This window comes from Toxorhynchites rutilus, chromosome 2 (assembly GCF_029784135.1).
Source record: "Toxorhynchites rutilus septentrionalis strain SRP chromosome 2, ASM2978413v1, whole genome shotgun sequence".
NCBI classification, from domain to species: Eukaryota; Metazoa; Arthropoda; class Insecta; order Diptera; family Culicidae; genus Toxorhynchites; species Toxorhynchites rutilus.
In genome coordinates this window covers 180,150,813-180,222,901 of record NC_073745.1, presented here as the reverse complement: position 1 = coordinate 180,222,901, position 72,089 = coordinate 180,150,813, and the positions used below count along the sequence as shown (strand labels likewise).

Below are 72,089 nucleotides of genomic sequence, written 5' to 3'. Positions count from 1 at the left end.
AAACGTTCAATTTGGATTGTTCTCATAGTTTCAACGGGTAGTTGCGTGATTTACGGAAGAAGGAACAGTATTTTTCAACCAGTAATTTTGCTGTAGGCTCGTGCATGGTTTGGGCGGGATTCTGTGCAACCGGAAAGCTCAAGATAGCTTTTACATCATTCAAGGATTACACACATGTTCTGGAATCCTCTCCCCTACCGTTTTTGCGTGGATATCGTCACAAAAAATTCACATTCCGGCAAAACAATGTATGTAGGAATATGTATGTATGTAGGAATGTATCTAATGCCATTTTGATGGAACCTTCTCCCTCCTGGCGGTCAGAAGCCCACAAATCTTTCGGCTTGGCCGTTGGATTGTGAATGGAATGGTGCTGTTGTCATGTGTTCCACTCCATTTTCAACGCAGAACTCCTTGAATTCGGCGCTTGTAAACTGCGTGCCATTATCGGACACTAAGACTTCTGGCATGGTGAACACACTTCGTAGCAGGTTAATTGTAGCCTTCGCTGTGATGGACTTGGTCGGAAGAATTTACGGCCATTTACTATATGCATCCACTACGATGAGATAGTACTCGCCCTCCAGTAGGCCAGCATAATCGACGTGAATTCTCTGCCAAGGAACCACCATGGTACTGGTGCTGCTTTTGGCGGAGATCTTGCTGCTGGGGCGCAACTGTTACAAGCTCGAACGTAGCTAGTGATTTCGTCGTCCAAACAAGACCAATCGACAAAACTGCGCGCGATTGCCTTCATCCGTTGGACTCCTGGATGTCTCTTATGCAGTTGATTCAGGCATCGCTTTCTGTAAAGTTCTGGTATAACCAACCTGTCACTGAACATAATACTTCCATCGACGTTCGACAGCGCTTCCTTTCTTCCTTAATTTCGGCACGATTTTTTCGGCCATCCGTGTTTGATGAAACGGTAGCTCCACCATCCGAAAACTGAGTGGAAGCTGCCTGATTGTGCTGTTGGCTACAGATTTTAGGTCTTCTTCGAGGTTTGTGCAGGCTACTACAAAATCTTCATCGGGTTTGATGTGCTTATCAATTAAACGCGACAATACATCCGCATTCCCGAATTTATCTGTTGCGACATATTCCATTGAGAAGTCACAGGACAACAGTGTAAGGGCCCAGCGTTGGAGGCGATTAGCTGTATATACCGGTATACCCTTCTTTGATCCGAAAATCCGCAAAAGTGGAGCATGATTCGTTTGTAGAAGAAAGCGTCTGCCGAAGATGAATTTGTGAAACTTAGTTACCGCAAATACAATTGCTAACCCTTCACGGTCTGGTTGCGAGTACTTTTGTTCGTGGATGTTAGTGCTCGTGAAGCATGCTGTATCACCTTCATTTTGCCATCTGGGTACTTGTGGCTGATAGTAGCCCCGATGCCGATTGATGATGCATCAGCTGCTACAACAATTTTTCGTTGTGGATCATAGTGTGCCAACAGAAGATCAGAAGACAGAATCGCTTTGAAGTCGTCGAAAGCCTTTTTACACTCTTTTGTCCTCTTGAAGGGTGACGATGTCTTGAGGAGTTCGTCTAACGGATATCTCAGTGAGCGTATATTCGGGACAAACTTCCCGTAATAATTCACGGCTCCCAAGAATGAACGGACACCAGTCAGATCGCGAGGGGGAGGTATGTCCTGGATTGCCTTGATTTTATTAGGATCCGGGCGAAGTCCGTCTTTATCGAGCAAAAGGCCCAAATATCCGAGTTGTTCCCGTCCAAAAGAGCACTTTTCTGGTCGAATCGTAAACCCGAATTCTTGAATGCGCTGAAGTACTGCGTGCAAATTTTGCTGATGTTCTTCAGGGGTCCTACCACCGACGACAACATCATCCAGATAGCCCGACGTGAAGCGAAGTCCTGCCAACATGATGTCTATCATTTGCTGGAATGCTCCAGGAGCTGCCTTCACTCCGGGAGAGAGCCTGTTATATTGGTACAAGCCCCGACGAGTATTAACGGTGAGTAGTTTCCGACTGATTTCGTCGACCTCCATTTGCAGGAATGCGTCCGATAAGTCGATCTGGCTGAAAACTGTACAGCCAGTCAACTTCGAGAAAATGTCCTGCGGCAAGAGTAGCGGGTACTGATGCGGTAGTAGGCGATCGTTTAGACCGGTATAATAATCGCCACATATACGGATACAGGAGAGATTATGTTCAGGCCTTCTAGACGATTTAGCTCTGCATCGACGATGGGTAGCATCGCATAGGAGACTGGCCGTTTAGGTCGAAAAATTGGTTTGCATGCCTCCTTGAGTGCCAAACTAACTTTTGTCTTGGTGCAGAGTCCCAGAGTTGTACTGAATAGTCTGGGATAGTCCCTCTGCAATGAAGTTGCATCGATTGGTCCCTCACCGCTAACGAGATTGCAGAATTTGTTTGAGTTATTAGAAACGTAAATATGACCAGTACTCACGGACTCGTTTAGAGAAACTGTGCAGGAGAACTCAAATTCGAGACGAAGTTCCTCTCCTGATGCAGTCTTGGCTCTTATAGCTATCGGCACTGCTGCTGGCCCACCGATTCTCTCCCATACCTGCTTCGACACAATCGTGATGTCTAATGCTGTGTCCAATTGAAGACAAATCGGAATATCATTCAGCTTCACCCAAACGAAACGACGCTTGCCTTGTACACTGTTGACGGATACCACGGTTTTGGTTGAAAACTGCTTATTGTAAGGTTTTCTTCTCTTTGCTGATCTCTTGGCACTGGAGCAATATCCTTCTTTATGCCCCAACTGATTGCAGGACGAGCACTTGTGGTTGATGGAGCTACATTCTTTTGCGTAGTGCATCGCACCACAATTCCAGCAAGGTGATGCCGGAGCACTCTTCCGCTGCTGATGCTGTTGCTGTTGGTAACTACGCTGATTGTCGAACGGTTTCTTGAATGTCTTCCGGTGTTGCTGTTTTCCCTTGATGGCATGAACTGTAGAGGGAACCGGATGTTCATACCAGCAAGTAAACTAACCAATGGATTAAGGACCATAAACCTAACTTTTTGGACTGGCCGGCTTGCTCTCCAGACTTGAATCCTGTTGAAAATCTTAGGGGGATCCTTGTACGCAGAATCTACACTAAGGGAAAACAGTACACCACGATTGAAGAACTCAAGGTGGTAGTTTCGGAAAAATGGAAAAATATCGAGAAATCCGTTCAGTACAATTTGGTAAATAGTATTCCAACACGAATTTTCAAGGTTATTAGTCGAAATGGCAAGGTTACCAATTATTGACATGTAAATCAGCCGATCGTTCTGAATTTTTTATTGATAATACTAATGAATTTTGAAGTGGTCTTATAGAAACTGAACAGCTTAAATTATCATAATTAAGCACAATAAAGAAAAAAACAACTCTTTTGAACGAAATTGACATTAAATATACTTTGTTCTAAGCATTCAACAATGTATGAATGTATCTTGTTGAAATTCTAACTGTTTGAGTTGCAACGAAATAGAATCAGGGTGATCTTATAGAAGTTGGATATAATTGCGACGAATCTAGTTTACTTTTCACAACATTAGAACATTACATTAACTCATTCCGAGAAAAAAGTGTTGCAGGAATCAATACTGGCAAAACCAAATAACTTTCATATCGCGTTCCCATTTCTCTGATACTCTTAAACTGGCATTGATAATTTTTGGAAGATCGAATAATCCTCAATGTTTCAAAGATTTGTCACCTAAACTGCAACCTAAAGCCGTTTTATCAATATGGCGAATAACTGCACTGCGCACCATTGAAGGGATTAAATTTCCACTGATAAGGGGTTGTCCACATACCACGTGGACAGAAAAAGCACGATTTTAAACTCCCCCCTCCCCCTCCGTGGACAAGCGTGGACATTTTCATACCCCTTCCCCTGTTGTCCACGTGGACATTTTTCTTGATTTTATTAGAATAATTCGGGAAATAACTGAATTGCGCAAGAATAAAATTTTAATTCCATTTAAGTTTATTTTGTTTCAAATTTTACTTGCTGAACCCTGCCACGTTTGCCGTGGCTCATTGGTTTTTTATGACAGAAAAATGAGTAGTAAAACAAAGCAAATATTCCATATGAGTTTAATTTTGAAATACTTGTATGTTTTTTGTTCATTGTTTTTGAAAGGCTTTAAACTTTGCAGTTCATTCGTCTCTAATTAAAATACTTGTAATACTTTGTTTTTCTATTATCTTAAAGGCAATCTGCCATCTGGTTTGTCAACACGGAAACGCACAATATCCAGTTGAACAATCCGCATCCGAAAATAAATTACAAAATTCCAAGGATTGATCTTGAGCAAAGCCAATCGAATAAAATTAAATAGATTTAAAATCACTATCAGATACAATTTAAGCTCACGATTTTTGAACACATGCAAAGAATTGTGTTACTGTCACATAGAATATATATTCAATACTAGAAAGTTAACTTAACCTACACAGATTTATTTCAGAAGTGTGCTTATTTTATCTGGAAATCTTGAAGCTTCTTGAGGCGTTGGCAGTAGCAACAACAATTTTTGAAGTGGCTCGTATCTTGTGTTATAATATGAGCTCCATCAGAGCTCGAGTTTTTGAAGCGCACAAAAACGAACAGAACGATTTTATATACATATACTCTTTTTCTATCATTTAAAAAGAATTTCAAAAAAAAGAAAAGATAAAGTAGGAAGCATGTACTGATATCTATAGATCCTCACTTCACAAAGGATGAGGAGTAAAAGGTCGAAATTTTTCAGAGATTTCGGAACGCCTGAATCTTCGATATAAATGATGACATTAAGATAAAAAATACAGCATTTTCAAGCTACAAATTTCTAGTGTGTGATGTGTATATGTGTTGTAGATAAAATATTTTGCAAGAAAAGATAACGCGTTTATAGTTTGTTTTCAAAGTTTCTCTAGATTTTGAGAAAATATGCTTAAAAGCAATCCAATCAACATGATTGAAATAAGCGTCCATTTTATTCATAGAGAGTTTCAGTAGAACTATTTACTACAGAGGTATTCTCTATCGAATGAAAAATTATCCCTTGATTTCGAATTAAGAATATTTCATGAAACAATGAACGCACAGCAAATCGATGGTCAAATCTACTTATCGCAATCTTGGAAATATTTAATACATGGTCCAGTTGATGCTTTGACGAATGCATTATTTTATAACAGAGTTATAGCGTTTCAAAGATCACTCAAAACATTTTCGACATTTCGCCACAGGAAATGTCGGTTCATTCACACAATCAATTCAATTTTAGTCATCAGCGCAATAGAAACCTTTTCCGCAATAGTTTCAAAGGGTACTAATACCTTATTAAAAATATTTTCAATATCTATATATTTTTTTTTATTTTTCAACTGCTTATTGACCATCCTGCATTGCGTGTCTAGATAGCTTCCAAAATGCTCGTGGGGAAAAAAAATCAAAAAACTCACGACTCAATAATTTTTTACTAATCTTGCACGATAAGTTATTTGTATTGCTCTTTAGTTTTCCCCCACTTAAATCCTTATTAAAACGTCACAGTTTACCAGAGAGCAATTCAACGCCAAATTAATCCTCCGCTGCCCCGATCCTCCCCATTTTATTGAAATTTCGTTCATTTTTTCCAAAAAAGACCCTGAAGCCTGTTGCCCGATTGAAACATTTTTTTTGAGAAATTCATTAACCTTCTATTATTTTTTTTTATAAATGTTCAAACTATTGAGAAAACTTTCTCATAAATTGAATAAAATATCGAAAACTATTATATCTGTTTAAAATAATATTATTATATATAGGTTATTAGGTAGCTGATCCGAAAAATTTGAAGAGATAGGGGATCATAAAAAATCTTCCACGCTGATGATCAAATCTTAACTACGAAAGAATTATTGAACTTTTCCTTGAGACTGGTTTTTTGCCTTAAAATGACTGAACTGAAAAGTCAAAAAGTGCGCACGATGCTTTCATTTGAGGAAAACTTGCATAAAAATTATGTTGTGAACACATTTAAATTAGTGGAAGATAACAAGAAGGATAATAGTGTGGTGTCAAGGAAGGAACTGTAGAGTGGTTGGAGAGCTTCAATTTGGCTGATAGAAACAATTCAGTTTATCATGCATTTTTGTAAAATTAATTAAAAACACAAAATTTGAGTTGGTTCCTTACATTTAAAAGTTGATCCTGGGTTCTATTAATTTTTACTTTCTAAATTAGAGTCAGTTCAAGACATAAAATTAGACTTAACAAAAATTCAACAATGTCCTAGTTGAGAATTGACTACATGCGTAGGATTTTTTCATCAAATATGATCCTCTATCACCTCCTGAAATATTCTATAATTTATCAGAACACTGGCTCAACGACTAGTGATGCATAGACAATCTCCTGCAAATGTAAATATTTATTCCTAGAAATTAATGGAATGAAAATACTTTGGAAAAATGATTTTACACGCAATTCTTTATGAAAAACTATACAGACGTTATTATCATATATTGTTCTCGAGATATAACAAAACGTATAGAAAATTGTAATTGATAAAAATCATTTACGCATATCATGGAATCTCAACCATTATGGAATCGTTTAATTTTTATAGTTTTGGCTATGAGGGCTATGCATACCCCGTAACTATAAAAGTTCGATCATAGGAAATAGTTGGTCATTCACAATTTACGTGAGATATTTTTATAATACAGATTTCACTGAAGAAGATCCATGATATGTGTCGCTCCACAGCTAGGCTAGTTTGGAACTAGTCCTCTCTGGAGCCACCAAATGTTGGCGCAGCTCAGAGGACGAGGAATGGATTCCTCGTTGCAACCACCAAATGTGGTTGCAGCTTATCGTGCTTTGAAAATAGGGAGGCCCTTTACCGGACGCTTTGTGGTAGGCCAGATCTAGTAGAGTGCATATGCGCCTACTTTGTTAGATCCGGTGGTACCGCGTCACTGGGAGGTTTTGGCCGGGCGGGGCCAAAAGGAAGGAAAGGGAAAGGAAAGGGAAGAGGTTGGAAGTTTCGGATTTGGCCGGGATTAATTTGGCCTCTGGCTATACTCACTCGACCTTCTATTTTGATCCTTCCTTGGTTGATCCTTCCTTGGTTGATCCTTCCTCGGTGGGGGGGGGGCTCGTCCTGGATGTGATATTTTGCCTTGATTTAAAGTGTGCAGTTCGAGAGTTCAGATGAGAGTGCTTTATTCATAGAATTTCTTAGGTTTTTATACATAATTTTATCTCTAGCTACTATTTGTTCTCCCTTTCTCGCTCATGTGCGAGATCCGGGGAGAACACGTGTTTTTCTATATTTCTACCCTTTGTTACTCATAGCGATAAGTTGCCTGCGCAGCCCATCGCAATAAACATATTTGCCTCCTTGTGAGGTCTTGTCTACCCCAGAAGGGCGTAGCATAAGAGAGAGAGAAAAGAAAACAATTAGTTATTCTAAGCCAGGCGGGCAAACGAGGGATGATTATTTACACGCTCGCAGGCGTGTTATCTTTTCCCTTTGTTTATTGCCCTAATGAGCTCCTAACGAGCTCTTACTCATATTTTTCCTACTCTGTGTCATTCCACCGGAATAAGCTCCGGTGCAATAAACAACCTACGCAGCATTTGTTTTGTTTATCTTTCCTTTCCTTTATCTTTCCGGCGGAAAGCCGGGGAATAATGTTGTTTCCTGACTATTCATGATAGAGCGTGGTCTAAACACCCGCTCTATCGTTCCGCGATGAATCTTAATGCATGACCTGTGCGGCGACATACCGGCCCTCGTAAATCGCGTAAGGCAGATTTACCAATTGAGCTGTGCCGCATCTGTTTCTAATTATTCTACAATATCCATTAGGGTTATGTTTTTATTACATTTTCTTTTTGTTTCAACTTGAAGCTATACAAATCAAATTCGATTTACTATGAGTGGATGATTCATGGTTGAATAACGTAAACCATTTGAACGTATTCGTTTGCCTATGGATTTATTTTTAAGTGTTGCAAATACAATGCGATCTTATCCTTTTCTGTGTTTCAATCATTTACAGCTTAGTGCTTCATCAATTCATCTATATGACTTCTTACTCTCACAGGAGTATATTCATTTCTTCAATATTTCTTCTTTCCATAAAAGTGTCCTGAACTACAAATCATTAATACATTCAACGTGTTTTTAACAGAACGATTTTCAATTCGAAGTTGTGTTTTTTTTTTTATTTAGCATATGTCTGCTTCTACCGGTTGACCTCCTCAATGCTTGGTCCTTGATTCATCTTGGCTCTGGCGCGAGCTTACATCTATTTGGCTGCTTCTTTCGGATATGATGCTAGGTTCGCAGCTTGTCCTCCTCAATGCTTCAAATTCAATCTTATTGATAATAACGCTGGTCATAGTAACTATCACGGATCCGTTGATTACGTGTGTATTGTATTTAACAGCTGATGGGTGATCTAGGACAGTGTATCCTGCTGGTAATGCTTGGGAAATATTTTTTCTCGTTTGGGTCAGTTCATCGAGTGACAAAGGAAACGTGCGAATTTTCCTATATCTATTCAATGTTCCGTCGATAACTTCCCGTGCCAATATCGTAGTTTCTAGCATCGTCGTTCGTAATCTTTGAACCTTGTCCGCGGAGTATAATTGCTTTAATTGAGTCATGTCCTTGTACAATTTGTAGTATCTCTCGTTCAACTGCTCTCCCATTTTGGACGCCTTGGTATTCATTTTTACCATTGACTCCGATACTTGATGAATCTTTTCGTCTTCGTGAATTCGCATTGCTTGTAGCTCGTTTTCCATGTCGTCGCTACCAAATATCAAATCCGCCAAAAAACCGAAGAATCCTTTGCTTCGTTTGGTTCTCGTTGTCTGCTTGATCTCATCAATCGCGTCATCGCATAAACGCTCAACAGATGTTGTAATTTGCTCTAGTAGAGAGTCTTCGATGACAAACTCGATGTCTTTCATTGCTGTCGTTAAGTTACTTCGTATGGAGTTAATTGATTTGATGTCTTCACTGGGAATCGTATTTGTTTGAATATTTGTTTGCCATATGCCTCTATGCAGTAAACACGTTCCTTGATGATCAAACATTAATCCGTCACTGTCGATGGGTTTTATTGATATAGCGTTGATTAGAGTGAACGACATTATGATCGTCATTATAATTTTCATTAGGCTCGAAAGGTTGAACTGGGATGTAGGAACGCCTTTTGTTATAGCCTTGTTTCGTCTTCTTTTTTGCTTTGATTTTGTTGGATGATTTCCTTTACTTGAGATCGTTGCATTTCTTTCCTCGGATGAAGATATCAGCATCACGTTGTTGTGACTTCTCATAGGTTCTTTGACTGTTTCTTGAGAACGATCTTGAATTCGTGTTGGACGTCCGATATGAAATTCATTCGTCGAAAAGTGTGCAGCCATCATGTTTCTTAATTCTTCGTCTCGTTGAAGCAGTGCATTTCCATGGGAAGAGGCTGGAATCTCGTATTTAATCTCAGATTTAACATTTCCAAAGATAAACCAGCCTATTTTACTTCTTACTGCTATTGGTTCATTGTCGCCTCTTCTTTTGGTTTCCATGGCGGTGAGTAAATGGCTGTGACTCAGCCCTATAAGAATTGTTGGCCTTGCAAGCTCATAGCTTTCTATCGGAAGGTCTTTCAAGTGAGGATATTTTGCAGCCATTGCCTTGTAGTCCATTGTTTGAGTCGGGAGTTGTAGGTTCTTAATAGTTCTTACGCCGTCAAGTCGATATGACTTTCTGGAAGACCCTTGAATGCGAACTTGGACTATTCTGCTGTTAATTTCGTTCCGAGACACGTCTTGTGTCCATTTCAGTTGTAGGGGTTCTTCTCTTCCGTGAAGGTCTAAAGAGTTTGCCATTTCCTCATCCAGCAATGTCAGGGAAGACCCTGTGTCCAGGAAGGCATATGTATCGACTGAATGCCTTCCGTTCTGAAGCGTTACCGGAATGACTTGATAGTACTTCTCATTTGCTGAGGATTTGTGGATATTGCAGCTGGCTTCATGCGGAGCTGTCGTGGACGTACCATGAGCGGTTGGTTCTGTTGGTTTTGAGTGTAGCATTCTGTGGTGGTGTTTGTTGCACCCATTCAAACCGCACCTTCTGGTACGTCTGCAATCTTTAACCATATGACCTGTACCAAGGCATCCGAAACATATTTTTCGTTGGACTGCCAATTGACATCTTTTCTGGATGTTCGAATTCTTAAATTCCGTGCAATCAAAAATTTTATGGTTATTCGAGCAAACCGGACATTTCATACGTGGCATCTCTTGATGGACGTTCGCTTGGTTTCTAGTTACTGTTGGTAGAGAAGAGGCCATATTCCTCATTATTCTGGCGTGAGGTTTCAGCCAGTTGCTCAATTCTTCTAGAGATGGAACATCACCATTCATCATCCTGTTGCGTGTCCACTCTATTTGCAAGTTGTAGGGAAGTCTCTTTATTAGGTCTTCTATTAACCGTGCATCTAGTAGGTAACCTCTTTGGTTTATAACCGTCATATTTGCCACCATATTTTCTAGGGCATCAGACATTTCGATTATTACCGATCTACTCTCTTTTTTAAGTTTTTGTAGATCGTGCAGTAGTTCCTCATATATGAATTTCGGGTTTCCGAAATTTTCCCCTAATCTCTCCATTATGCTCGGAACATTTTCTGAGTTTGTAAATAGTTGCTGCACGCTTTTAGCCGCGCGTCCTTCCAGCGCAGCCTCAAGTCTGGAGAGATTTTCATGATTGGAAAACGCACATTCTCTCGTGCTGACTTCGTAAATCCTCTTGAATTTCGGCCAATCCTTTGGTGACCCGCTGAATTTTGGCAAGGGAGTCAAAGCTTGCCTTTTCATTAGAATCATGAAGTCTCCATGCTGTGGAGCTGGTACCATTGCACTCCGCTCCCAGCCAATTGATGGACCGGGATTTATTGGTAGTGGAGTTTGAATCGTTGCTCGATCATGTTGTTGCCCGGAAATGTTAATTAGGGGTTCAGTTGACTGCACTTGTGCCGGAGAGCATGGTAACTCCGTTTGTTGCTGTGTTGCTGTTGTCGTCGTACCCACGACTAAAGTGTTGAATGAAGCCTGCAATGTTGCTATTTCGCCTCTTAGATTTATCATGTTGTTGCGTTCGCTAATATGCATCTCTGTTAGTCGTGTGACTAGATTCGTTAGATCTTCTATCTGTTTTTGTTCCCTTGAATTATTTGTGGCGGCAGGCGCTATAGGTGTCCGTGGAAGTGCATGTGCTCCTTGTTCGTTAATTCCTTCGGTGGGGTTACACAGCGAGCAAACCAAGTAGCCTTCTTCTGTTGTCGGTGTGTAACCTACACACGTGTTATGATAATTATTCTTACATTCTCGGCATTGAACCAAATTATCCGGATCAATCTTCTTATTGCATGCAAAGCAGCATGGGCGGGAAGATCTCGTGAAACTTGATTTCATTTTGTTTGTGAGGCGCCTTGTTGCCGTCACTCCTTGTTTAACCTTCTTTAGTGCGTAAGTGACGAGGCGCCTGGTTGCCTTCGCCTTTAGTGCTCCAAACGTTGCTAAATGTTCGTCTTCCGGCCCTCGTGACCGGATTACTGGTGTATGACGAGGCGCCTGGTTGCCTTCGTCCAACTATGCCTGACTGGCGGTCAGTCCTCTGGCTCTAGTTTTTTTTTAGTTTCTGGATCTAGTTTTTTTTTAGTTTTTCGTTGCCTTTCTTGGCATTCCCTTCATACCGTCTTCAACGGACTGGGTTTGTCCGTCTTTCAGGACCAAATTTCTGTTTCTTGAGATGCGCAATCTGCCTCTTGGCTAGCTGGTGGTGTCCACAGACAACCGCATCTTGTTCGTCTTTACAAGACCGAACGTCCTCCGTGCTAAGACGGGCGCAAAGCAATTTAAACAGGACTCTCAACTCAACCGAGCACTTTATTGTGAGTTCGTACCTTGTCTTGAAATAAGACTCCTCTCTGGAGCCACCAAATGTCGCTCCACAGCTAGGCTAGTTTGGAACTAGTCCTCTCTGGAGCCACCAAATGTTGGCGCAGCTCAGAGGACGAGGAATGGCTCGTCCTGGATGTGATATTTTGCCTTGATTTAAAGTGTGCAGTTCGAGAGTTCAGATGAGAGTGCTTTATTCATAGAATTTCTTAGGTTTTTATACATAATTTTATCTCTAGCTACTATTTGTTCTCCCTTTCTCGCTCATGTGCGAGATCCGGGGAGAACACGTGTTTTTCTATATTTCTACCCTTTGTTACTCATAGCGATAAGTTGCCTGCGCAGCCCATCGCAATAAACATACTTGCCTCCTTGTGAGGTCTTGTCTACCCCAGAAGGGCGTAGCATAAGAGAGAGAGAGAAAAGAAAACAATTAGTTATTCTAAGCCAGGCGGGCAAACGAGGGATGATTATTTACACGCTCGCAGGCGTGTTATCTTTTCCCTTTGTTTATTGCCCTAATGAGCTCCTAACGAGCTCTTACTCATATTTTTCCTACTCTGTGTCATTCCACCGGAATAAGCTCCGGTGCAATAAACAACCTACGCAGCATTTGTTTTGTTTATCTTTCCTTTCCTTTATCTTTCCGGCGGAAAGCCGGGGAATAATGTTGTTTCCTGACTATTCATGATAGAGCGTGGTCTAAACACCCGCTCTATCGTTCCGCGATGAATCGCGGTCTTAATGCATGACCTGTGCGGCGACAATATGAGAGAAAATATATGAACGTTTGCCTGGGCAGCACTCTCCGGCTTCTCAATCCGTTTATTGATAAATACGGAGAGAAAATTCTTCCTGTCCACGTGGACTCAGTCTATACCCCCTCTCCCCTCTCCGTGGACAAGAGTGGACATTTTCTTACCCCCTACCCTCCCTAAAGTTGTCCACGTGGTATGCGGACAGCCCCTAAGAGATTAATATGAGCTTTTTTATAAATACCGAATGCAGCTTCTATTGCTCAACCAATGGAACAATTCGAAATATAAAACTAATCTACCGAGAAAAATTAGAAATGACAATTTGGATTTTTTTTGACTATTCGAGTTTTGGCACCATGTTTTATCGACCACAATTAACAAATTTTGAAAGTTAGTAGATGTGGTGCAGTTTATGAAAAGGAAATACTGTTTTTTTAAAGAAATATACGAGAAATTAGTATGAAGAGCGCTTTGCAGCAATAATTTGGATATGTTATATTACGTAGTTAATACTATGTTATATTACAGCTTATATGATAAATAATGTAATAAATGTTTTTTCTATATATTATGCATGTCACACGAAAAAAAGTGTTTAAATTATATATTGGGTTGTGAAAAAAGAAATGTCGTATATTGTCAATATATGGCAACACTTAAACATATCTTGTGTTGTACCAAGGCGCTTATATCAATGTATAACGATGAAACAACATCATCACTTCAATAAGAAGGGGATTACGGTTTGTGGAGCGGGGGATGTTTGTTTTGTTATTGCTAGGATACGCTATTTTTGTATCTTCACATGCGAGAGTAGTGTACATGAGAATGAAATTCTACAAAATCATCCCTTCTTTTTTACATAAATTCGCGAAAGTCGAACATAGTAGGCATCGGTCGATTAAGCGTCGTAGCAGTTCGTAGAGAGCCGCCGGCAGCGTTCTGATGCTGTTTGTAAACAATACCGACAGCAATTTCAATATGACTGAAAGTGCATTTCATATGATTGTTTCACCTGGTATATATAGAGGCGCCTTGTGTTGTACTTATCGCATCGGGTCATACTACACGGCTATTAAAAGACGACAATCTGTGCTACAAGCGTCGTTTTGACAGTGTTGTGATTGTTCTTTTCAGTCTCAAGTTATAGCGCGTCAAAGATGGAGTCCACCAAGCAAGAAATTCGCCATATTTTACGTTTTTACTTCCTGCGAGGTAAAACTGCAACGAAGGCGGCCGAAAAAATTCGTGTAGTTTATGGACCCGATACTGTAACGATTCGCACAGCACAGCGTTGGTTTGATCGATTTCGTTCGGGTGTAGTGGCTGTCGAAGATACACACCGTACTGGTAGGCCAATCGTCGTGGAAACCGATAAAATCGTTGAAATCATCCAAATAGACCGACATGTGAGCACTCGCTCGATTGGCCAGGAACTGGGAACGTTTGGAACCATTTGCAGACGATTGGATTCCAAAAAAAACTGGATGTATGAATGCCACACGAGTTGACGCAAAAAAATCTTTTAGACCGAATCAACGCCTGCGATGCACTGCTGAAACGGAACGAACTCGACCCAGTTTTGAACAAGATGGTGACTGGTGATGAAAAGTGGATCACGTACGACAACCTAAAGCGAAAAAAGTCGTGGTCGAAGAGCGGTGTGCCGGCCCAAACCATCTCCAAGCCCGGATTGACGGCCAGGAAGGTTTTGTTGTGTGTTGGTGGGATCATCCACTATGAGCTGCTCAACTATGGCCAGATCATCAACTCGGTCCTCTACTGTGAGCAGCTTGACCGTTTGAAGCAGGCAATTGTCCAGAAGCGGCCAAAAATGATCAATAGGAATGATTCAGAATCTGTTCGCTTTTTTTTTGTTCCAAATAACCAGAAGAACTAGATTCATGTACACCAACTGTTTTGTCATTCAGCTCGCGCAGTCCGAAGACATCGGTCACAAATTTGTTCGCGTCTATTATAGAGTGGATATTATACCGTTATCAGTTCGTGGCTGGTGAATTTATTTCGCCCTAACGGGGTTCTCTATATTGCGCGAGTGAGGAGTGTCAAGGTCTATCCAGACGATGCATCTGGAGCTCATCCATGGGTTGTTTTTTTCCGGCTCAAACCAAAAGGAAAGCCTATTAATGTCATTTAGGTTTCGAAAGATCTGGCAAGATATTACTCCTCCGTGGTCGAAATCTCTAAGGTTAGACCGAACAAACTGCGTGTTGTCGTGAGTGATCGGAAACATGCAAATGCAATTGTGATCGACGAGAGATTCTCCCTAGAATATCGTGACTACGTGCCCTCCCATGACGTAGAAATCTCGGGGGTGGTAACTGAAACATTTCTGACGTGCCAATTGATAAAAGAAGGAGTTGGTAAATTTAAAAGACTCCCTTTGGTGGGCGTTAAAATTTTGGACAGCCGCCAACTAGGTAAAGTATCCCAAGAAGAGGGAAAAAGTAAATTCACGCCGTCAGACTCGTTTCGAGTAACTTTTGCTGGTTCCGCTCTCCCTGACTACGTCATGGTGGGCAAATTGAGACTGCCTGTGCGACTCTTCGTGCCAAAGCCCATGACTTGCCAAAAAATGCAAGTCAGTTGATCACACTTCAGATTATTGTGCCAACAAGGAGCGCTGTGCCACTTGCGGAGAGCAACATGAGGGGAAATCCTACAGTGCGACTGAGCATAAATGTCCATATTGCGGGGGATCCCCACACGAGCTCTCAGCTTGTGAAAATTACAAGAGTCGCTGCGAGAAACAGAAGCGCTCTTCGAAGGAACGCTCAAAACGCACTTTTGCGGATATTTTAAAGGGCGCTTCTCCAATGGCCCAACAACAACAACCAATCAACACACAAAATGTCTTCGCCACGTTGCCCGTTGACGAAATGGAAGCGGACAGCTAACGGGGGCACATCGTTCATTTTCCAAGGGAATCCCCGGCGAAAAAATGTGACCACTCTCAAAGTTCAAGGACAAGCCCCTCCGGTTATACCCCCTGTTAGCATGCCTAAAAAATCGAGTGCAGCGGACAAGCAAAATCAGGTTCCTCCTGGTTTCCGTGGGAATAATTCACCTTCGAATGGCCCAGCACTCGAGGGACATCAAAAACCCCAACTGTCCCTGTTTTTCCGTCCAGTTCAACTTCCCAATCGGGATTTTTAAAGTTGACTGACCTTGTGGATCAAATCTTCACGTGTTTTAAAGTTTCCGACTCCATCAGAACCATTGCTATCTCAAAGCTTCCAGTGTTAAACACAATTTTGCAGCAATTGATTCAAACATGACCCCTCCTCGCAATGATTATCCCTCTTAATGTCTAATTTAAATAGAGAGGTCGGAGATATCGCTGTTTTACAGTGGAATTGTCGTAGTCTTATCCTTAAATTGGATACATTCAAATTTTTAATTCATTAGTTCAATTGTGATGTTTTTGCTCTGTCCGAAACTTGGCTTTCTTCGCGAGATGATCTATCTTTCCACGATTTTAATATTATACGCTTGGACCGTGATGACAGGTACGGAGGGGTGTTATTGGGGATCAATAAGTGCCATTCATTTTTTCGAATTGACCTTCCACCTATTGGAGGGATCGAAGCTGTTGCTTGTCATGCAAACATCAGAGGCAAAGACCTCTGTATTGTCAGCTTGTATTGGCCTCCGAGAGCTGCGGTTAGCCGCAAGCAACTTGTTGACATGTGCTCTCCTTCCTGAGCCACGATTGGTCTTGGGAGACTTCAACTCTCACGGAACTGCCTGGGGGGAACAGTGCGACGACAATCGTTCATTGTTGGTATATGACCTTTGTAACAGCTTCAATATGACCGTTTTGAATACTGGGGAAACAACACGTGTACCTAAACCTCCTGCTAAGCCAAGTGCTCTTGACCTCTCGCTTTGCTCGAATTCATTATCGTTAGAATGCAAGTGGAATGTAATCCAGGACCCCAACGGTAGTGACCACTTGCCAATCAAAATTTCCATCACCATTGGGTCGAATTCTTCTGAATCTATAAACATAGCATATGACCTCACAAGACACATTGACTGGAAAAAACATGCGGACGCGATTGCTCTAGCCATCAATTCCAGAGATGGTTTGCCTACATTGGAGGAGTATAACTTCATTTCTCGTTTGATCAATGACAGCGGAGTTCGCGCTCAAACGAAACCAATCCCAGGCTCCACTATTCGTCGAAGGCCTCCCAATCCATGGTGGGACAGCCAATGTTCCAAGCTTTATCAACATAAATCGAACGCATTTAAAACTTTTCGGAAACGTGGAATCATTGAAAATTTTCAAACGTATTTGGACCTTGAAAATCAATTTAAAAACTTGATCAAAGGGAAAAAACGTGCTTATTGGCGAAATTTCGTGGGAGGTTTGTCACGAGAAACGTCAATGAAAAAATTATGGAAAGTGGCTCGAAACATGAGAAATCGCTCTTCATCGAATGAAAGCGAAGAATATTCACATCGATGGATTTTTAATTTTGCACGGAAGGTTTGTCCCGATTCTGCTCCTGTGCAAAAAATTGTTCGAGATATACCACAAGATAGGTGCGAACTTGATTCCGGGTTTTCGATGGTAGAATTCTCTCTTGCTCTCCTTTCTTGTAACAATTCGGCTTCAGGAACGGATAGAATTAAGTTCAACTTGTTGAAAAACCTCCCTGATGTGGTGAAACATCGCTTGTTGAATTTATTCAATCGGTTTCTGGAGCATAATATTGTTGCAGATGATTGGAGACAAGTGCGAATTATAGCTATTCAAAAACCCGGAAAACCCGCATCCGACTTCAATTCGTATCGCCCAATAGCAATGCTTTCTTGTGTACGAAAATTGTTGGAGAAAATGATCTTGTTTCGCCTTGATCGTTGGGTTGGAACGAATGGCTTACTCTCAGATACACAATATGGGTTCCGCAGGGGCAAGGGGACGAATGATTGTCTTGCGTTGCTTTCTTCAGAAATTCAAATGGCTTACGCCGAAAAAATAAATAAATGGCTTCAGTATTCTTGGACATAAAGGGGGCCTTTGGTTCTGCTTCGATAGAGGTTTTGTCAGACAAATTACACTCTCGGGGTCTGCCGCCTCTATTGAATAACATGTTATATAACTTGTTTTGTGAGAAACATTTGAATTTTTCTCACGGATATTCGGCAGTGAGTCGGGTCTCTTACATGAGCCTCCCTCAGGGCTCCTGTTTAAGCCCCCTTTTGTACAACTTCTATGTAAGCGATATTGACAATTGCCTTACACAAAATTGCAGCTTAAGACAACTTGCAGATGATGGAGTGGTGTATGTCGTAGGATCAAAAGAATCCGACCTGCAAGAACCCTTACAAGATACTTTGAACAATTTTTCAACCTGGGCCATTGGACTAGGGATCGAATTCTCCACGGAGAAAACAGAGATGGTAGTTTTTTCTAGGAAGCATACACCAGCAAAACCAAAGCTTCAACTTTTGGGTAAACCGGGTCTGGTTCGACTCCAAATGTACTTGGGGGCCCATATTAGGTATCTGAGTAAAAAATGCCAACAAAGAATAAACTTTCTCCGTACAATTACCGGCACCTGGTGGGGAGCCCATTCCGAAGATCTTATAATGTTGTATCGAACAACTATTCTCTCAGTGATGGAGTATGGCAGTTTCTGTTTTCAATCAGCTGCCAAAACACACCTCATTAAACTCGAGCGAATTCAGTATCTTTGTCTCCGTATTGCGTTGGGATGTATGCCCTCAACGCATACCATGAGCCTCGAGGTTTTGGCAGGCGTACTTCCACTAAAAGATCGCTTCAATTTATTATCTCTTCGGTTCCTCATCCGGTGTAAGGTTATGAACCCATTGGTGATCGGAAATTTTGAGCAGCTTATCGAGCTAAATTTTTATTCTGGATTCATGAGCTCATATCATGAATTCATCTCCATGCAGGTTGATCCTTCTTCGTACACTCCCAATCGTGTTTGTTTTCCTGACTACATCAATTCCTCTGTACATTTTGATCTGTTCATGAAGGAGAAAATCAATGGAATTCCAGATTATCATCGATCGGGGATCGTTCCTTCGATCTTCAATGCAAAGTATGGGCGTATCAATTGTAATGATATGTACTTTACTGATAGGTCCTTTATGAATGAGCCCACAGGATTTGGAGTGTTCTGTTATGTCATTACCTTTGTGTAGGTCCCTTCACATAGCTCAATTCCGGGTGATGAGAGGGCTGACTCATTGGCAAAGGTAGGTGCAATTGAAGGCGATATTTATCAGCGTCAAATCGCCTTCAATGAATTATATTCTTTAGTCCGTAAAAATACTATCGCTAACTGGCAACGTAAGTGGAACGAAGATGAATTGGGTCGGTGGCTTCACTCGATTATCCCTAAGGTTAGTCTCAAACCATGGTTCAAAAGTCTGGACTTGAGTCGGGACTCTATTCGCACCTTCTCTCGACTCATGTCCAATCACTGTTCGTTAGACGCGCTACTCTTTCGTTTTAATCTTACCGATGGCAATATCTGTGCCTGTGGCCAAGGTTACCACGACATCGAACACGTTGTTTGGTCGTGCGAGGTGTATCTTGTTGCCAGATCGAATTTAGAAAACTCTCTTCGGGCTTCGAGTGTGAACATTGTCAACATATCCTTATATCCCTTCCTTTTCCTGAAAAAAAATGTCACCCTTCTAAACTCGAGCAAACCGCGAGTAATCGGTTCTCTACTTCATTAACATTAGAATTAATGAAAAATGTTTATGTATACTTGTAACAATACAGATATGAGTCTGGCTCCTTTAAACGTATGTAACTGAGCCTGTAAAAATAAACGATTTATTAAAAAAAAACTGTTTTTGTACCCCCTCACTTCATTAGCCTATGACTATTCTAATTATTTTTTTTTGTTAAAAGATAGATAAACAAATAATTACATAATTGATAATAAGAATATTATTTTGTTTGTTTTTTGTTTTCACGAATACACTAGAATACCACGCCACGACGGCGGACAACTCTTTGCATGATCCCCATAGAGACCAACTTTTCCGAATCTTCTTTTACTTCTTACTTACAGGAGTAGAGGAACCTTAAAAAGACTGTCCAAGTACAGAACTGGTTACAGATTTTCTGGTTTTCTGCTGCTTCGAAACACCACTTTCCGGCATGCTATGCTCGGTGGTGGTTGGGGAGAAAACCTAGTATATGCTCAAGCAACTGGGTACTAATCTGCCCATGTTTGTATAGGAGACGTAAGCGACAAAATGAACTAAATTGACTTTTTCGGTGATACGCATTCTACACATTTTTTTATCGAAAACATTTGAGAAATTTTGAAAAAACGTTTCCAAAAAATCACTGTTTGTCCGCATAAAAGACGTAGTTCCATACAGATTTCATACATTGTTCGAAAATCTACAGTTACCAGTATTATGCGCTGCAAGATAAATTTACATTTGGATCACGTTCTTTGTTAAGTCCAAACACGCTTTTCATAATAGTGTCTTATCACTTAGCGTTTCCTAATAGATTCATATAAACAATTATTGAAACGCTGCTCATATGGTTACTATTCTCTGTTCACTGCACTGCGATGAACGTAGAGATAAATTTTTATATGTCATAATTGCTTAAATTTCTGCATTTGAATCTTCAAGTAGATAATGAAACAATCAGATCAGTAGTAAAATATATTGGTAATATAATATTGTTTTTTTGGTTAATTCAACGTACTCAACACTTACTCATACCTTTGGTGTAAGTAAAAAAACAGACTTTCAATAACCAGTCAGTTTAATTTACTTATTTTTTATAATAATCAGTTACACAAATAAACAGTCCATTTCATTGTGTGTTATCAATATTAACTAACGTCAACAGTCTAAATGTATGCAGTCGAAGATTTAACGATTTAGATACAGCTCCTGTATAGAAATTTTACTACAAATTTAGCTGTTTAATTTTTTTTTTCTAACATCTATTTTGAATATTTAGCTTAAGTTCAATAAAATACATCGATATTTTTTAAAAACTTCACTTTAAAACATCTTTTTGTTGTTTTTTTTTGTTAATATCGCCAATTTCTTCATGTGACTTAACGATAGATCTTCGATCGGATAACTTTTTTTTCTCGGCAAATGATTTTATCCAACATCCGTTTTGCGAATGCTTTATGTCTCGATGAGCCTTCTACTGCCATACGTAATTCCGCGTCGTTCTGAATCGTGGCCGGTGAAATGGATTCATTTTCACCTTCCGTGTCGGAGCTATCATAGATTCGCAACAAATCCAAAGTACTTTTTCCAGACATTTCCCTAAAATTCTTCCAAACCTCTTTGATCTTATCCTACAACAACTATCGACGAAGACGTTTTGACTATTGTCGGAAACGTAAATGTTAACACTACAGACAAAGCAACCTGATGATTACGTCTGGCTATGCGAACAAACGTTTGTTGAAACGATTGATTGTCCGCATAAATAGACGCAAGCGTTTTCCAAATGGTAAAAATATGTTTTAATCCGCAAAATCTCCTAGGCCCTCTTTTGACCGATAATATTCTTCAACTGGACAGATTATTTAATTGGAAATTTGCATGGTTGCTTATAGACCAAAAAAAAACAACAAAAATGCGTTTTCCCAACACTAATGGTGTTGGTGATTACGTCTCCTATGCAATCATGGGCAGTAATGGGCACCGGTGACAAAACCGAAACACTGACTTCTTCTTCTTCTTTTTGGCTTTAAGAGGGTTTAAACGTTTCAGTTCATTCGCCTCTACTAAACACTGACTTCCTAACATCGTACCTCACTTAGCGCTTATCAAGCATGTCACTGAGGACATCATTCCAAGCCAAGCCTTATGTCTGATGTCGGTTAGACCAAGTCTACGCAACGCAACGACGCAATGAATCCATTAACATCCGGAACACCGCCTTTCTGATAATCAACATCGCTTAATAGAGGGAATTGCTCGATGAATCACTTTCCATGAATAACGACCGCACACTATGATTTTGACTTCACAAAATGGGGACGTCGCGATTTATTATGAAACTTATGAAACGACGATCCTCAGTGAAAGTTATTATATTTCTTTCATACAAATAATAATTCAATGATTTGTCGTTCTTATATATTTTATTTTTTCTCAAAATTACATTAAAATATTACATTTAATTGTTTATAATAAGTCCTATTTTGATCCACGACAGTACATAAACCTATGTGAATATTTGTATAATCTCACTTTGTTCTCGCATGAAATGCATTTATATAAATAGCTTATAGATATATATTATATGATCACAAACGTTCTGTAAAAATCAGAATATGTTTTTCGGAATGCACACATGACTTAATACTTAACATAAATACATTTTTGTAAAAAAGCCTAAAATAATGTCATGGACTGTGTTAAGTTTTCGAGTATATGAAGGCATTTATTAATATTCAAATAGAATAAAGTGGAATGTGATGTTTCTTCTGGTGGATTATGGCACCAATAGCCCAGCCTTTAATGATTACATAAATGTAAATTCATATAAAATACTTAAAACAATGTTAAAAAAAAAGTGTTGGCAAAACGACGAAATATATTCAAAATTAGGTTCATACCATATGTAAACACAGTCATTTTTTGTTGAGTATATACGACAGCAGCACACAGAATCTCATTTTGCCTCAAAATAGTCCAGAATATGCGATATCCAAAGTATTTGGATGATCAATCCATTTCAGTACAGCTCAATCAAATGGGAATGGTATCTTTAATATAATATAAAACTATTTCAAACATTCATGTGGATTAAATAAAATATTTAATGTTATGTTTTTAACATAAAGTCGAAATTGTTGTTGTATGACTTGAGTTCTGGATTATGTTTCACTGGTCGAGTGACAAAAATACTGATTAAAGTTTGTGAAGTGAAGTTTGTGATTTTTTGATGATTTCAGGAATTTGTCAATTTATGAGTCTCTAGCTCATAGATGAAAAAATATCCAAAGTTGATTCATTTTTAAAATGGAATGCAAGGTAAATTTTACTTTCTTTTCAAAAGAAATGTTTCTTTTAAAGAAAATATCCAAAATTCAACTGGAAATAATACAATCAAAAAAATCTTCTGATGATCTTTTTAAAACTCAAATAAAAATAACGTGGGTACCAAAACTTTTATCCCTAAAAACTCGATTCCATCATTGACAATCAAAATGTTAAGAGTTTTTGTTTCAATTCAAATATCTGTTTCGCCATCTTGATCTTCAATTTTTGTAGACATCGTTATAGAACTAAGATCCTTCTCGCTTGCAACCGATTTGAATAGATGTTTAGAGTTACATTAAGGCAAATATTTCAAATTTTCGCTTATCGCTATCAAACCTACGATTTCCGTCATTTTGCTTCCATATATTTCAGACTTTTGCTTTTTCAAACTAATAATTTAGCTACTCAATCAAATCTAGCAGTTCTTCTCCCCTAAACTATCTAACAAAGCTAAAAGCATCATTCATCGAAGCGCGTTGTTCATTTTTTTTCAATTCTTAAGTGCACCAAATCATCCTCTTAGCTTTATATTTATTTACAGTAAAAATCGGCAGCATTATAATTCCCTAGATAAATACATTGTATTAAAATTTTCGTCCTTACTCTAAAAATGCTATAGTTATAAATCAATATTTCGGGAAAAGTAGACATTTCGTTTTGTACAATTTTCAACAGGATTAAAAATATCCTGCGGTGTTAGACAGTTGTTTCTTCTGCGTCAGCTGACCTGTTCAAATGAAAAAAAGGATTAATTTATTTGGAAAAGAAAACATCCATTATTGTTATTATATTCCTTTTCCCAATCCCATTTCCAAACATAATTTCAGCTATTAATTCTATCATTTTTAACACTATACTTCCAAATATCACCACAAATCGAAAAATTATCAGAAATAATTTATTTTTATCTACGAGCTGCATGACAGAAATCGGCTAAGCTAGAAACGTCATGAACTTGAAAGGAATAATACGCTGGTGTCAAGATGAAGACTCTTATCCATTAGCGCGTTCCCCATTTGAACCGTATACGCTTGTGTGAAGAAAAATATCTCAACAGAGAGAGCAATCCAGATTCAAGCGCGCAGCACGGCGCGAATTTCTGCGTAAAACTCAGTTTAAAACTGGGCGCTGATAACCAAACATTTCATCTGTGTTTCGGAGCGTGCTCATTCGCCAGAGCGCGTGTGTGCACAAGGAGTGGGAGCTCAACTGGGTACAGAAATCTTGCTGCACATCAGCACCGAGTTGCATTCTGAAGACTGCTCGCAAGGTGGCATTAAAAAGCTTATATGTATAATACAGAAAGAATAAAAACCCAAGCAAAAGGTAATGTCGTGCCGGGTGCTGAAATTCACTTGAAAAAGTAGTTTTGGAATTGGATTGGAATAGAAAAAAAAAGTCGAGGAAAATTTTAAAGAAATCTATCTCTCGAACAAAGACAAGAAGAGGTTTGACATTCGGTTAGGGTTGAACGAAAGATGGTCGTACATCAGTGGAGGCCAGATATAGGCATGGTGCGGGCCGAATTAAAATTTTCATCATAGCCGCGAACCGCAATGATTTTGTTCTCACTACTTTTCATAATGAAATGTAAAACATACGCATTCAACTGGTACTTTCTTTGGCTCACTTTTTTATTTGAACTAGAAAGCATTCAGTTCTATACTCGAAAAAACTATAACTCGAGAAAAAATTAGATAAAAACCCAAACATTTTATTGAAGGTATAAAAGCATCCAGAATGACCATTTTTGGTGAAATTATTCGACCATCTCTAATTCACGCAGATTTGAGAACGCTAGGGCCAATGTTCAATCACTGCACGCTTCTTGATAGAATTTTTCAACGATTGGTAATTCCAATGAGAACGTGTACAGGCACGCTCATCCAACTTGGCCCAAAGTGAAAAATTCGATGTATTGAGGTCTGGGCTACCTCATAGCAAATGGCTAATCATTTGCGGAGTTCAAGTCTCGTAGGTTTGTTGCTAGTCACGTTTTTGAACCGTTCTAGGAATTTTTCACATCGTTCCAAAGATATTTGCTTCAGTCTGGGGGTCAATAAATGACTTACACATCGGCCAATGAATTTATCAAATTCATTTCGACTGATGAACGATTTTTCTCGCGAATAATATTGCGTTCATAGACAACATAGATAACATTGTGCTGCCATACCGACCTCGGATATTCCCTTTTGGACATATCTCCCACATCAGCTGTTTTTTTTTTTGGTATTATTATGGTGTACCGAACACGAATCGTTCATTGATAGGAAACTGTTTGAGCAGCTCGATCTGTTTTGCTGTTTCCCTGTACATAAATAACGTGACAGTTGTCACACGCTTCTCGTACAGACCGAGCTTTACCGTTGCTAGGAAACCGAACAAATGCTGATGGGACCACGAAACATGGAGAGAGTGAAGGTGGGCATCGAACTACACGACTGCAGTATTACCATTTTTCTTCGTTCCAAATTTCTTTTCTGGGAACAGTTGCGAATTGATTGACAGAACTTATGGCTATACTAGATAATATGAATACGTTATATCAATTGAATTGGACGTTCTTTTAATCATCAAAATGTTTCTACAATATTTTATGTTTGTTTCAATATAGAAAATCCTTAAATAAAAACATACTTCAACGCCGTTTTGATTTTATTTGGACGACTTTTCTTGAGCCATTATATCTGAATCAGCTTGAGAGAGAGCAATGCGAAGCGAGAGACTATCAGTGTTTTTGTTCCTTGACTATGATTTCACCGCTTTCACAACGGAAACAATGGCTCACAAATATATGGGGATTCAATCAAAGAAGCAATAAAACGAACATGTTACATCGCAACTCTGGAACAAATCTGGAGTAGGAATCCAAGAGATCATAATTTTCAAATTTGTCACGCAGCTCTAAATCACACTGTGTTTTAATATGTTCCATCTGCATATTTTCTGTAGCAAGTACATAATCGAAACTGTATAGGATAGAACAAAAATGGAGAATTGTGCTTCGAAGTACCATAATCTGCGAGAAGAACCCACATTCATCGACTGGAGTGCGTCAACATTTTTTCAAGTTGTCAACAAATTCTCAATGTCCAAAAATGGGTAAAATGAAAATTTCCCATTTGTTGTTTGAACTTGAGTTTGATTTCGAGTATATTGATTTGGTTGTTCATGTTGTGATCCAATTTACCTATGCCTTGCAGGTCCAATTTCAAATCTTTCGTTTGTCTTGTGATATCCTCCAGGAAAGCTAGATATGCCATCCATTCGTCGTTTTGAAATTTCCAGCCGAGTTTCCCTTATTTTTCATGAATTCTGCAATTTTTTTACTAATGTCAAAAGCCCATCACGCTACTTTACCTCTACTAAAGCGTCGAACCACGGTAAAATAAGAAATTTTGCTACACAATATGCTTCAAGAAACACTTCAAACTCACGATGATCCAATGCGTGCGAGTCAATTGATGATTTGAAAAAAAAAAGAATATCGAGGGAAACAAAATATTCATTCATCCATTTATTGAAAATTGATTTAGATGCAACTCCTAACAAATGATTACTAAGTCAATGGTAGTCCTACGTTGATCTTGCGGTTTTTTCGTGTTGGATGGGAAAAGCTGCAGATCGACTATCGACTGTTCCAAACATGTCAGGATCAAATGAAGGAGTTCAGGTTTTATTGTGGAAGCTGTTACGTTTTGGGCGTCTGAATCAAGTACAATTCACATACAACATCTACGTTTCGTTCACGTCCCGTCCCGTCACGTTGCTTCAATTATCTTTCCAAGCAGTTCTTATGCAAACATTCACATACACCGGCAACGGCAACTTCGACTTGCCGTTACTGGTGTTTGTGAATGCTTCAATAGGAATTGCATGGAAGAATAATTGACGCAACGTTACGTGACGGAACGTGAACGTGACGTGAATGTTGTATGTGAGTCGCGCTTCAAACGTTTATGTTCATGCACACATGCAGTACACCCCTGCACAAAATCGAACACACCACAACTGTCACGGCGACTCCATCGAGAGGGCAGAAAGAAAAACAAAATAACGGTTGAGAAGGAAAAAATAAGGAAGCGCTCTCTGGGGTTTCATACATCGTCCGGTACGGACGCAGTTTTATCCGTTGTCGCTGGTGTGCGCACAGTTTTTGTGATTTCCACGTTGATCGTCCGAGACGGGCGAAGTGATAGCGCTGGTGCGCAGTGATCTGAGTGGGCGGTGTTCTTTGTCCTCCGAGAAGGACGTTGTGCTAGTGCTGGTACGTGCAGTGGCCCTTTTGGGGTGATTTTTGCAGGCTAAACGGACGGAGGTCCAGTGCCGGATTTTTTGGCAAGGAGAAGCGTGCTGGAGCGAGTGACGCACAGGAGTGTGGTGTCGGCAGCTACCGCCGTTCAAGACGGGCGCGTGTCGTGGCGGATTTCACGGCACAGAGCTGTCGAGCAGCAAGCAGGAAAATCCCCGCTGCGAGCTTCATTGAGAACGAGTTCCCCACTACCTGCACGCAGGTGGTGCTTGCGGAAGTTCCACGGACGAGCGCAGATTTGGTCAACTGATGACGATCTGACCGACGGAAATAGGAAGGAAAATCTGGTGAGTGCAGGGGCAGCTCTTTCCTTTATTCCTTTTGCATGCTTGCATGTGACATTAAGCGCGAATAGCGCAGTAAAAATAAGACTCGCAACAATGGCGCCCAACGTAAAATAAAACCACGAGTTTTTCATAACTTGTGTAACGTCAGTGTGGTTGAATTTGCAATCGAGCGGGATCGATCGTCAGGGTCGTATTCAGTGACCCCGTTTGATTTTTTTTATCAACTCTGAATTCTTTTTTAAATTTTTCCGTGAAGGGAAAGTGAGTGTAATATTTTTTTAATGTTTATTTTTCTACATCGTAAAAAAACAATAATAAATGAAGGAAAGAAAAAATATAATAATATTTTTTTTCTAAATAAATATTCTACATTATCATTGTTTTAATTACTTAATGGAAATATCCGATACAGATTATATAAAACAATATTTTAGAAATATTAATAAATATATACGTATATTCTAGTTTATACATGTTTAAATAAACGTTATCTGTCACATTTATATACATATCTTTTTATACGTTTTCATCAAATTTGATTCAAAACATGAACATGGGCTTAGAATTTTTGAGCAGTGATGAGATAGCGTATGAATTGGCGTTACGTCATGTGGCCAACTTGGGTTCTAGCACCTACAGAGCCAAAACAATTAAATTAAAGGCTCTGATAGAAGAAGATGTGCAAAAAAGAGTACGTTACGAGAACTTGGAGCTCGTTATGAATGCGAATGTCAACACAGAACAGTCCGAAGTTAGAATTAGAGAAATTAAAAAACTCGCAGATTTTAAGTTTCAAAGAGGCAGGCGAGACTCGCTTTTTGAATATCGATCGCGACTGTTACACTACAAACGTCGTTTGGCTATTATTAAGCCACAGGGTTTCTTTTAAGAAACTCTGAAACACCATAAAGCTATGTCGACAGGCAAGAACCTGTCAACCAAGTCACCAAACCTGTCAACCTGTCACCAAAACAACATCTCGTCAAGGTGTGATGAGCCACAACAATTTAAATAATCTACCTCCCCGCCAAAACGAGATCGGAATGAACCCCAGCAGCACAGTTAAATCTCGTTAGCAACGCATTCAACCTTCAACCATCCGACATCGCTGAAGCCTCATGGCGTAGATTCTCATGTCCAGAGAAATGTGGAGCTCAGGGACAATAATACGATAGACAACGGCCCTTCCGCAAGCAGTCTCAGATGCAGCGTCATTTCCTAACAAGCTCCAGATTGAACGGAGACCAAAACCACGATCTCGCGCGCATGTTGTAGTACGTTCAGAGACCTTCCACCGTTGAGATCTGCACTTCTCAAAGTGACATCGTAAATGTTAGCGAATGGACAAGGCTCATCACACAACCGGTGGATCAATCAAGCCTCCAGCATCAGCGCTGCTCCTGGAAACCATAAACCGCGTTTCGACGTCAAGGTTGGCGATTGCCGTTCGCAAAGCGGGAGAAATTGAACCCTGCTAACTGACAACGGGTCGCAGGAAAACCTTGCGCTTGCCGTTCGCAAAGCGAGAGAAATTGCACCTTGTTGAATTGGAAACGGGTCACAGAGGAAATTTTGCGCTTGCCGTTCGCAGAGCGAGGAAAATTACACCCTGCTGAACTGGAAACGGGCCGCAGGGAACTTTGCGCTTGCGGTTCGCAAAGCGAGAGAAATTGCACCCTGTCGAACTGGAAACAGGTTGCAGGGAAACCTTGCACTTGCCGTTCGCAAAGCGAGAGAAACTGCAGGAAAAACATGCGCTTGTCGTTCGCCGACAACAAACTGTCCACTCGCTGACAACGAACTCTCAAACATCGCTAAATTCGAACTGTACATTTTTTATATGTTAAGCTATCCCGATACGCAAGCGAATACAAAAACTAAGCCATGTCCTTTTAATTTGCTGTAATATTTACAAAGAACTTGAAGTACATAAAAATATCAGATCAGCGATAAGTGTATTAGGAGGTCGCCAAGAAAAACACATCCAAAAGTAACGCGAATTGGAGCGCGGTAATACTCCTTTCTGGGCTCTTGCCGATCAGAGGGAGTAAATGCCTTGGAACCCGAAACACTTTACTGACGTTCCTAAAACTTAATTGAACATTGCACTCACTCACTCATTGTAAGCAGGAAAATTCTTTCGTTTGCCAGAGACTATTTGGCCATATGACGATGGCGTTTGGTAAAAGTCATTTACCATTATTAGTATAAATTTTAAGATTTGTGGGGATTATTGAGATTTGTGACATTATTCTAATTAGGGTTTTGGGCGTTAGGGCGCACAGAATTTTAAAAATTCTCTTTGATTTGCGGCGATTCCATGATTTGTTTGATTTGTGGCAATATTTAAAATAATATGGATTTGTGGCGATTTTGATATTTGTAAGATTAGGATAGTTTCTGTCATCATAAAGGCTTCGTTGGTGCCTTTGACATTGTATCAATGCATTGAACTGACGCTATGATGAAGCAGGTGTTAAGGTTGTGTACCAAAGAAATATTTGGGGAACACTAAATTCAATAAGTTATAATAAGTCATTAATTTATTCGGGTTCGCGTGCAGATAGAGTTTTTTTCGCTCATTTAGTCACCAAGAAAGTAAATGTCGTTCTGGAATTTCGTATGTGATTTGGTTTCGCTTACCAGTAGCAAAACTTTCTCCACTAAGGATAAAAACTGCGCTTATCTCGAGCATGTATTGTTCTGCGAGCACAAGAATGAATCATCAAACAATCATCGTCAAATGATTCTACAATAAAAAAAAAAATTTAGGGCGACCAAACTGGTAGAATGGTTATTTCAAAATTTCCGTAGCATTTCAAAATAATATCCGCTAAATAAAATATAATATACAAGCGACTTGAATTACACTACAGCGTAGTTCTACGTCAGCAATGCGGTCGTGTCTTGAACACAACCTCCTATAATTTGTTTGGCTCCCCCACGTTGATCGTCCGATACGGACGGATAGTGATAGCGCTGGTACGCAGTGATCTTAGCGGGTTGTGTTTTTTGTCGTCCTAGAAGGGCGTTGTGCTAGCGCTGGTACGCGCAGTGGCCTGTTGAGGTACTTTAAACAAGTTTAGTCTTTGGTCAACGACCAATAATTTTAACATTACGAAAACATTTAAAAAAAGCTATGAATCGAAACTCTTGGATTCATATTTTTTTCCCTTCACGGTGGAGTTATGTTACATTTTGGGCGTCTGAATCAAACGTTTATGTTCATGCACGCATGCAATACACCCCTGCACAAAATCGAACACACCACAACTGTCACGGCGACTCCATCGAGCGGGCAGAAAGAAAAACAAAATAACGGTTGAGAAGGAAAAAATAAGGAAGCGCTCTCTGGGGTTTCATACATCGTCCGGTACGGACGCAGTTTTATCCGTTGTCGCTGGTGTGCGCACAGTTTTTGTGATTTCCACGTTGATCGTCCGAGACGGGCGAAGTGATAGCGCTGGTGCGCAGTGATCTGATTGGGCGGTGTTCTTTGTCCTCCGAGAAGGATGTTGTGCTAGCGCTGGTACGTGCAGTGGCCCTTTTGGGGTGACTTTTGCCGGCTAAACGGACGGAGATCCAGTGCCGGAGTGTTTGGCAAGGAGAAGCGTGTTGAACGAGTGCCGCACAGGAGTGAGGTGTCGGCAACTACCGCCGTTCAAAACGGGTGCGTGTCGTGGCGGATTTCACGGCACAGAGCTGTCGAGCAGCCAGCAGGAAAATCCACGCTGCGAGCTTCATCGAGAACGAGTTCCCCACTACCTGCACGCAGGTGGTGCTCGCGGATAACATCGCGGAAGTTCCGCCAACGAGCGCAGATTTGATCAACTGATGCCGACCTGGCCAACGGAAACAGGAAGGAAAATCTGGGGTGACATTGCGCATTTCGAAACGAGTGATTTTTGTTCGTTTCGATCATTTTGACATGCCTTTGACCAGCTTTGTTTACAAACCCAAAAATTTTACATTTATCTACGAGACAAAATTTGCTCTAAATCTAGTACACCGAAAATATGAACTTGAAAAATATACATAATACTAAAACCATTTCGATTTAAGTTCGAATTTTCTCGAAACGAGTTACTCGTTTCGAAATGCGCAATGCCACCCATGGTGAGTGCAGGGGCAACCCTTTCCTTTATTCCTTTTGCATGCTTGCATGTGGCATTAAGTGCGAAAATCGCAGTATAAATAAGATTCGCAACAAAGCAAAACAAAAAAGCCGTATCCATAGGGTTTGTAGACAACTCTTTGGGTTTATGAGGACAACATGATTTTGCTAAGAATCTACAGTGTGTGACATGTTTACACCTTTTAAATCTGTTCATTCGTTTTTCGCAATTTCAACTGATCTCTGAGGTATGTTTCTGAGCCACACATGAGTGTTGTTAAAAAATTGTCGCAAACTCGATGGAGTGCTCATTATAGTACAGTGAAACCAATTTATGAGCTGATCAGTCATTTGAGTTTTGTGCGACTCAAATACTGTATCAAGTGCACAGCCCCTCCTACCAGAAGTTTATGATTTAACACTTCTGTGCACAGATGTACTTCTGATGTGTTGTACTACATGAAATAGATCTAGCGTATTCTGCGTCTGCGTTGCGAACTAAACGACAATTTCTGAGTAACGTTGTGATCAGATCCACTGGTTATTTTTTCCGTCTAGTCGAAATGGCCATTTAGAAAGTTTTATTAAAATCCATCGATTCAAAATTTGCTACTGATAGATGCAAATTAAGATGAGTAAACAAGGCGAAAGACGTCGATTGTTAAGTTTGCTTAGTCCAACGATGGAAATGTTAGAGTGCCAAAATGGTCCAAAGAAGCCGAAATTATTGAAGCAATTCAAGTTCTACACATGTTATGCGAATCTAACAGCGACCTAACAAAGTCGATTTGTTAAACTGACAACTACGAAGTTTCGGAAAGGTTGTTGGGAATCTGAACTTTTCTGGGATTTTCGCGCTCACTGCCACATGCAAGCATGCAAAAGGAACAAAGGAAAGGGTTACCTCTGCACTTACCAGATTCTCTTCCTGTTTCCGTTGACCGGGTCGTCATCAAAGGACCAAATCCGCGCTCGTCATCGGAACTTCCGCGATATTGACCGCGAGCGCACTCGTTCCAACATGCCTCTCCTGGCCAAATACTCCGGCACTGGACTTCCGTCCACTTTGACGTCACAAAACCACCTCAACAGGCCACTGCGCGTACCAGCGCTAGCACAACGCCCTTCTTGGACGACAAAAAACACAACCCGCTAAGATCACTGCGTACCAGCGCTATCACTATCCGTCCGTATCGGACGATCAACGTGGGGGAGCCAAACAAATTATAGGAGGTTGTGTTCAAGACACGACCGCATTGCTGACGTAGAACTACGCTGTAGTGTAATTCAAGTCGCTTGTATATTATATTTTATTTAGCGGATATTATTTTGAAATGCTACGGAAATTTTGAAATAACCATTCTACCAGTTTGGTCGCCCTAAATTTTTTTTTATTGTAGAATCATTTGACGATGATTGTTTGATGATTCATTCTTGTGCTCGCAGAACAATACATGCTCGAGATAAGCGCAGTTTTTATCCTTAGTGGAGAAAGTTTTGCTACTGGTAAGCGAAACCAAATCACATACGAAATTCCAGAACGACATTTACTTTCTTGGTGACTAAATGAGCGAAAAAAACTCTATCTGCACGCGAACCCGAATAAATTAATGACTTATTATAACTTATTGAATTTATTGTTCCCCAAATATTTCTTTGGTACACAACCTTAACACCTGCTTCATCATAGCGTCAGTTCAATGCATTGATACAATGTCAAAGGCACCAACGAAGCCTTTATGATGACAGAAAACAAACAATGTTAACTGCTTGGAAAAAGGCTAAATATTTGCCTCAGCAGAGATTCATTACTAATACCCTAGCGTAAATAATTCCCTCCCGCTATCTCCCCTCCTTGTTTATATTTATCATTACAAATGGGGTTTCAGCGTAACGAAGATGCACTATTTTTACGTACGGGTTATGAAGCACGCACGTACGCATACAAATATCCTTATGTCGATGGCTACACACACTTATCTCTGTTTTGCGCTCTTCTCAACAGAAGCCCTTTCTGTTAATATTACCAGTCTAGATTAGCTTAGCTGTCATCCTTTGTGAAGAGAGTTTTTCTACCGTCATGTAAAACCAAATCACTGACAAAATTCCAGAACATTTATTTTCTTAGTGAGCTATCGATAGCCTAGCTTGATGATTCCCCACGCAATTGTATAGCTCAGAACTTTAAGGCAATGGCGTCAGTTTGATGCAATGATTGCAATGCCAGAGACATCAGCGAGTGAGTAATTTGGTCGCGTCCACAGCTCAGTCCGAAAGGAAGACATGTGTTGGCGCAAAACAAGGAAGAACAAGCGATGTTCATTGTTTCGTATCTAGAATGAGACTTAAAGTTTGCCTTTCCTTCCTTTCCTTGTTGAATTAAAGAGACTTTAAACTTATTCAGTTCATTCGTCTCTAGCCTTCAAAAAGACCATTGGAAAACTCTACTCTCTCCTCATATTACTCCTCCACCCCTCATAGCCTTAAGAAAACCACTCGATCCCTCGCCGTCCAGCTCCGCCAGTAACGATGTTGTTCAGTCGGTGTCCTCAAGAAGAATGAAGTTTACCTCAGCAGATCCACTGTTTATACTCTAGGCAAATACTCCCCTTCGTTCTTCTTCTTTTCCTTTGTTCACGGAGACTTTACATCTTACGATCTACCCTTCGTTGCTCGTCGATAAGTTGCTCGTAATTGACAGCTCTGCTCGGGAAAGCACACAAATGGACAGAACAAATGTATGAGGAAATGAGAATGCTTCCAATTTTCATTAATTTAACCCATATACAAACTATGGGATTGTAATGTATAGCATATCAAACAAATCTTAGGAAATTTCCAATTCGTTTGGCATACAAATCGCCAGAATCCGTTCACGACAAAAATAGTTATTAACGTTAACTTTATTTCATAAAAACGTGACCTATTTTCTGATTTGGCACCCTTGATGAAAGACGTAGTTCTTCGTCAAAAAAACAAGAACTGGGCGCACCCGCGCCGACAACTAAAAATCACATCCGTTCTGGACGACGTATGGTACGGAAGAGACCGCTTGCTATTTTTTCTTCTCCACCGTTGTTTATCTTTTTTCTATCTCCACGTTCGATAGAATCGCCGTGACAGTTCTGATGTTTTCGATGTTGTACAGGGGTGTACTGCATGCGTGCATGAACATAAACGTCTGATTCTAACGCCCAAAACGTAACAAGATAGCTTTTACTAGAGTTACCAAGACTCCGTAGACATTTGAAGGCCGCTGAAATTAATTCTAATGATGTCAATCATTAGATTGCATTGCATGTGTTACAATCAATCACGAAGTGGGACTTCCAAGAATCGGTTCCAAATCTTACAGTGAATTTCAAGCTGTTTCTAACGGGAAGCCCCTGTACAATATCAGCGTCAGTCTCAACTCTCAATAAACCATATTTTATTCATTTTCTTACTTTGTAACTGTCAGTCCCATTGACCATCGCGTGAAGATTTTGTGATTTCTTGGTTGTCCTATCTAATATTACAATAAACGTTGACAATTACGTCGATAAGTTTGATTTTTCATTCGAAAACGAAAACCAAGTATTATTGGAGGGGTGACACCCTAGTAACCCGCCCCGGACGTCACCCGGTCACGCTACGCCACTGCCGTTTCAGATTGAACATTCATAACAGCAGCAGCTTCATTACAAATCAAATAAACTATTTTCTGAATGAATTCACTCCTAAACTTTTTCTCTCTTATGTCGGGGGTGAGCCCGGCCCCATAGGGAAAGAATTGTTTTGTGAGATCTGAGGGCATATATTGTTGTTTCCCTCACAGAATCATTGTCTAGATTATTTTCCATGGAATATAGGAAATATCAGTGCTTTTGGACGGCAACTTTGTAAGTAATAGTCACTTTTCAAAGCTGATATAAAAACAGAGTTCACCAACCAGTGCGGGTGAAACCGGTACCCTCAACCGCCAAATGGGAAGTATTCTTATTCTATTTTTCGCTATCGAATATGGTTCGAATGGCTCAACTGATTCCGGAGATATGGTCGGAACAAGCTCCGGTGAACATGGAATATGAGAAAGAAAGAAATTTGATATTAGGCAAATCTATAATGCGGCACCTCAAACCATATCACAATTCAATTACAATTAGCTTACACAAAACGTGATCCTGCAATGTAGATTTGAGGATTCCAACGTCTTGGAAACACGTTTGACAAAAACTCCACCAGCGATAGCCTCTTTTGCAAGGGTGAGGTTCTCCTGGGACCAACTGTCACGATTCGATTTACTTGGGAGCGGGGCATCTGGAATAGATGGAAAATATGTCCCAATAACCTACAACTGACCGGAAATCATACCGGGATTACTTCACTCAAAGGGTACCTCAAAGTACCCCAACAGCACACATTTTTTAAGAAGACTTTTCTATTAATTTGTTGCTTTAACTTAACTCAACTCGAAACCCACTGATAGTTAACAATCCAGAAATCCAGAGGACAAACTGTAGAACAACGAAAAAGGATTTGAAACCTCGTTCAAGAATAAAAGCTTAAACTCAACTACCGAAAAATTACATCCGGTTGCACATAATCGACACTCGCGTTTGTTTTGATTTATATTTTAACATTTGACGGATCACGGTGGATTGGATTTGATTGAAAACGTCTAAAATCATGAATACTAACACGTACAGTGTTCAAAAACATAGTTAATTACAGTTTTCTAGTAAAACTCGAGGGGTGCCGGTCTTATCCCCAGTGATGGACTTACCCCCCGTTCTCCACTCACGCTTACATACATTCCGTTCTCTCTCATAAAACACTTGAAAACGTTTCCAGCTGTTAATCCCGTTACATCCACGAATTTTTGTGTGTATGAGAACAGCACCAAAAACTTGAATAAGTCCTTTGAGTACTAACAAGAACAATTGTTAGATAGTTGAATCAGCACGGAAAAATCAGCTTGGATAAACACGGTTAACAAGAATTACTCACAAAGTTATTTTTTTCAATTGTATGGAAGAATTTTCAACTATACTCTTATTTTCGTCCATGTGATTTTTTTTCAAATCAGGCTGCGTGCCGCATGAACAAGGATGGAAGGCCACAGGTTTGCCACCACTGTCGTACAGCATACATAAAGGAATTTACCAAATCGATCGGAATATTTCGTGCCGATTGGAAAGCAGAATCGGGGAGTTTTTGGCCAGATAAATAACATACAGACATCGGATGAACTGATTTTTTTTCACTTATCATAGAATAGCTATTCGTAGGATATACAGAATGGTTGGAATGTAATTCGACCATACATCTACTGTCTAAAAACAATGGATTTGAATTGAACTGCTAGACTGTGAGTTTTTATATTTACAGTTTCATTCTCAGAAGCCGAACTTTTGTGTTAATTTCGTACTAACCTTTTATTTCTTCGAATATATACTATTATATTCTATACAATAATAATGTAAGAGAGAGATAGAAATTTAGAGAAGGGAGAAGGGAAAATAGAGAAAAAGAGATTAAAGAAAATAGAAAAGAGGAGGCTATCAGTTTGAAATTTCTCAAAAATCATTCTCAGAAAAATCAACGAAATTGGGTGCGTTGCAAAACCCGCGTAGGGTAGAGCTAGTTAGTAATAAACGTTCATTCCAACCACCCTGGAGTATCTTCACTACAATCTACAACACTAATAACAACTACAAACTTGCATACCTTCTCCAGATTTGTAGCTATTAGTTGAAATATAACCTCTTTTCTATGGTCATTAGTCGAGGCTCTTTAGGCGATCCCAACACCATCTATATTGATTATTAATTATATTTAATTGGAAACGCCTGTCCATTGGAACATTGATTGAATTGCATGCTAATACTTACTCATTATTGTCTTTGATATTGGAAAGAGGAGCCATCGGTTGTATTCTAGAAGCTGCTTCGTTTGGTCTCATTGCGTTCGAGTGATCCTCTTCAGCCGTATAGGGAAAATTATATGGATTCTTATCAGAACCCTCGGACATACGATCTGACTCGGCTCCGTGTTTGTGACGTTGATAATCGTTCTTCAAGAGCGACTGAACACTGGATTTGAACGATCCATGATTATCGGCACGCGGACTGTACAAATCGGGGGATATACAGTCCTTAGACATGTAAGCTACCTCTGAGTTGTAACCGAGTGTTCTTGAACGTTCATACATTGGGTCTTTGAAAACGTATGGATTTTCTTGGTTGTAGCATCGCATATGGTTCACAATCTGGCCAGATCCAGAAAACTGATTGGATGCCGCAGAAGGGTATGGCAAAGTGCTCTGCTGACGATTTCCATCAAAATCTCTGTAGCTGTCTGTGTATTTATCATTATGGTTAGTGAATTTATCACTCCTTAAATCTTGATTAGAATAGTTGTAGGTTTCCTGAATATTTTCAAGTATCGAGGGTGGCATATTCATTCGATTTTGGTGCAGATATGAAGTATCCGTTATATCCGGGTTAGGCAAAGGGTTAGACGTTTCGGGAAAACTATGGTGAATTTCATTGTCGGATCCAGTTTCTTGAGACCAACGACCTATATAAAAGACATGTGTTAGTCGAAGAAAAATGAAAACAAAAATGCACTCACCATTCGCACCAGGGAGGTATGATTCAATCTTTTGATTTGACCATCGTGAGGCGTTCACGTTAGGGAATAACTGGAAAGAGATATTTTTCCATGTGAGTTACAAAATATGGCTTCTTCTTGTTTTTATAAGTTTCTATTTCTATTCTATTATAACAATCTACAAAAGAAAAGTTTAATTACATTGGCCAAAAACATAACGCAATTGAGGAGTGTATAGCGTATAGTTCGTATAGCTTCTTTCTTGTCGGATTTAGTGGGTTTTTCGAATATTGCGATCTCATCGATAACGTTTTCTATACCCGTTTCGCTACTAGAATCATAGTTCAGTGCACGGTTGAGTTCCGAATGTGAATAAGGTTTAATACATAATTGTTGGATGATTTCCTTTTTGATGCGATCATCCTCCGAAATCCTACCAATTGCTGGAACATATCGTTCACCGATGATAACAATCAAAAATTCAAGCAATTCATCCACCATAAATATTTATCGATAGATCCTTCACTGCAACCGGGCTCACTTCTTCGACAGCTTTTAGATCCGAGAATCGGTTTGAATCTTAGTTGCAAATACGGAAGCCTGCTTTTCGGTGAACTTCCGCCACTTCCAAACCCAGTTCAATCGCCTCTTCCTCTGTATGGACACTGTCCAAGCGATCGTCGACGTAGTGCTTCTTCTTGATTGCCGTCGTTGCTCTAGGATACTCTACTCCGTGTTCCGCTGCATTCAGGTTCTTGACGTTCTGGACCTGCACAGGGCCTGCGGACTACAGGAAGCCCCGAAGATTTGATCATCAGAGACCATCGTAACCATAGGTTCAGACGGCGAGTCCGATGATTACGCTAGTACGGGGAACGGAAACATCATCTCCAATAATCTCCGATATACCGCTGGTCATCAATTGAGTTGACGTTCCAGTTGGTTTCGTTCCCGTTTGTACGATGCTACGAGAGTCAGCATTATTCGCTTCCACATCGACTTGGTCCCCTGTAGCAGGCTTAACATGCTTCCACCTTCTGAATACCATACGGTACTGTGTTTACTTCCTGCAAACGATCGTTCCTCGTCATGCTGTCATAGAAGTTAGTGCTTACGAGCGATATATTCCTTTTCCCGATCCAACTTGTCCATCATTGCTTTATCGACCAACAGCTTCTCCATCCGTAGTCGTTCTTCCCGTACTTTCTCCTGTGTCCGCTTTTCTTCCTCCAATCGTTCTAGCTCTCGGGCTATCTGAGCTCGCCGTAAACTAGAAACTAGGTCGTCGTTGTTTACAGCATCGATTGCCACCACATTCCGATCATCTCGCGTTCGTTCGTCAAGATGTCTCCTTCTTTGTTCCTGAACATTTTGGCCCACGGCACAAAACCTTCGTGCGAGACGTTTAGAGTTAAGAGTGTTTAGAGTTATGTCTAATGTTACTGATGACTAACAGTTTAATTTAAAACGCAGTTTGACTATCACCAATTAGTGGTCTGAATCGATGCTAACGATGCCACGATAGTCTCTGACGTTAATGATGTCTGAGAACGATCAAAACGTAGTCGATTTGTGTTTTCGTTTGTTGTAGAGACGAGCGAACGCTTACGAGCCGCTCATTTGAGCCGGTTCGTCAGAACGAGCGTTCGATCCACGGTTCTTTACAAATGAACCACGGTTTAAAAAAGAGGCGCGGTTAAAAAGAGGCTCGGCTGAAAAAAGAGCCGCGGCTCAAAAAAAAAAACATCTGCGGTTCGAAAAAGAGACGCTTTTCGAAAGAATCTCGGCTCAAAAAAGAGCCGCTCAAATGTTTCGGCTCGTTCCAATGAACGGCGAGCGGCTCTGAGCCGTTCACTGTAATGAACCGCTTTGCCCAACTCTAGTTTGCTGTGGTGATCTCCAGGTTTAATGGGTTCGGGAGCAGCGAAGTCGATTAGTTCTAGTCCGTTTTCGTTAGTTTGCGGATGGTTGAACTGGTCTGACGATGACGATTTTGATATTATGTTTTGGGCAGCGATCGGTTCAAACACAGCCATTTCGCAAATGATAGGAACTTCTTCTTCGAGGTGAAAAAATATTTAATCACTTTAATGTTGAGCAGTGCCATAAATTATCAAAATTTATTCACGAATGGAGGAATTAGATTTTTCCCAGTATCGGGTGAATTCTCTTCTGTTAAAACTCAACTCCATATCTGGCATAATGAGTATAACACAAGAGTCGAGACGCGTGAACTTTGTCTGGTATATTGATCGAAAACAGCATGAACGAATTTCGAAAAGCCTGCATTCAGGCACTTTCGTTACTGTCAATAATTTCAGGTGATTATCACGAACGTTAAGTTGATCTTCATCACTTGCAGTGAATTTTTATTGAAAACGTGTTACCCATTGCACATATAAATGGTGGTGTATGTCATTTCCGGGCAATCGTGAGTAGATTCATAAAACGTAGCCAGAGTTATTCTATACATTCCATTGCCGAAGTCGCCAAAAACAAGAATTTTGTGTGATGAATTGCCATCCTTTACCATTAATCGGTTTCACTCTCATTTGGTGACGCTGAATTTTATGCTTTGATTCTCACTAACACGAAATGATCTTCATATTCGACCTTACGAATAACATGACGAAAAAGAAGATGCAAATGAAAAATGAACTTCATGGCAAGCTGATGTTGATGTTCATTCCACTGGGGTTCATTGATAGTGTTGTTCCATATTTATCGACTCTCGCTTGAGCAGTAGGTTATCAATACAAGGAAGGCAGAAATTCGCCGAATTTGAATGTCGTGAATGTGAATATTTTCAGCACTGATGTTGAGTAATGACATAATAGGTTATTCAAACAATTCAGAGGATATGAATAGTTTGTTTTGACAGTGATAGCTTCAGAGCAAATAGAGGAACGTGAAAGATTTTTCCGATCCCTAAGTTTCATCAAAATCAAACGACAGTACTCACCTGTGGATTCTGAACAACATGCAGATCAGGAGGTGTCGTTGCTACATGCTCTGTTATGTTCGGTAAATATGATGACGAGCAAATGCCTGTGCTACGATTAGTGCTACTATTCCGTCCAACACGAGATTCTTCGTCATCACTGGAATGACTTGATGCAAGTTCAAGACTTCTCCCGTCTGTTTCGCTTCCGGAATCCGAGTCCCTCCGATGTCGCTCACTTTTCCTGTGGTGCGATGAGGTGTCGATGCCCTCTTTAATGTTCCGTACTCTTCCAGTTTCATAACCCCGAATGTATGAAGATACTCCATCACTATTAGAATTATAGTTTGAGGTTGATGTAGATGTATGTCGGAAATTTCCATCACTTCTGTAAAAAATCGATTGGAGTTTATTTCCCTGAATGTGAAAACTACCCTTACCTATATGGACTTGAACTTGTTTTTGCTGTGCTCCTAGAAGTGGTGCTCGATGTGCTTATACCGATGTTACGGCGTGCAGTTTCATATTGATTTACAAACCCAGGTGTTTTCGGGGTCTGACTAATATTTTGTGTGCTACTGCTTACCGCCAGCGAAGAATCCAATAGAGGAACCTTTCTGCCCATGCATCGCAGTAAAGATCGATGCAAATTCTCTCGGACACGTTTGTTAATTATGCAGTAACCGATAAGTGAGAAGAAAGCATGAATTGTGACCGTTGCTGATAGTAAAATTTTCAACAATTGGGAATTTTCTGAAGCGGCCAGTACCGCTAGTACCCACATAATTCCCATTAATGGCAGCGAAACCACCGAAAGCCACAATAATGTTCGCAAATTGCCGAATCCAAGTATGTGGTCTTTTATTGTGAAAGCGGCTTTCACCGACAAGAACAGTATCAATAGGTTAACGATGCACATTGCGACTATTGGTCCTACTAGCCACCAAATCACCGATTCGTATACAGACAGCCAACAACTGTAACGGAACAAGAGTACAACAATTGAACAAACATTTTTATAACGCTTAGTACATTGAGTACTTACAAAACATTATTGCCATATTCGTGAACTCGGACGCCCACAGATAGGCCCACGAGTAGAGCTGGCGCGCCGTAGCCTAATGTATAGTAGAAACCCATAGGTCCATGATTGATATCCCGCATCTCTGTTAGCATCCGATACAAATGTACACAGTCCACCGTAGTCCAAGCAAATGCTGCGAGCCACGAATAATGAAGTGTTATTGCAACCAGTTTGCAAGTAAACTAAAAAAAAAAATTATTATTCCATAAGATATATAATTCCAAAACCACAATGATTTACCTGGCTCTCCACTAACTCTCGACGCGCTTGTATTCCAACGAAAAACAAGAGTTCAGCAGCAAAAATACAAAACAAGAGATTCTGATGGACGGTATTGGAGTTAGTTTGCAAACCACGCAGTAGAGCCAGAGAAAGTATCACACCGAACAGCACTGGAAGTGACAGCAAGAAGGCTGAATAGGATGTAATCTGCACAAGCAAAGATGGCTCGGGGATATCTTCGGGATCAATAATATCCACCAATACAGCATAACTCGATACTTGATTGCAAGTACAGTTAATGGTGATAGTGTCATTAACATATAGCAGATCGTAATCGGGAATTTCTGTTTGACATCCTAGCCGCGTCCAGGCACTCAGGTGTGCATTCCATCGCACACATTGCGGATTTGAACGTGAATTAAACAAATTTTTTGGGATGTGCAACCATATTTGCAGTTTTATCGGTTGTGGAAGGTATGGATTGCCTAGTGGTGCGTATTCGATAGGTTTCACGGGCGCATTTCCGTCGGAGCCGATAGATGCCAATTGTTGGATCACACTGCGTTTTTTAATTTTCGAATGATGCAGCAGTTCAAATTCATACATGGCTTCATTACTGGATGCTGCCGTATTCGATGGTTTAGGAGCGTCATATGTATTGTCATCCACGCTTACAATAATCTCTGGATGATCGTCCAAGTTGATATTGCTTTCATGTTCGCTCAGATCTTGAATGGAGATCTTGATCTCGTTTGCCAAATTTTCGTTGGAATTTTCATGCATTGATGTGGGAAATAACTCAATGTTCTTCTTGTCATTGCTATCAGCTATACTTGGCCCGATCGCATGGAGTTTTTCTTTATCTTTGATTTTGTTCTTCGGGATAAGAATAACGAATGAGATTACAGGACTCGCAATCTGTACATCTATCCCCCATCTCCTAGTGATCGTTTCATCAAAATTTGCAGGGAAAATTGACCCTACATCTTTATACTGTGCATATGCTATAACTGAGCGATGATTGCTTATAACATTCGTAACTTCATTGGCATCTGGCTGCATTATTCCGAGCATATCGAGAGGCACCATTATTTTACTGAAACGATCAAACTTATTTTTGTCTTGCACATAATTGTTGTACTTCGGGAAAGTTATCAAAGGATTTTTCTGCCTATTCGTAGATTGGTGTAAAAAAGAACTCGTATCTGGCAGTATTACACTTTCCGTTGTAAACTGGTTTGCCCTGTCATTCCGTGGATGATATCTTGTCAATAGCTGGGGCTCGTATCCAAAAAGAGATTCTGCGGTTACTACATCCAAACCGAATACCATATTATCGTGAACGATCTCGAACGGGTTCGTATAAGTATCATGTTGCGAACGACCCAGCACAATCATATATTTATAGAATGCCTCAACCAGATCGTTAGCCTTACGTTGTGTCAATTCCATAATCCGCTTCCATTCATGTTCATATCGAGAGTCCAATATAATACTAGCGCTGCCTACTATATTTTTGATAAAATGTTTATCTTGACTGTGCGATAAATTCAGACCATTTTGATATATTTCATAGTTTATCAGCGCATGCAATATTCCTTCCGTTATCAGCAAATCTGCACCGTAAAGTTTATTACGACCATTGTTCTGTATATCGTTGAAGTACTCAAATTCATAATCACTTGAGAGCCACATAGAATTCTGGTATGTCAAGGGAGATTCGAGTATGGGGAAATTTTTATCTCTTACGATATTTCTTCGATTTTCATCGGCAATGCCAACACTCTCACAGGCACGTTGTAATGTATCGGCGATTTTGATGGAAACGAACGTGTTCAATTCTAGTTCCTCGGTTTCAATTTGCGCCAGCTGCTTCCGTAGATCCAGAAATTCCTCCGAAGTACAGTTGAACATATCTGGTTGGCCCCAACCTCCTGCGATGAGATCACATTTGCGCGTGGCCTTTCCCCTGGCAGGCAATGGACAGCTTTCCACTGCCAAATCGCCAAATGTTGTCCTAGGCCACCACAAACCTGCTGCATAGGATTTCGGACAAGCATCGTATACTACTTCGCATCCGTTCAGCGTTACCTCTGCATAAGGATTAGAACAGGTATCACACCGTCTACCAATGACTCCCTCTCGACATTCGCATTGACCGGTATTACCGCAAGATTTCTTAAGCGAACCAACACTATAGCACTCACACGGCAGGCACGCAGTATTGTTTGGGAGTTGATAGTGATTTTCCCGACAATAACATTGACCGGTTTTCTTGTTACAATCGGGATGATAACCCTGTTTCAGATTACATTTACATGGTCCACAACTACGTTCACCCCACCATCCAGCCGGACATGGTTGTTGGGCAGTTATTTCACAATACTCCCCAGAGTAGGACGTATTATTGCACTCGCAGCGATAACCCTTCTTCGACGAAACATCAATACGACATTGGCCGTTGTTGGAACATGGTTTGGCAGTACACACTTGAAAACATTCTTCCCCAACATACCCATGGTTACACTCGCAATAGGCCTCGTTCCATGCTGTGACACAGGTGGAATGATCGGGACAGCTAGCTGGACACTTGGCATTCGAATCGCATCCATCAAACACATTTTCTCTCATTGTTGGTCGATTTAGTACGGATTGACTACCCCCAACACGGACATCTTGAATGCATCCTTCATAGAAACCATAGTTTCCATAGGTTGCTGTGTTGCTCTCAGACCCTCCAATGAGAATTCGCCCCACATACAAGCCTTGTATTTTTTGCGTCATTGGTAACACTCCCGTTCGTTGTCCATAGTCGATAGAAAGTGATACCTCACTGCCAAACCATTTAATTTCGATTCGGTGCCATTTGCCATCGGCAAGATTCGTTCCCGCTAGGAACATGGGTTCCGAATTATATGTATAGTACAAAATGCCATCCCGTACTGAAATTATGGCCGAGCTGTTCTGACCAACTTGAATTTGCATCAAAAACGCATCTTTCTGTCTTGTCCTAATGGACAAAGCCGTCATCCATGGCAGTTGAATGGGTCTCAGCAATGGATTGAAGCTTAGAATTCCATCGCCATTGAACCTCCAAGGTAAATTAACAGACTCTTGGCATGCGTTACCGGTGAATCCATCCGGGCATTCACATTCCCATCCTTCGCCCCATCCATCCCGACAAGTGCCTCCATTGAAACAAGGCTCCGTTGCACATGATGCTAGCTTTTGTGGACAACCCGGTACTGTTCCATTGTCGGCGATAAATGAGTTAAGGTCAATGAATTGATGATCAATATAAAGATCCGATATACATCCAATGAAATCCTCCGATTGAATTTGAAAATGTGCCGATATTTTTGGCAATCCTCCAATTTGCAGCGGCCCTGTGAGATCAAGAAAACGATGACATGATTCGGTTAGTGAGGCACATCTTCGATCTAGGACCAGTGTCGTTTGATTGGCACAATTCCATCGCGGCCCGAGACTGGCCAGAGCGAGAGCCTTGTCACAGTTATCCAGCGAGAGCATCACCGTTCGGTTGAAATAAATCATTTCAACGGAATGCCAGCCACCGTCCGATACACTTCTGCCTTGATCAACCATCACGGACTCGATTTTATCACCTAGTGAGAATGAAAACATGATTCTTCCATCGATAATTTCCAATGCGATGAAATCGTGTTGCTCGTTATATCTTCCATTATACAGCAACAAACCATTGTCTCGTACCGTTGCAAAACTCAGCTTTATATTGAATCTATGTCGTTGTTTCATGCTTGGAAATGTTAGGAACGAATTTTTCGTAAACGATCGCGAAACCAGCTCACACGTTTGGGTGTACGGTGAATTGTGCGGAGTATTCAATGCATGTGACAAACAACTGTATCCTTCACCGCAAAATTCATTAGCACATGGTTTCAGTCTTTTGAGCTCCGTTTCGCACCTGGGTCCAGTGAAATGTTCAGTGCACACGCAGGTGTAGCCTCTTTCTCTCCGAATACAGCTTCCTCCATTTTGGCAAGGATCTGAGTAACACAAGTCCACTTCCGTATCACACAGATAATGCTCTTTGCTACCGGTAAAGCCATCAGGGCATTCGCAGGCAAATGTATTCACTGGATAGATTGGTCGGAAAAGAACCGTGTCGCTATGGATGAAGCCTGACGCGTTTCCAAATTTCAGAACAGATAAACATTGCTCGTAGTTCAAGCACGGTTCTCTAACGCATAAGTTATCATCGAAAGGCAGCACTTCTACGGTGGCAAGTCTCGCCAAAATTGCACGGTTTAGATAAACTCGCTCTTTAAGATACTGAGAGGTATAGTACTCTTCAAATGCAATATCTGGACGACGAGCAGAAAAGCTTACATTCAGAATTCTGGAGTTTACATCAATATCATCTTGGATGGAAAACAGATATATGTGTTCCTTCGGGCAAGGGATTATTGCCGCTAGACCATCCAGGAAAAAGTTGAGCAGTGGCGAAAGAAACGCTTCTTCAGTCATGTCGTTCAAGCGTACCGTTACAGAGTTGAATAACATGTCCTCTGTAACAAGTCGCACAATTAGCTGCATAACTGCTTTCGCCTCATTGACACCATCAGTCACAGACACTTCCATCGTGGCATACTTTTGTACATTTGTATTCAGCTGTGGGCTCAGTGTCAATCCTCCAGTGGAAACATTCAATTTGACTAAATTAGCGTTGTTTCCCGATAGAATTCGATATGTCAACTTGTCTGTAACATCAGCATCAAACGCCGGTATTGTACCAATCACTCCACTTGGAAAGCAATCTTTGAAGTTATTGAATATAACTTGAAAGTCTTTGAGAATGGGAGCATTATCGTTCACGTCGGTTACTAGAATTTCCACATGTACATCGTTTCTTAACGGAGGGCTCGCGGCTCGTATTATAAGTTCGAATCGTTTTTTACTTGACTCGTAATCCAATTCCGTCATTGTCAATATCTGCGCCCTTTCCGACCCTGGTCTTGTAATCAAAGAAAATGAATTCGAGTCGTCACCACCAATGATAGAATAATGCACTATGGCGTTTACCCCCTCATCCGGATCGTGAGCATGAATTTCTCCCACAACCGATCCCACAGGACTATTTTCCGGTACATACAATGTTATTTTATCCGATGGGAATGTAGGTGGTGAATCGTTAACATCGTCTAAACGAATCTGGACCTCGACGGAGCTACTCAACGTTGGTGTTCCTTTATCCATTGCGATGGCTGTGAGATGATACATTGCTATACTTTCACGATCAAGTCCCTTGTTTGTACGTATAATACCGGACGTGGAATCAACTATAAACGATCCGTCCTCAACATCTTTATCGCTGAGCAGATATTTTATTCTTCCATTCAGTCCCATATCTATATCGATAGCCGATATTTGAACCACTGATGTTCCAATTAGGGCATCCTCTGGAATTGTTGCTTGATACAGGGGTATCTTGAATTGAGGTGCATTGTCATTTACATCCGTGACGCTTATTTCAACATCGGTTGTGTCACTAAGCGACGGGTTTCCACCATCCTTCGCAGTTACTGTTAACAGATATGCACTTGTACTCTCACGATCCAACGGAGCGTTCGTTATGATTGCACCAGTTTGTGCGTTGATGCTAAAAGGTTCACTTGATCCCACTCCATTGAGCGATTCATCATTCATGAAATAAGTTATTTGGGCATTCAATCCAACATCACTGTCAATAGCGAACACCACCAGCACTGTGGTCCCAACCGGGGCATCTTCAAAAACTGACGCAGAATAGGGAGCATTTTCAAATACTGGGGCATAGTTATTGGCATCCGTTATGTTTATATTTACAATTGCCGTATCCGTTCGTTGACCACTGTCAGTGGCTGTAACTGTTAATGCAAATCGCCGTTCCTGTTTGTAGTCCAGGGGTTGCGCTATTGTAATCAGTCCACGCCCATTTTGGGAAGTAATTGTGAAACGACCTCTCGTGTTGCCTGCAGTAATCTCATAGTGTAAGCGAGAATCCTCATCTGCATCGGTAGCAGTAACAGTAGTGATAGGAGTTCCAGGAGGTTGATCCTCTGCGATTGTTGCTTCGTAATACTTTGGGTTAAATATTGGGTCGTTATCGTTCACATCTTGTATGGTTACAACGACCGATGTACTTGCTGACTTGGGAGGTATTCCACCATCGGTGGCAACCACTTGAAAATTGTATCGACTCTGTTCTTCGCGATCTAAAGACTTAGTGGTGTGTACCCAACCAGTCTTTGAGTCCACCGCTAGTGGCAAATTGTCATCTCTGTCTTTAATGTTGTATGATATTTCCGAGTTGATTCCTTCGTCCGAATCGTAGGCTTGCACCCTTACTATGTTATAGCCGACTGGGACGCTTTCGAGTACCACTTCTTGGAATTGTGATGTATAAAAACGAGGAGCGTTATCGTTAGCATCTAAGACATTGACCAACAGTTGTGTGGTATTGCTGCGAGATGGGCTACCGCCATCCTGCGCCCTAATAACCAAACGATAGCTTCTAACACTTTCGTAATCCAAAGGTTTCACAAGCGATACATCACCATTCATGGAATCAATTGAAAATTGCGACTGTGTGTTTCCTCCAATGATGGCGTATCTAAAAAAAAGAATCGATATGTATTACTTAAACTTTTTTTTGTTTCTTGCTATCATCTGGCTCAACTCTATCGATTCATAAAGCCAAGTCTTGTGAAATGAGTGTTTCTATTTTTTTTAATTAATAGAATTTTGATACCTCAGTAGTGTTTATAGAATAATTAAATACATCTATTGCATTGAAAACTTTAAAACTCAAACATCTTGTCTTATTGTTTTCAGGTACAAAGGCAATGTTGTATATTCTGATTCATTCCTTTTGCCTAAATTTATGCGGATTTTGCGTTGTTCATACCGCGAAGAAGTGAAATTCACAAAGCAGGCATCAGCGGAAGAAGAATATTATACCAGCGGACGCTGTTATCTTTTGTCTGTTTCATCGGCATCGATAGCCCGATAGCGTTTCATCGGCAGCGATAGTTCGTTGACGGATAATAGAGTGGAGACATTGATCAACCAGGAATAAATCATACGCACTGTGTGTGAACTTAAGTATAAATGGAAAATAATAATGAGTTTTTGTTTTTATTCTTTTTATCATTATTATTTCATTACATTATATTCATAAAAGTAATAATAATTATAATTACGCACTGACGGTAGAGGGTAGTATGGAGTCTCCTGATATGGTGATCTCCGATTTTGAAACGAGTGGCTTCCCCCTCTTTACGAAAAAAAAGGGACACGAAAAACGTTGAAGTGTATTATTACATTAGAAGATAGTTCCTTTCCTCCGGAGACGAATCAGCTCAACAAGCTTCCCTTGAGAAAAATCGCAAGCCTCCCTTCTCAGCCTTCTAATAACCACGCCCCCTCTCCCACCTTCGATCCCACTCCCCCGTTCTGATGATCCCATTACAACTCAACCCTCGTTCTTGCCATTTTCCTCTGTTGTTTTCGCTTCCCGTGTCAGGGTATATCCGGAAAATGCGCCTGGAACCGGCCCGCTGGTTGTTTTCTTCCGGCCAAAACCAAATGGAAAAGGCCTTGACGTGATTCAAATCATGAAAGATCTGGGCAGATATACTTCCGTATCTGAGCTTCGTATGGTAAGACCGAACAAATTGCGGAATTCCGTGACTAACTGGGAGGACGCAAACCAGATTGTTGCTGATAAGCACTTCACTCTCGAATATCGCTCATTTATTCCCTCCCATGACGTAGAAATTGGGGGGAATGATACTAAAACAGGCAGCTTCCCTCGATGGAAGTGAATGTATTGGACTGTCGCCAACTCGGTCTCCAAAGTCTCCCATGATGGGGAGAATAAGAAATTCCCGCTATCCCTCGTTTCGAGTTACTTTTGCTGGCTCTGTCCTCCCTGGAAATGTTATGTTGGACATATAGAGGATACCGATGTGACTCTTTGTGGCAAAGCCCATGCCTTGTCAAAAAGTCAGTTGGTCACAGTTCAGCTTATTGTGCCAACAAGGAGCGCTGTACCACTTGTGGAGAGCAGCATGTGGGCGAATCCGGCAGTGCGACTGAGCATAAGTGTCCACACGTGCTCGCAGCTTTTGAAACTTACAAGAGTCACTGGGAGAAACAGAAGCGCTCTTTGAAGGAACGGAAATTTTAAAGGGCGCTTCTCCACTGCCCCAATAGCAACCAATCTCCACACACAATGTCCTCTTCAAGTTGCCAATTGACGAAATGGAATTGGATACAGCTAACGAAGGCGCAAAAAGTGTCCAACAAGTTCAACGACAAGCCCCATCGGTGATACCACTCATTAGTTTGCTTAAAATATCGAGTGTGGCGAACAAGCAAAATCAGATTCCTCCTGGCTTCTGGTGAAAAAAGAACCTTTGAGCGACTCAGCACTCGAAGAGACATCACAAAAATTGTCCCTGTTTTACCGTCAAGTACAACTGCTTTAATGTTTCCGAGTCCATCATAACCATTGTCACCACAATGCTTCCAATAGTAAAAACACTCCTCCTTGCAATGATTATCTCTCTCGATGTCTTATTTAAATAGAGAGGTCGGAGATATCACAGTTTTACAATGGAATTGTCGTAGACTTATTCCTAAATTAGATACGTTCAAATTTTCGATTCATAATATTCCTTTAATGTTTTTGCCCTGCCCGAAACGTGGTCTTTTTAAGTCTTATTTGCTGTTAAATATTAAAAACACCGATATTCTTTAGGATATACCCTTCAGTATAACATTTATAAGTATCAAAACAACATTGATGTTCAGTAAAATTAGTTTTTAAAATGAAGTGTTCGAAATTTGAGTCAAAACGGTACTTTTTCACATCGAATTTGAAGCATTTCCGACAAGTGGAATGGGAATTGCATATTCACTGTGTAAAATGAAAGCATTTTTACTGCGATGGAAACCTTGCTTGTTTGAACAATTTAAAAACGCCTCGTCCTCGGCTTACATTGTCGACTCCATCACACTTCCCAACTATCCTAATTTGTTGCCACTATTATGATTTTTCTGTACTTCCTTATCTTCCTCTACGAATTCCAGCGCACGACTGTACTGCCCATGTTTGCATAGGAGACGTAATCACCAACACCATTAGTGTAGGGACAACGCATTTTTGTTGTTTTTTTACCTCCAAGCGTAACCATGCTAACTTCCAATGAAATAATCTGTCCAGTTGAAGGATATTATCGGTAAAACGAGGGCCTAGGAGATTTTGCGGATTAGAACACATTTTTCCATTTGGAAAACGCTTGCGTCTATTTATGCGAACAATCAATTGTTTCAATGAACATTTGATCGCATAGCTAGACGTAATCACCAGGTTGCTCTGTCTGTATGTCAATGTCGAATTTGAGGAGTTATAATGCTAAGAACCAATATTATTTTAATCCTACTACTGATCTGGTTGTTTCATTATCTGCTTGAAGATTCAAATGCAAAAATTTAGGTAATTATAAAATTGAGAAACACAATTGCTTCGCTATGTTCATCGCAGTGTACAGAAAATAGTAATTATATGAGCAGCGTTTCAATGGTTTCTTATATTCATATATTAGGAAACACTAAGTAATAAGACACCATCATGAAAGGCATGTTTGGACTCTACAAAGAATGTGATTCAAATGTAGTTTTAGCTTATAGTACATAATACTAATAATTGTTGATTTTCGAGCTATGTATGAAAGCTGTATGGAACTACGTCTGTTATGTGTACAGTGATTTTTCGAAAAGGTTTTTTCAAAATTGCTCAAATGTTTTCTTACAAAAAATGTTTGTTCGCATGTTGAGCATATGTATTACATTGGGTAGAATTCGTAACAGCGAAAAAGTCGATTTTGTTCATTTTGTCGTTTACGTCTCCTATACAAACATGGGTAGTGTACCCCCTCCCCAATCAGTCTCAATCTCAAAATGTATTCCCATTATTAGCAATTTAATTATCCCTTAAACAATAATATGATTACTAAAAATCAACTAAAATATTAAAGCTGAAATATTTACACACTATCACTACTGATTATCAAATCTTTTTAGAAAAAAAATTATAATTCGACGCGATCAAAATCTCACAAGCCTAGTTTCACTTCTCGATGTTGTTCTTTCAAACAACTAAAAGCGAATGTTAAACAATTCTTTATGTGGTGATGTATTACCTTATGACAGCATTATTGCCTTGATCGGCATCTGTAGCTTGAATATGAGCAATAACATTATTTTCATTCGTCCAGTGAGCTTCACTGACTTGTACGGTGTACGTCCTTTCGCTGAATTGTGGATAATTATCGTTGTCATCTAGAATTTTCACCAACACAGTAGCAGTTGCAGATTTTCGTTCAGTTTGAGGAGTGGCCATATCAGTTGCCGTTATCACAATCGTATACAATTCATTGGTCTCGCGATCCACAGTACTTCGAGTCGTAATTGTTCCAGTTCTTGCATCTATCCGAAAAATGTGTTCGTCTTGTGTTGAGGTGACATCATTGCTACCGCTGGTACTTATGATGGCATATTCGATGTCAGCATTCTTTCCAATGTCTTGATCCGTTGCTCTAACAGTTATAATTGTAGAACCCACACTCGATCCTTCTCGAATACTAGCTTGAAATTCTGCAGCTTCGAACGTCGGCGTATGATCGTTACAGTCCAGTATGTTTACTTGTAGAGTTGATGTTCCTGACCGCGGAGGAAAACTATCATCGGTTGCAATTACACGAAAATAATGCACATCCATCAGTTCGCGGTCCAAACTAACTGCTGTGGTCACAACACCAGTTCGTGAATCGATCTTAAACATAGATTGTGAGCGCGAATCCAGCAAAGAAACCATTGAATACCCAACGGGTGAGTCCTCTGGATCTCTGGCTCGTACTGTAGTAACCACAGCGCCAGGAACTTGTTCTTCCAGAACAGAAGCCACGTAAAGAGCTTGTTCAAAGTACGGGCTCTGATTCCTCAGCTCACGCTTCACGCGCTTGGCTATATCGGTGTCATTCAATTCTTGGTGATGATAAACTATTTTCAGACGGTGATCTGCATCCACGATATCCATACAACTACATTTGACGTTGAAAGTGATGATAACCTTCCACCATGATTCCGCAATACACAAATCATTACTGGCAACCAAATCTCCAGACTGTGGCTCTATTTTGAATCGGTGGTCGTTAACATCCAAATACTTTACTGTGCAATATTGCAAAACTGTTTTTGGTAAAAATGAATTAATCGAGTTTATATATTGGGACTTTTTGAGACAAATTTGGTTCCACCTGTCCGTCGAGTGAATAGCATAAGAAGCATACGTTTCGGAAATCCACTGTTTAGCATCGTTGATTTTACGATGTATTCGTTGATCCGACAATTCAACTAATCCACGTTTTTTACGGATCATGTATTTATGACGGTATTCATTTTTCCTGGTGCTGTCGAATAGGATATCACCATCCCGGAAAGACGAATAGTTTGTCACCGAATTCGTCAACCATGGGTACTCATCATGATAGTCGTGCAAATTACTACCCAAATACTGTCCATACATACGGAGATCATCATCTTCGATAGACCGCTTCCGTTTTCTATTATATCCGGTGTCGTCTTCTTCGTAGAGTTTCCTAAAGCTTTCTGTTACCTTGTCATCCGTGCAATTGGTGCCGGTGATGAAGATTCGCAGTGGCAAACTATAATAATCTATACTGCGTAACCTATTCGAAGTTGAATCGACATAGAAGGTGAACAAACTCGGATAATATATTCCGTCACATTTTGCAGATTTTCTGAGCCTAATTTGACCGTTGAATGGATCGACCTTGAGTAAATGATGTACGAAATGGGCTGATTTGTGCGCGTTGATTTTGTAATGCCTCTCAGATCCTAGTTTATAAACCGATGTGTTGAACACGATTTTCTCCGGCATATCGTTTTCGCTTATAATTATCATATAGCTATCGACGTAACGCCATATCACCAATGAGAGCTGCACAACAACTCGCACCAGTATCTCCCCTGTGAGTAGCTTCATTTTGCGCGTAGAAATCAATTCGCAGTTCGCAGTTGAAAGATCAGGTCATTATGAACGAATCCTGGAATAAACAAGAAAAACCTTATTTAAGTGTATAATACAGGAAAACTACGATATAACGTATATTTCATTTTTAAAATGGTACGTTGTGTCGAATTGTACGGTATATCGGTATAGAAAAAAAACTCAGAAATATGGCTCAGATTACATTATTTTGTTGTTGTTTGAATATGATCAGTAAATATTATTTAGTGATAAAATTCAACTAGAAGATGAAGCCCACCTTTTTCGTCATATTTTCCTTCTACAGTTGGTTTGCTTGATGTGGCATTTTTTTCACATCAAGCAAACCAATTCATAAGAATGATATATGGAAACATAACCTTCGCTGAAGATCTCATCGAACCACTTCTAAAGTTTTTCTACTTGCAATGTTGTCCATAATGGTCTTTCGCAAAGCACACTACGCGTTTAGCCACAACTGTATGAACTCTAGGAGAAAAGGAGGACTCAACTCCCTAAGATTCCAGCCTGGACATCGGATGCCGACAGCGATGCGGACAAACAGAACCCTTTCCTACGGGAAACGCCCTCATCACCCACGCCAATACACCGTCCCACCAGGTCGAGAAATAACACCAGGTCAAGAAATAACACCTGTCATGCTATCGATCAAACGGAAAATAGATTCACCGCCCACCGAACCACCTAAGGACACTCGACGTAAACTCTGTCCAGCAGGCAAACAGCCTGCTTTACCGTCTAGCAGCCGGCAAACATCCAGCCTCGGTCCACGAACTGCGATGTGATCAGTTGAGTCACTATTCTACGGATAGGCAACGATCACCAAGTCCGTCCACAGTTCTTCAGGCATCCTTGTAAATCGGGTTGACGGTGGAAACTCCAATGCTTATACAACAGTACATGATTTGCAGTGGTTTACAGTAAACTAGTAAACATTTTAACGCAATGATACTTCAGCGATATCGGAATAAGGGTAACTGAATTTATTTTCACTGGCTCGGCAACATTAACACTAAACCTACCACGAGGGGTCAAATGACCCAGTTTAAACTTTTAGTCAAAATTTTCTTGCAAATTACATTGTCACAACATCATTTCCCTACACTACTTTTTCTAAAACATGCATTGAATGTATTTTTCAGTGTTTACTCCTCTCTTGTTATTTTTATAATGAGAATTATATGTAATCTGCCCTAATTACCGCAAAGAGTCATTTGACCCGTACAAACATTTATATGATATCAGAAAGATTTGTATGTTGTGGTTGTATTTGGTTGTGATACAAAACCATTGCATTACACATTGTTTGCTATTGCTTTATATATTTCGTTGTATTTGTGAATAAATAGAATAAATAGATTATCAGAATCAATTGTATTGCAGACTATCCAAGCGAGTTAACAGTAACCATTCCAAGCTACAGTGCTATATCGCGTGTCAAAAATTGTAATTTCAATATTTTGCTAATAACTGTTATCCCAAAATGTCGAAATATACAGGAGAAATATGGTATGCCACGCTTCTCAACAAAACTATATAAATCGAGCCATTGTTCACTAACTATTCATAAAGGGTCACTTGACCCGCTGTGGTAGGAATAGGTATACATGAAACATCGGTAAGTTTGGTGTTAAACATCGATGAGCCTAGTTTATTGTTTGTGAAAAGCCTCTGCGAGTAGAACTATGAAAATGTCCTTTCACAAAAAGGCATAAAAATCCTATTGTCATTTCTAAAAATAATACAATATAAATAATGATATAACAATTCATAATAAAATATTATTTATAGTTTCTTCTTGTGGATTCGTCGATAGAGATAACCCCCTCCTTGAAACTAAGGAATTGATGATTGCGTGCATCTGAATATTTTTGAGTTTTGAGGAAAATAGTTGAAGAAAAATTAAAACGTTAATAACCATAGAATATTATAGGTGAATAATAAAATTATTCATAGCAAAAACAGGAAGTGGGTTATATCTATGGTATAACCGCAAGGGTGACGTAGGACTATCGTTGATTTAGAGATCATTTGTATGAAGTTGAATCTGAATTCATTCTGAATGAATGAATATTTGGAGAACTTCGAAAACGAGAGCGTTACGTTGGAGGCACAAGGTTTTATGCATCCAATATTGGATACGGAAATATCCTACTGATGGGGAAGAATAATCTTCAGAAGCTATCCTGTTGATTGCGATTGGTTGAAAAATCACAAAACCTAATGTATTTGGTCACAGTGTTACATGGATAGAAAACATTAAAATAAACTCTTTCATATGAATGTAACTTTAAATTCCCAGAGGAACTGGCAGATTATTTTCAGTAACGATTAGATATTTCCACATTTTACTCGATACTGGAAGCCCACCAGAGGTTAATGCTAACTCGATAACCATCTGTTAATAGCACTTGATTGAAACATATTTGGTCACAGTGTTACATGGATAGAAAACATTCAAATAAACTCTTTCACATGAATGTATTTTTAAATTCCTAGAGGAACTGGCAGATTATTTTCCGGATCTTTCTCGATCCAAACGGAAAGAATTCCGTGCGTGTATGTGTGTGTGTGTAGCGGCTGCTTCGAGATCTTCCCGGGGAACCGTTTGTAGCATCACTCTCCTCCTGATGGATTCCCTTCTGGCCTAAGGTGCACAAACAGGCTCTTGGTGACACCGTTCATCCGCGCTTTCATGATAAATGAAGAGCTTCACCACAACAGCGACAACATGCTCCAATCGCTGTTCAATTAGAACTGAGTGGATTTCCGAGCGGCGCTCGCTTATATACCGATTGGTGATTTCAATAGCCTATTTTGAAAGCAAATTTAAGACTATTGAAACAAGTTTTTGGATCAGAAAGTAACAAGTATAGAACGCGTAGACATTTTATCTTTCGAATGAAGTGTTTATCATACCATTTCGTTCAGTTGTTTAGGAGCTATTAACACTCAAAATCTCGGTCTCCGGCGTAACGCTTTCGTTTTCGAAACTTTGATTTTACACCCCGGTATAGAAATGAAAGACGTAGTCCTACGTCAAAACAAAAAAGAGGGAGTTGTTGCAAGTTTATGGAAACACATGAGGAAAACATAAATCAACAAAATAGCATCGATATTACGAGTAGCCAGAACACCAGAACATCGCGGATCGAAACATTGAGTGTCATTTCCCTTTTGCGATTTTTTTATTAACCTGACCCCGGAGCCGAGTTGTTACATGACAGAAGTACAAGAGAAAATTCAGCCATATTAAACAGAGGCATGATATCATCAGATGTCTCCAAAAAGGGAGGGAGTTCATTTAAATGAATTGAATTTCTCATTCGTCTAGTAACTCTCCAAAGAAGGTTCAAAGAAGATTCTCGTGAAAGCCCATTCACAAATTGACGCCAATAGCCTCTCTTTTGATGTAGAACTACGTCTTTTAGGAAGGGTGCCGAATCAGGTAACAGGTCACGTTTCTTATGAAATAAAGTTAACGTTAGTAACTATTTTCACTGTGAACGAATTCTCATGATTTGCATATCAATCGAATCGGAAATTCTCTAAGATTTGTTTGATATGCTATACATTACAATTCACTAAGCTCTAAACGGTCTAAATTCATGAAAACTGGAAGAACATCTTTTTTCCCATACATTTGTTCTACCGATTTGTGTGCTAACCCTACCCGTATTTCGAATGCTTATAACTCGAACATTTCTTAACAAATCGGAATGATGTTCGCATCAAATGTTATTTTTCATGAGATGAACAATTGAATAACTGTAAAATGTCAAACGTTATCTAAACGCCCTAGCTACCAAGTTTGATTGGCCCGATTTACGGTTTCTTCTTCTAGGCAACATATCAAACATAAAAGGACGTTCATCAAATTTATTTGTAACGAAGAACATAATCTATTACAAAAATTTCGAAGCATTCTAAAATAATATTCGAAGTGGTAAACAAGTGGATTGCATGATTTCGTAGTTCTACGTCGAAAATATGCGGTCGTGTCCTAGATACAACCCCTTACAATTTCTTAGCTTCATTAGCTTTTTAATTTTCGCTCCAGAAAAATGTAATTGTAACATTCGCAGGTGCCCGATTTACGCCGATTTACGCCCAGGAAAACGCTTCGTAACCATAATCCACCCATTATTTTATATGGCTATCTTTTACAGTTACAATTTTAGGAATATTTTTTATAATATATGAGCTGAATAATATCGACAAGAAAACAAGTCGTAGAAAGTTCCTAGAAATCCTTTTATGTCATCTCTTTATGTCCCATCAAAAAAAGCATCAATTCTTAGTTTGCCAAGAACACAGAGACAAATAATATTAAAAGTATTCAAACTTTATATTCCAGAACCTTTATCATCTGGTAACTATCTAGAAGGCCATTATACATCTCATTGGTTACGATATCGCCACTGCGCAAAGCTTAAGGAAAACACGTTAAAACAGCTTGAAATGTAAAAAAATATGTTTGTCTCGAGCTGCATGACAATATATTTTTTTGGTATGTTTAGATTCTTACACCAATGAAACCACAATCGATTAATTTGTTTATATATTATTCTATGGCACTTTATACTTTTAAGAATTCTTTTCAGTTACTTACTTTTAATTAATAACAGGAAAAGAATCGAATTCCATTATTTATGTTGGATTATCAAAAATAACTCTGTTTTGAGGAGGCTGAATTAGATGTTTATCAAAACTGAATGAAGACGAAGAAAAAATATTCTCTGGAGTTTTTTCATTTAATTATACCCTCTTCTTCAAATGAATACCAATGAAGCCTAAAAAATACACAATAGCAATGTTACAGAGAAGGGGGGTTCTCGTAGCCTAATTGGTTGCGTGTCCGCTACTAAGCGAACAGGACACTCAACTGACCATCTTTGTGTGTTACTCTAGCTACTACATCCAGGCAACAATCATCATCATGTGTTGTGTACCGATAGAATAGAAATACTCTTACGCCTAAATGTCTACTGTGAAATAGGTAAAAAAGTGTATCGATAAGATAGGAATTCCCTTACGCCTAAAAGAATTCGAGGGATTGTATCCGAGACACGACCGCTTAGGACGTAGTACTACGCAATCTTTTTTTTAATTTGTTGGTTTATCATTTAGGATATTATTTGCGAATACGTCGAAACTTCATAAATAACTCTTTAGTAAAAAATCCGAGGACCCTGAAAAGGTTTAATGACTTGCGTGGTTTTGTAGAATTATTTCGAGAAGAAACGATTATTTCTTGCCCATGCGAGAACAACACACTAATTGGTCATATGTCGCAGTTTATTTCTGTATATCAATGCACGTATTGCACTGAGTAATCAACGAGAGGCATCTTCCGTGCATCGGCATTCAACAAGCATCAAACAGATGCACACTGTTGCAGCGAAACATTGCGAGAATGACCCGTTTATGAAAAATCGTTTCTAGACTCTCGGTTAAAAACGTCAACAAAGCTAGGATCTTGTTGCATCAAAACAGAGCCGATGCGCACGAGATCAATTATGAATGGCAACTAAAAGTACCGAAGGTGTGCTATTCACATGTACAGGAAAGGAACAAGTTCTAAGTTTCGCGCAACGAAGCAACACACACAAAGCCAAACACTGATGGCTAGAAGCATCCTATAATCATTTGTACTCTTCACTTTTTTCGCCTACATTGCCATGGTTGTGTTAATTGCAATGAAAATATTCGGTAGCGTTCAAAGCTCGAGGGGAAACATAAAACATAAAACGAGCAAGGATAAGTGACCTTTGTTGTTTCGGATACAGAAAGATTCTGAGAATTTTCCTCATAGGAGATACAATACTTATACGCTAGCGACAACTTAGTTACTATGCAAGGGTGGAGTTTACTCCTTTCGCTATCCCCTTCGTTGTTCCTATTCTAGCGGCTGCATAAGTTGCCCATTATTGACAGCTCTGTTCGGAAAGCATACAAATGAACAGAATAAATGTATGGGGAGATGGGAATGCTTCCAATTTTCATCAATTTAAACCATATACAGACTATGGGATTGTAATGTATAGAAATAAAACAAATCTTAGAAAATTTCCAATTCGATTGGTATGCGAATCATTCAAATCCGTTCGAAGCAAAAATAGTTATTAACGTTAACTTTATTTCATAAAAACGTGACCTGTTTTCTGATTTGGTACCTTTAATGTAAGACGTAGTCCTACAATACAAAATCCTGAGCAATATCCACGGTCTTCATATATTGGGTTGGGGAAAAAGAAATGCCGTATATTGTCAACATATATGGCAATTCGCCATATTTTACGTTTTTTACTACCTGCGAGGTAAAACTGCAACGAAGGCGGCCGAAAAAATTCGTATAGTTATGGACCCGATACTGTAACGATACGCACAACACAGCGTTGGTTTGATCTGGGTATAGACCATAAAACCGTTTGGAACCATTAGCAGAAGATTGGATTTCAAAAAAAAGCTGGATGTGTGGGTGCCACACGAGTTGACGCAAAAATTTTTTGAAGAAGATGGTGACTGGTGATGAAAAGTGGATCACGTACGACAACCTAAAGCGAAAAAAGTCGTAGTCGAAGCGCGGTGAGCCGGCCCAAACATCACCAAGCTCGGATTGACGGCCAGGAAGGTTTTTCTGTGTGTTTGGTGGGATTGGAAGGGAATCATCCACTATGAGCTGCTCAACTATGGCCAGACCCTCAACTCGGTTCTGTACTGTGAGCAGCTTGACCGTTTGAAGCAGGCGATTGACCAGAAGCGGCCAGAAATAGTCAATAGGAATGGTGTTGTTTTCCACCAAGGCAACACTCGGACTCACACATCTTTGATGACCCGCCAGAAGCTACGGGAGCTCGGATGGGATGTCCTATTGCACCCACCGTATAGTCCGGACCTGACTCCAAGGGATTATCATCTCTTCCGGTCCATGCAAAACGCTCTTGGTGATACTAAGTTGGCCTCAAAAGAGGCTTGCGAAAACTGGCTGTCTGAGTTTTTTGCATAATGAAGGCGCCTTCTAAATGGTAACAAGTTTGCGAACAAAACGGCGCACATTTGACTTAAATTGGAAAATTTTAAGTATGTTAAATAAAGTGTCAAATTTCGATCAGAAATACGACATTTCTTTTTCCCCAACCCTATACTTAACGAATTTCTTCTATCAATCGGTGGTGCACTTGTTCACTAGTGCCTTGTTTTGCTCAGAATCCGAATTGATGGTTCGGGATTAATCTTTCAATCTCGGGTGCTGATATTATTAGGATAATTTTTTCGAACACTTTTGAGAAGATTGGAAGGATGCTGATAGGTCTATAAGATTTCACTTGCTGTGAGTTTTTCCCTGGCTTAGGAATCATAATGATGGTCGAAATGTTCCATGCTTGTAAGAAACATCCTATATGTCATTGCGTTGAAAATTCTCGTGAGATGTTTGATTGCTAGGTTAGGTAGTTCCTTGATCATATTTCCGTTGATGTGGTCGATACCGGGTAACTTTTCCACATTGATATGATTTTTGATAACATGTCTCACCAGCCGATGTTTGATTTTCATTTTATTTTGGTTTGTAGCACCTGAAAATTCGAGCGTTTCTTGATTAGGTCACGATTGATTCGGAGTGAAAACTTTTTAGGGGATGGTTTGCAAAAGTTGGTGTTTCTGACGTCTGAAATAAAGTTATCGTTAATAACTATTTTAGCCGCGAACGGATTTTGGCGATTTACATACTGAACGAATCTGAAATTCCCTAAGATTTGTTTAATATGCTATACATTAGAATCCCCTGGTTTGTAAATGGTTCAAATTCATGAAAACTCTAAGCGTTTCCATTTTCCCATACATTTGTTCTGTCCATTTGTGTGCTTTCCCGAACAGAGCTGTCAATAACGAGCAACTTATCGACGACCAACGAAGGGAAAATCGTAGGATTTGAAGTCTCCGTGAACAAAGGAAAAGTAGAAGAATGAAGGGGAATACTTGCCTAGAGTATAAACAGTGGATCTCGCTGAGGCAAACTTTCATTCGGCATCGGACTGTTGATGGTTCACTTTGCTTTCGCTGCGCTTCGATCTAAGATTGGACCCCACCAGTGGTAATCCAACTTGGATATCGTCGTTTGCTTTTTCTGTTCGTTATTCGTTATTCGAATCGTGTGTTTTTCTTCCCGCGTCATAAATTGGACGCTTCGCGTAGTGTGTGATGAACAAGAAGAAGAGGAAGGCAGGCTCGAGCCCATTGCCAGGGGCAATGCAATTTCGAGGCAAGCGTCATCTAATGATGCACGCGATGTTGGTGCAGTGAAAAACGCTCGCACTGAACCGAGCCTTCGCGAGTGTGACACCGCATCGAACAACAGCGAAGTAGGCGATTTCGGCGGGTCGGTCGAAAATGTAAACGCTGTTACCCAGGCAGCAACCGAAATCAAGCTCAAGCTGTGTGGCATAATTCAGTCTTTTTCCAAGCAGTTAACATTGTTTCTTTTTCGTCATCATAAGGGCTTCTTTGGTGTCTTTGAGAATGCATCAATGTATTAAACTGACGTTATGGCGAAGCATGCGTTAAAGTTGTGCTCCAAAAAAATATTTGGGGAATACCAAGCATCTTGAATGTCTTACTGGAATGTTATAAGTTATTTAGGTTCGCGTGCCAGTCGCAAAACTGCCTTCAACTAGGATTGCATTTGCGCTAATTTTGATCATTATGAAGCATTGCTACTGTTTTCGAGGTTGTTGATATTAACAAAAAGAGTTTGTTTCGCTTGATTGATCACCAACAAAGTAAATTTCGTTCTGTAAGTTTGTATGTGATTAGGTTTCGCTTGCTAGTAGCAAAACTTCCTCCACTAAGGGTTACAGCTGCGCTTCTCTCGAGCATGAGAAAGTAATGCAACTTTTTTGAGGTCAGTAATATTAACCCTTTCATTACGGCAGTTTGCTCCGCCGAAGTGCTACCGCTGTACGGAGCAATACGCCGAAAAGTATGCACATCGTGCTGATGTGATCGAAGAGCAGTATGAATTTCATGTCGTCTAAAGACGACGCTCGTACATACAGCTCGTCGCGCGGATGTCGTCTATAGACGACACTCGTACACACAGGACGTCGCGTGGATGTCGTCTGTAGACGACGCTCGTAACGAAAGGGTTAACAGAAGCGTTTTTTTAGAATAGCGCAAAATGATGAGAAGTGTTTATATTCCTAGTAGTTTGAGCCACCAATGTATGGCTCAGTATGCATGCTATGGCAAACGCTTGTTTGGCGCTTGGTTTACGTTGTACGAACGATGCCTAGAGGTGCGATTCCTTTGAGGCAATACTAAATAACATGTAGCATGATACTTGCAAGTGTTGTCATTGTTGTTGTTTCCATGCGGTGCCAAAGTTGTACAGGTAATCTTCGATATAACGTACATTTCACTTTCAAAGTTGTACGTTGTATCGAATTGTACGTTATATCGAAGCATAATAAAGTACTCACAAACGTAGTCTATAATACATTATTGTGTTGCTGTTTTAGTAAAGTTAATGAATAACTTCAATCAGAAGACGAAGCCAGCCTTTCTCATGATGTTTCCCTTCGTACTGTTGATTAAAGCTTAATTCATTTAGAATCCGGAATCACAAAACCAGCTGTATTTCGGGATTGATCGAAGGTACAAAGCTTGTTTTAGCATCACAATACAGGTTATTCATTGTTCTATCAGAAAAAAAATATTGAAAATAAATTTCCTTTGCACTTTGGAAATGTGTACGTTATATCAAGGTAAAATGTACGTTATATCGAGTGACGTTATATCGAAGTTTCCCTAACGAGGGTACGTTATATCGAAGTTTCCCTGTATTGATGTAGTTATGAGGGTTTGGAATAATGGTGCTGGTGTAACATGTATATAATCGACTGTTGCCGAGTCTATGTCAATTACGAAAAAGGCCACTGGAATAGCGTTCGTGGTAGATTTTCAATGCATTGACATGAAATAAATTACGACATACGATCAGCTAGTGTATTGTTTTACGAGGGCAAGAATGAATCATCAATCAATTATCGTCAACTGATTCTACAATGAAAAAACTATTTCAGAGATTATTCTACTAAGCAGTTGTTTCGAAAATTCCACAGCATTATAGAATAATATCCGAAGGTATAAACAAGCGAGTTATATAAAATAACAGCGCAGTTCTACGTCAACAATGCGGTCGTATCTTGGACACAACCTCCTATAATTTTTTCATCGTCACTTCTGGCCCAATTACCAGAGGGCATTCTATACGGCGGGACCTGTAACTGAGGTCGTTTTTGAGGCTTAGTTTCCTTCCATAGTGAGTAATTAGTATCTTGATTTGACGACAATTTAGTTAAGTAATTATGGCATTTTTCATCTTTCTCGTCTTTTAATAGCTTTGGCGTCGTGCACAAATTACGTAACACGATAAGGGGGGAGGGGGGTCGAGGTTGCGTTACTTTCTGTGTATTAGAGATAGGAAATTGCGTTACGTAGGAGGGGAGGGGGTCCAAAATCCGGATTTTTAGCGTTACGTAATTTGTGCACGACGCCTTTCTTAATTTACGTTGTGCCATATTGAGTTGGCGAGAAAAAAATGTATACGATAAGTTCGACTCTGTTGCAGCTGGATTGCTAAATTAGCCTAATAAAAAATAAAACAGATGTGATAAAAAAATGTTACAGAGAAGTTCAACTTTCGGTCTGTGACACAGAGCGCAAGTATACGAGTTATGATTTTGCACGAGAGTAAAGGAGGGTTAAATCGCATTTTTTTACATAAAAGTGACTCCCAAATTTATATCGTACATTTTTAGTAGCCCTAAAAAATAGAGTATTACCAGATACTTTTAGAAGTCTTCGATTAAGCAAAATATTGAAATAATATTCCAAGTGCAGCAAAAAATATTTTCTGTGGGTGACAATACAGTTGTTACGACCTTATAAAAGATTAATCAACCGTAAAGTCTTTAACCCTTTGCGGTCGGAATTAATATCCCTTAAAAGAAATTCTCTTATCTTTTCATGCTAATAATCTTTTGTTTACACCGAGTATCGTTATCTATATCTATAACCGAGTATTACTTCGTGAACAAGTTCCCTGTACATTAAAATTCATTCAGAAAAAGTGTAAGCTATTACATATGGTTAGTACGATTCCTTTCTGTGGTGACTGAGAGCAGACATACGATCGCAAAAGATTAAATTAGTAAGAAATTTGTATAAGACAAAAACTAGTATGAAACTTTGTTTGAAAAATTCGGCTCTAGGGGTCTAAGGTATCACTCAATTCTGCAAAAGGGGTCTATTGCTCAAAATAGTTTTAGAACCTCTGGTCTAAACAAATAATAGTAATAAGGGTAGAGAGCGAATGCAAGTATTTTGTCCATGAGCGCAAAGGAATAACCAATCGAATTCCGCGCACGAATAGATTTCCTGTCCGAATTCTATAAAATGTTTTACTCATTCCAACATCTTCCATTGCTATCATTATATTTTTCAGAACATCGTCCTTTACTGTTTTTTAACCCGCTTTGCAGTGATTCCGCTACCAAATTTCTCATAAACACTTGCTATCCTCAATAAACGATTCCAGTTTTGGAATCGATAATCATGAAAGCACATCCACTGTATTTTGTAGCTCATTGGTATATTATTTTAACCGACAAGTTTGAACTCATAAAACACAACTTTCGATACAAAGGTTTTAGTTTGAAGTTCATTCACAGCAGGTGAATACGAAGCTTTTTGTTGACGCCGAAACTGCGTGACATCTCATGAAATCCAACGAAGTGATTTGCACCGATCCTGCTACCACTTTATTACGAAGTCCCTATTATTCAATGTGTATGAGTAATACCACTATCCACTGAGTTTGTCACACGGTCAGGATACTTCAGAAATGATCCTTTTTCAATTTGGTATTCGTCATCAAAAAATATTTGCTTCTGTTTACCGTTCATCTTAAACTTCGACCAAAATATTCAACATTATCTAAAGAAGGGTCATGCAAAATTCGAATGATAACAATGTATCTTCGTTCCCTTTTTTGCCAAAAGCAAAACAATCAAACCTTCGAGAGCCATTTTATGAGTTTATTGGATTACGATTTTAAATAGGATGCAAACTTCGTGAGTTTATGACACTGACACAAACCTTTTTTATCACTACGGCACTGAACATAATGTCCACATTATATTTGTTTGTTAAATACATATAACTTTGACCGATTCCATGCGAAGTTTCTCTCAACTTGAAATGAACTGTGTTATCACTCATAAGGCAATAAGAAATTATATTGAGATATTGAGGACATCATAGGTAACTTCTCCTACACAAGTGCATTGACTTCCTGCGAAGAAAATACAGAAACGTGTATTTTCAACATTCTCCTGGTTTATTATTCTCTTATACAAACGTGTGCACTGAAAGTTGACCGACGCTAATGTTTATAACACGCACACCATAGCTTAATAAAACATATTTTGCACAACTTTACACCCACATACAGGACGCCATTCTTGTTACACAAATTTCACACTAACACATTCTTTGTTCAGCGAACACTTTTAGTTTTTCAAATCCAACATTTCCTCGTAATCCTTCTGTATTTTATAAACAATTGATTCGAAATCGATTAAAATAAAAGAATATTTCAGGTTTTATACATTGCCAAACACGTATAATACAGGTTTTATCTCGACCCGACCGACGGTGTTTCTAACTGTAAAAGTGGTGCTTGAAAAAACTGTTCATTTGTTCATTCGTTCTTGTTTGACCACACTGTGATTGTTTTGTAGTTTATAAGATTTGCATCCCGCAATCGCAATAATTTATCTAAAATGGAACAATTTCACTTTGGTTGTATGGACTGATAAAAGTAAAAAAGGTGTTTTAACAAAATGAATTCGATTCTCGTTAGTACATTTGTGCCCTGACAGATTCGTGTATCGACTGAACGTTTGAGCTAAATTCTAGGTATGCTCATATACATATCAAGGTGAATAGAAAGTATACTGTAGTTCAGGGGAGCGTCAAAAAATAATTTATTTTCAGGCGGAATGAACACGTACCAAGCTGAGAGAGAGGAGCCAGCTGAATGACAGATAGTTTGTTTTCTTCTTATTCTTTTTGCGCTTTCTCATCAAGAAAATTCAAATCGGACAATTTCAATCAAGCAAGTTGTTGTCATTCATCTATGAGAAAAGTGTTCAAACTTGACGTGAATCGTTGTTTATGAGTACATTTGTGCGTTTTTATCCTCGATTTGGTTTTTGACGTAGGACTACGTCTAACAGGAATATATGGGGGGAAAACGAAAATTTGAACACTGATCATGTGGGATACAATGAAAGATGTACTAGGTCAGCCCACATCATGGCTTCCAGCAGCATCGGCCCACTCAAACAAGTTTCTTTTACTTCTGACTATTTCGATATAGTTGTCCTGAAGAATTATTTCGATGATTTCTAAAACAATATCCGAAATAATAAGCAAACAAATTTTTATGATTCCTTTGCCGGATGAGATCTTGCGTGAATTTATGGGTGTTTTCGGCTCATTTGTGACTTTTTCCGATCGTTCATTTAGTTTTCGCGAATTCATTCATGGTTCCCGGATTAAAAGTCAAGCTGGGCGTGAAGAAGGCATTTTCCAGCGGCGAGAGCCGTTTCCTTCGATTGAAAACAAAAGGTGTTTCGAATGTTTCGTTTTGCGGCGATTGCTATCACTACGCTGTCAAAACATTACCAGTTCGGTTCGGATTACTGTAGCTGTTCAGCGAAAGGTGGTGCAGACACAAATTTGTGGATTATTAATTTGGAAACGATGTTTTTCACAGCATTTGAGATGAAGTTTTGCTCTTGGCACCAAACAATCAACATGCTAATGTTGAAGGTGAAGGTTTACTCGGATGTTTTATTGCTTCACTGCTTTGATAATGGTTTGCGCATTTAGTTTGTCTACATTACATCTGCACTGTATATAAATATGAAACAATGAATTACGTATTTTGAGCTTGTTTTTCTGAAGTGAAATAACTTGACCTAAATTCGAACAAATGAAAATAAACCAATATTTCTATTTTTGACAACCTTTGGCGTAGTCCTACGTCCCTCCGGTTATGACCCCGATATTACCCTTTACCCGACGCAATGTGCAGCGTATGTGGAATATATTATTTTATTATTATTAGTTTCTACCAGGTGCATTTTGAGGAAAGTTTTTTTTGTGTCCGATGAAAATAATAATAGGTTGACTAAAAAGGATGCAGTACCAACTGTTTGCATAGGCAGTGATCACGATTCGGAAGAAAATGAGAGTTATACTGCCAGTCTCTCGACGTCTTTTTCCTTTCTTGCTCATCGCTGGTGACAAATTCATATTCAAATTTCAAATTTGGCATGCAGGTCGCTTATCAAGGCAGTAGAAGCACTGAATGTCCAATCAAATTGACCGATAGTGTTCCGTTTTCAACGGAAGTAAGATTCATGTATTATAAATCCGCCTATTGAGAGCCACAAATGATGAAATTTATAAGTAGCCACAAACCCATTTTCTACAAAACCAGTGCACAGTCTGCGCACGATATTCAGTTTCACATTCTATTCGACCATGATACAAACGACAAAATTCCAAAATAATCCTACCGAAGCAGAAACGAACCACATAGAGAAAAAGCACTAAAATAATAACAACAGCAACATCAACGCACGTCACGTCATCCCCACTGCGCATCAGCCCATCAGTGGGCAATGAAGTACAGCAGCGTAACGAAGTGAAATCATTCCTTTCCAAACAGTCAGAGCGAACACGTCCTAACGTGAAAATGCAAGCGAAGAATACCAGAGAAATATAGAGAACTTTTAACCTAAAAATTGATAGTTTATTTCTAGTAAGTGTGTGACCATTGTTGTCTGCAGGTTTTCCTCAAACCGCCCGAACAGATAGTGAAGGTGAACCAATCAGTCTCGTCCACAAAACTAAAAGGTGTGATATAATTAGCTTCACCATATCAATCTTGATCAGCGATAACATGATCCATTCGCTATACAATCATAATTGAGTGGATTTCCAAGCTTGCACCTGCTTATACAGATTTTTGTGATTTCAATAGCTTGCTTTCAAAGCAATTTTTGAGCTATTGAAACTAGTTTTTGGATCAATAACTAACAAACATTAGACATTCTATCTTTCGAATGAAGCGGTTAACATACCATTTCTATCAACTAACAATGCTCGAAATCCTGTTTCTCTAATGTAACGCTCTCGTTCTTAAAGCTTTGAACTTACACCCCAGTATAGAAATGAAAGATGTAGTCCGACGTCAAAATCATTTTCACATAAAATTTCTTGCAATAAAATGTTATGTTAAAATTTTCTACATATTTCAATACTTCCCCTTGGTTCACCGTGACTGGTTCGCGCTGACATAAGGGCCATCACAACAAACGCGAGCTGGCTCCTCTCTCTCAGGTACCAAGTTAGTATTCTATTTAAATGAAAAGCATATTTTTGCAAGTTGTGAAAAAATCTTGTACGAAAATTGTTTTTATAGACAACTTTATATTATAATGAAACGTTTCAGTAACGATGTTGGAAATTTATAGACAAATGTGCTTTCGAATTTCGATCTATTTGTATGCGCTGTTTATCTCCCACCCAATAGTGAAACGGCTATAGAGCGGGGTGACATTGGAATTCACTGCACTCGTTGTACTACGGTTCACTACGTACGCTGCCTCATGGACCGCTTGACCCCAAAAACGTTTGTCTGTACCTGAATGACTTAGCATCGCCCGCGCCCGCTCTATGAGGGTGCGATTCATAGTTTGCTAACTCCATTTAGTTCCGGTGTATATGGAACCGTCCATTCCACCTGGATACGCTTCCTCTTGCAAAAAGAGTCGAAAGCCTTGCTTTGATACTCGCCTCCATTGTCACAGCGCTTGCTGAACTTGGCCGTCACCAGGGCCTCATATTGTTGGAAGGGTGACCGGAATAAATCGCCACAGTAAACAACTGCAACAGAAACAACCGCTTAGAAAAAGTGTAGTAGGCTAGAAATATTTGGCGCGGGAAAAACATCATGTGCCTCACATTTCTATTATAAATTTATTCTCTTGTTCTCGTTTTTCGAAATTTATTCTGAGGACAATGTAATGGGGACGAAGTCCCCATTTGGCGAGGATAAGGAATCGAGGCGGCCCATGCCGCCAAGATGACGCAATCCGAGTCCACCGCCGACCCGCCGTCGGAAGCGGCGGTGTCTCGCACGCAAACCTGGGATCCACTGATTGCCCGGTTAGTTTGAAACATAGGATACGATCCTTTAGCAATGTCCGACCGAGCTCTAGCGAGCGTCGGACGGTATACGTCTGCCCGGGGCGTTACGTTTGCCTGGGGCGATACGTTTGCCCGGTTAATTCTTGTTTTGAAATACAATACCGCGCCACAATATTTATAGCCTACTACACATTTTATAAGCGGTGGTTTCTGTTGCAGTCGTTTTCTGTGGCGATTTATTCCGGGAACCTGTTGGAAGTACTCGAACACCTCATCCTTGGACACCATCAAAAATACTATCGTAAAATGACTCCAATCGTCCGCGAATGTAATGAAATATTTCGCTCTACCAATACCAATTGGCGACACCGGCCCACACACATCTGAGTGTATCAACTCGAGCACTCGCAACGATTTACTATCTTCGACCATTTTGAATGGTTTCCGCGTCTGTTTACTGAGAACGCACGATTCACACACAACGATGCTCTTGTCTTTTCCGATGGCTTTCTCGTCAAGTCCCACTACCATCTTTTCGCGGATCAGTTTGTCTAAACTACGTGGACTTTAATGTCCGAATCGACGATGCCAAAGTTCTATATTCTTTGAAATTTTCCCGCACGTCAACATCGAGGTACTTTTCGTTTTACACACGCAAAACGAGAAGATAAAGTTCGCCCACCCGTGAACCACTCGCGGTGATTCTCGATCCTTGATGGATCATCACTTTTCCATTTTCATACGTAACTTTCATTCCTGATTCGTCAACGCGCATAACGGGAAACAAATTACATTGTAATTCTGGAACGTACAACACGTCGCGCACAGTACATTCAATGTACTCACCTTGAACTTTTGACATAACCTCGACCGAGCCCGAATGCTTGGCTACGATCGACTCACCGTCCTTGGCAATAGCAATTTCTATCGGACAATCCAACGGCCTCAAGTTCTCCAACAACGCATCGTCATTTATTATATGGTCGGAACACCCGGTGGTATATACTGCATATTTCTCAATTCCGTCTCTTTTCCTTTAATAACACAAACAAAGTATACACCTTGCCGTTCCGCCGCTGCCAACGCCTTCGGTTTCTTTCGTTCTTCGTATCATTCTGCTTTTGCTTTTTCTTCGAAGGACAATCTGCCAATTTGTGTCCTTCCTGCTTGCAACCGAAACATTTTAAAATCCCCTTTTTCTGTTGCTACTGCTAAGATCCCCAAAATTTATTTGCTTTATTTTTCGGAGCAACAAACTCTACTCTCTGGTCTTTCCTTTTTATCTCCTCATCTAGGAGTCGACATTTCACAAACTCCATAATGAGGTTACTTTCGGACATGGTTTCCAATTCAGTACTGT

The 72,089-nt window shown here is 39.9% G+C and overlaps 1 protein-coding gene across 6 annotated transcripts; it reads right to left on the bottom strand.

The window, feature by feature from the left end:
* Positions 1–21,844: 21,844 nt before the first annotated feature.
* LOC129771706 (protocadherin-like wing polarity protein stan) lies at positions 21,845–67,394 on the bottom strand. 6 transcript variants are annotated; one of them, XR_008742459.1, is made up of 11 exons: positions 66,860–67,394; positions 66,602–66,797; positions 52,554–54,479; positions 42,343–48,958; positions 42,064–42,284; positions 41,459–41,995; positions 41,040–41,406; positions 38,099–38,168; positions 37,357–38,044; positions 37,193–37,278; positions 21,845–23,494 (listed from the first exon to the last, which is right to left on the bottom strand). XR_008742459.1 is itself a non-coding variant. In XM_055775642.1 (9 exons), exons 2-9 carry the CDS (start codon positions 54,416–54,418, stop codon positions 23,464–23,466), a joined length of 10,395 nt encoding a protein of 3,464 aa, XP_055631617.1. In that variant the 5' UTR covers positions 54,419–54,479; positions 66,602–67,394; the 3' UTR covers positions 21,845–23,463. The 6 variants fall into 6 exon arrangements, 1 of the variants encoding a protein (XP_055631617.1); XR_008742458.1 differs by having other exon boundaries at positions 66,864–67,394; XR_008742460.1 differs by having other exon boundaries at positions 66,602–67,050; positions 67,155–67,394.
* Between the last annotated feature and the right edge of the window lie 4,695 nt (positions 67,395–72,089).

Excerpts from the sequence above, each read along its gene's own strand:
- LOC129771706 (XM_055775642.1), bottom strand. The coding sequence starts at position 54,418 with ATGAAGCTACTCACAGGGGAGATACTGGTGCGAGTTGTTGTGCAGCTC. Across the intron at positions 48,959-52,553 it reads GGCAATAATGCTGTCATAAG|ATACGCCATCATTGGAGGAA; the intron begins GTAATACATCAC and ends TCTTTTTTTTAG. Across the intron at positions 41,407-41,458 it reads ACAAGTTCAAGTCCATATAG|AAGTGATGGAAATTTCCGAC; the intron begins GTAAGGGTAGTT and ends GATTTTTTACAG.